Source organism: Anabrus simplex, chromosome 5 (assembly GCF_040414725.1).
Source record: "Anabrus simplex isolate iqAnaSimp1 chromosome 5, ASM4041472v1, whole genome shotgun sequence".
In the NCBI taxonomy this organism is placed as follows: domain Eukaryota; kingdom Metazoa; phylum Arthropoda; class Insecta; order Orthoptera; family Tettigoniidae; genus Anabrus; species Anabrus simplex.
The window spans coordinates 133,497,956-133,570,044 of NC_090269.1; the positions used below are offsets into that span (position 1 = coordinate 133,497,956).

Below are 72,089 nucleotides of genomic sequence, written 5' to 3' on the forward strand. Positions count from 1 at the left end.
TGCGTAAACGTTCCATGTGAAGAGTTCGGTACACGCATTTCATGAATTTCACTTGAACCACTTTCATTCCCACCGGATATATCGGCATCACTCTCATGGTCACTTGGTTCCATACGGAAATTGCTTTTCACTTTGGTTCGATGCATGCCACCTGAGCGGAATTCTTCCAAATCATCTGTGTCTGGTTCACATTCGTCATCTACTTGATCTTCTAATGGGAAACGTCGAATCCGTTCGATGGGTTTCATATCGACATCCTGATCATTGACAGTATTCTCTTGATCTACTATGCTTAGATTGCTTGGAAAATGGTCAGAAACATCCATGCTTTCATCTTCCAATAATTCCGCATCGTTTTGGAATCCTGCATTAAGATATTCGGGGCTTTCGTCTATTAAAGGAGACTTTTCTTCGTGATCCAAATGCAATTTTGAATTAGAGTCACGTAGTTTTAGGCTCTTATCGATACTATGGCGTCCGTTTTCACTTTCTCCTTCCTGTGACATTGTACTCTTATTCATTAAAAAATATGACTCTCCATTTAAATTCTGAGGTTCGTCGACATTCTTTATTAAGCCACTCTTTCTTCCAGAGCCACCATATGATTTGGCAATAAGTCCATTATTATTCCTATAATGACTTCGAAAGTAGTTTCTCTCCAATGCATCATCCGTCTTTGACCCAAATAAGCCAAGGTCACTGGAAGAAGTTAAGTTGGCGTTTTTCCGTCGTTCAACGACACGAGGATTGACTCGACTGTTCTGGATAAATAAAAAATCTCCTGGAAATCTCTCCTCCCCTATATTCTTCTTTTCTTGCAGTTCTTGTTCTCCTCCTTTCTCGATGAAGATATTGGATATAGTTGCACTTGAATTGCTGTCATCGAAAATCATATCATTACCTCGCAAGCCATCTTTCTCTAGAATTCCACTACTTGCTTTCAAGTGATGACCATGTGTTAAATCAGACTTTCCAGATTCAATTAACGCACTTCCCTCAGAGAATTCATTCGCTTTGTGGAGATGTCCAGATGGAGAGTTCAGACCCGGACTAAGTTCTTGATCACCAAGTCTTAGTGGGCCCAGACGACCGTGATCTTGACCTGTCACCATATTTCTATTCACCTTAAAATAGTTTCCATCTTGATCGATAACGTATACATTTTTGTTACGGTCGTAGAAAAAAGGCTTTCCCATGCGATTATTATGAGCCAAAAGCACTCCTTCACCATGATCTCTGCCCTTGTGAAGTTCTGAATAGTGCTTCATCCACGGTTTTCGCGAACCTTCAAAACGCCTATTGCCACTATTTCGATGATTAAACCCAGGTTTTGCTGCCTTGTTTCGAGAAAATGGTCTTCCTTCTGCGTCTGAGGCGTAAGGTATCCTACCTGAAGATGCAAAATGCATAGATTTCACTTCTGGTCTCCATGACTTAGAGGTATTTAAATGACCCTTGTGAAATGGCCGAATATTATGAATAGGTATAGTCTGAGGAGTTAGCAGCTTATCCGGATCAACACCCTCTCTCGCAGATGCTTTATCTGCAGCGATGGGCCGAATAAACTTAGCCCTGTGACGTGATATTGGTCTTGTTATAATAGGCTTGTATAGACTACCATTTTTATCACTAGCTATCATTTCACCAAGATCTGGATCAAATTTAGGTTCAAGAGCGGAATCTAACGAATATAGCGACTCCCCACCAATGTTTGCAAAAGAATCATTACGATGACGCACTATTGGCCTTGTAATGGGATTTAATTGGCCAATTGGTACACTCTGACTGTTTCGTCCACTGGTTATAATGACATCACTGAGTCGAGGATCAAGTCTATACTGAGATCCCGTGTTCATTGCTCCCATAATTACACCAGTAGGAGCACTACTGCCACCGCCATTATAATGGAATTTAGAGCTTCCAGAATGAAAACCTACTAGCTTCTTAGCATTCCTTTCAGCGAAAACCTCATCCGGTTCTATGTTACTCTTACCACTGTCCCCAGCATCTCCGTAATCACCACTATCGATATTTGTCTGTGATGCTGCTATTGGGTCTCCCAATTCTCTAGAAGTTCCAAATTCGTCATTGCTTATAGGAATTGCAACATGATTTCCGACTGAAAATGCTTTTTCGTCCTTGTTCAATTTACGTAGAATGTTTTCTCCTTCAGATTCTGCCGACGAATTCAGCAGATTCATTATGTCATATACTCCATCAGTCTTACCTTCATTCGTATCAGATTTTGTGTCGTCTAACAATTCTTCGCCGAGAGTTTTGTGTCGCTGAACGACCGCCGCCGCTGCCCCTGCATTTGCTGCTGTTGTTGTATTCTCGGGGACTGTATTATTTCCAGCTTCTTGGTCAGGCAGAAGAATTATATCCTTCGCCTCGTAATCTGGATCGAATGACTCTGCGTTAAGGTCGTACCACTTAATGTCATTCCTATCAGCTTCATCGTTATTCCACGAAGGTAATCCTGCCAATGGAATATGCTTATGTTGTTCGGCCATGAGGCGTGCTCTCATGCTATCTAGGTCTTCGAAAGATTTCTCCTCAGAACCAAGCTTACTTAAATACGTAGAGAAATTCCGTTCTCTTTGGGCACCTTCTTCATTATTAGTAGATGAAAACACATATCCATTTGGAATATAAACTCTAGGCTGTGAAAGTTCCCCGGACACTGATTGGTTTGTAATACAGTTTAAGTAGTAACAAACTATAAGAATTGTGGGCCATCCTGCCATTTTATTCATAGTTTGTTTTGTCACCAGAATAACACGAGCATGGCAGCTGCTCCGGCGTAACCATGACTACGATTACAAACAATATCAAACCGTTCAATTACTACTATTAGAACATTATTGCACCAGGGCGATTCTGATATCTACAACACTTTTGTTCCAATCGTAATTCTGAACCAGCCCAGTGCCATTTTTTTAACCCTGGAGAGTGCGCACCACGGTCTTTTCGACCTGGTTCAGAGATAAATGTTTATAGTTCTCAAATTATCGGGCCGCTAGGTTCCATCCCCTCAGTACCTTACATTGGACCCTTTCACTATCAGAGTGCATAAACAATTCACCCCTCACAATCCTCAGTTTCAGCCTGAATGCATTCTTTGACGGATGTTTGCATACCAACTGAATGGAGAGTTGCTATAGCAGCCGCTGTGTATAAAGAAAAGGGTGAAAGACATAAAGCTGAAATTTACAGGCCAGTCAGTTTGACGTGCATTGCATTTAAGCTTTGGGAAAGCATTCTTTCTGATTATATTAGACATGTTGCGAAATTAATAACTCGTTTGATAGAAGGCAGTTTGGGTTTAGGAAAGGTTATTCCAATGGAGGTGAAATTGTAGGATTCCAGCAAGATACAGCAGATATCCTGGATTCAGGAGGTCAAATGGACTGTATCGCGATTGACCTATCTAAGACATTTGATAGGGTAGATCATGGGAGACTACTGTCAAAAATGAGTGCAATTGGACTTGAAAAAAGAGTGACTGAATGGGTGGTTCTGTTTCTAGCAAATAGAACTCAGAGTATTAGAATACGCGAAGCTTTATCTTACCCTGTAATAATTAAGCGGGGAATTCTCGAGGCAGTATTATTGGACATTTTTTCCTTATATATATCAATGATATGTGTAAAGAAGTGGAATCAGATATAAGGCTTTTCACAGATGATGTTATTCTGTATAGAGTAATAAATAAGTTAGAAGACTGTGAGCAACTACAAAATGACCTCGATAATGTTGTGAGAGGGACAGTAGGCAATGGTATGATGATAAACGGGGTTAAAAGTCAGATTGTCAGTTTCAAAAATAGGAAAAGTCCTCCCAGTTTTAATAACTGAGTTGATGGGGCTGAAAGTTCCTTTTGGGGGCCATTGTAAGTACCTAGGTGTTAATAGAAGGACAGGCCTTCATTGGGGTAATCACATAAATATCGTCCCTGTTCTGCCAAAACGGCGAATGTGGCAATGCTCTTCCTATCCACTATTTCCCTTAAGACTGGTCACGCCTTCCAGCCACATATTGATATGCGGTCCTTCAGAACAATTGGCGTTGAGTTCATTTTCCTATGCTCGTCTGTAAAGGAAAATGAACATTAAATACATCACACTCTAGGAGTGGGTAAATGTCATGCAAACATACATTCCTTCAGTATGGTACAGTAAGGTTCATTTTCCTATACACACCCTCATAGGAAAATGAACTCAACGGAAATTGTTCTGATGGACCGCATATCAATATGTGGCTGGAAGGCGTGACCAGTCTTAAGGGAAATAATGGATAGGAAGAGCATTGTCACATTCGCCGTTTTGGCAGAACAGGGACGATATGATTGCAAATAAAGGGTACAGATCTCTGCACATGGTTATGACGGTATTTAGAGGTTGTAGTAAGGATGTAATGAAAGGGAATATAATCTCTGGTAAGACCCCAACTAGAGTATGGTTCCAGTGTATGGGACCCTCACTAGGATTACTTGATTCAAGAACTGGAAAAATCCAAAGGAAAGCATCTCGATTTGTTCTGGGTGATTTCCGACAAAAGAGTAGCGTTACAAAAATATGGCAAAGTTTGGGCTGGGAGACTTGGGAGAAAGGAGACGAGCTGCTCGACTAAGTGGTATGTTCCGAGCTGTCAGTGGAGAGATGGCGTGTAATCACATCGGTAGACGAATAAGTTTGAGTAGTGTCTTTAAAAGTAGGAAAGATCACAATATGAAGATAAAGATGGAATTCAAGACTAAAAATTGGGGCAAATATTAGTTTATAGGAAGGAGAGTTAGGGATTGGAGGAACTTACCAAGGGAAATGTGCGATAAATTTCCAATGTCATTGAAATCATTTGAGAAAAGGCTAGGAAAACAACAGATAGGGAATCTGCCACCTTGGCGACTGTCCCAAATGCAGATCAGTAGTTATTGATTGATTGATTGATTGATTGATTGATTGATTGATTGATTGATTGATTGATTGATTGATTGATACTGAGCTCGATAGCTGCAGTCGCTTAAGTGCGGCCACTATCCAGTAATAGGGAGATAGTGGGTTCGAACCCCACTGTCTGCAACCCTGAATATGGTTTTCCGTGGTTTCCCATTTTCACACCAGGCAAATGCTGGGGCTGTACGTTAAGACCACGGCCACTTCCTTCCCATTCTTAGGCCTTTCCCATCTCATCGTCGCCAAAAGACCTATCTGAGTCAGAGCGACGTAAAGCAAATGTTAGGATTGCTTAAAGAAGAGCAACCCTCTGCAGTTTCACAAGAACTAGAAGGAGCTGGAAGATGCGCCTACTGAAACAGGAAAAAACAACAGAAAACCAAGACTATACGCCGTGTACGCCAGCGACATATCTGCAAAGAACACTCGGCAGTGACACGGTTTGGTGCGGTAGGGAAAGTCAAGAACCAAGTGATAACGCAGAATGGACGTGAATTGTTTTAACACTCAAGTTTTGTATTCTTAAAATACCTCCGAACGTTATTTACAAGTTGGTTGAAAATTAATTACTAGATTTGTAAGATTAGAAATATTTTTTTGCTTAATTTGCACAGGGTTATTTTGAGGCGCCCTCTTAAGGGTTAAGAGAAGTCCTACACCCAACATTCACTCAGCTGGCACATCAGCGTCTTCAACTCTTTTATAATCACGTCCCCACCTGCACTGTCTTAGAAAAGATTACCATATTCCTGAGAGTGAATGGTGGAACCCAACGACTAACTACCTAAAGGTCCTCCCCTCCGTCACCCATTTTTCTACGTAGTGCAGTCCCAAAAATGCTCAAGAGTCGTTGTGCACTATATTCTTCTTCTGGAAGTATCATATCCTCGATGGATGTTGGCGGCCAGTCTCGTCCTGGCCTCCACTGACGGAGGTATGCCAACCAAGAAATGCATCGTCGCTCAGGGCCTCTTCTTCCTTTTACTTTTCCTTGAAATATGAGTTCTTGGAGGTGGTATTTTTCGTCAAAGAATGAATTGAGGTTATTGGTATCAAAAAGAGCAATCTCCACCTTCCTGCACTTTACAATGGGAGTGATTTTTTATCTAATGCATTTCGATCCACTCTATCTGGGTGATTTTTGTCTTATATACACAACAGACAGGCTGTGAGCGAGTAATCAAAGAAAAACTACCATATAATTAATGGTTAATTAGGTATTTTAAATTGTATTTCGGAGATTGTCCCTTTTGATACTAACTTTCCGATTTTCGTGGATATTGATCTTTTTGATACCAACATGTAAGGAGATTGCTCTTTTTGCTAATAACTTACAGAATTGTGATACCTACACTATTTTTCTTTACACTAGACTGAAAGTCAAGAATGTCACTGTAATGTACTGTACATTTATTTAAGAGTTACAAAAGTGATGAATAATATTACCTAGACTGAAAAATGGACGACCACCAGCGCGAAACACATCGGTTTAGATTTGCAAACAATCTTATTACCAATACATTCAATATAGGGTACAATAAAATTTAAAAATTAACATTATCCTTCAGATAGTCAGTAAAAGTCAGTAAACTAAAGATAGCTGTTATATTTTTTGCTAGTTGCTTTACGGCGTACTGACACAGATAGCTCTTATGGCGACGATGGGACAGGGAAGTGCTAGGAGTGGGAAGGAAGTGGCCGTGGCCTTAATTAAGGTACAGCCCCAGCATTTGCCTGGTGTGAAAATGGGAAACCATGGAAAACCATCTTCAGGGCTGCCGACAGTGGGGTTCGAATCTACTGTCTCCCGAATACTGGATACTGGCCGCACTTAAGCGACTGCAGCGGATAGCTGTTATAATAAAGCACCCTGAGGTTATGATCAGTTCATATATAGACTATACAAGAGTATATAAGTCCATTTCCCAATTGAATTTCTACCTGGTAAGAAAATATTTACTGACTGAATGTTATTGTCACTTTCTTTGCAACAAGTGATTTCCATTTCCTATGACCGTGAGTCTATTTCCTCGCTTTTGTGGGTGACTCAGGTGTCACGTTTTGCGGTAGCATGTCCATCGCAGAACACACGGAAGAAAGCTACAGTTTGTTTTGGTAATATAATATGTTCGTGCACGTTCATATACCTTCAAAACACCGAAAATACCTCCAGAATTACTCTAAAACCGAAAATAGGCATGCATAAGCAAGACAGTCTCAATTTATAACTCAGTTGAACCAATATGGCAGCACTCACATGGCGTGAACAGAAAGAGCTGATTGGTAGTTCTGGAGATTGTCCCTTTTGATACCAACCGATGGCGGAGATTGTTCTGTTTGAAAGTCACACTGTACTTTCATGCTCTGAAACGATGGTATTTTGTTCTTTTTGAAAAAGACAAACAACATAGTTTTATAGACAGCTATTAATACAATATAACTGTATCAGTAACTCATTTCCAACGAAAAGTGGAGATTGCTCCTTTTGATACCAATAGCCTCAATTAAACTAGGTAATTCTTAAGAGACATTCAAATGCTTGGATACTGGCACAATGTTAAGCTCTCAGGCTTTAGATCTAAACCCAATGGGCATGCAAGTCTACCGCTTTATTACTCTAATTTCATCACTGTACTTGAAAATACGTGTGAATCATGCTCTAAGAGAGTTGAAAGAGACTAGCTATTTTTAAGCATTTGTAAACTGATATACCAGTGTTTCTTTCTTCTAACAATAAAATGAAAGGTCTCACATGTCCAATTAATTAGCAGTATTGTTATTATTTAGACGTGTTTTTAATTATTTTAATTATCTCCTGTCCAATATTGCCGTTTCGGCTACTATTTTACATTAATGCATAGTGATTGTGTAGTGAGGTAAGACGGCGGCGCCCGCACACTTCCGGCTTCAGAATGCTGTTGCTCATTGCCAGTCTAAATTTATGCCAGTGGTTCAATGGCTGGACAGGTGATCACTTATAGCAAACATTTACTTCAACAAGTTTGGAAATGTTATTTCTTTCCTTTCTTAAAATTCAGAGAGTAATTTAATGACATAACAAGGAAAACTTGAAATATAACTTGGGGATATTTATATTAAAACGAGCCCTTCAGCTCCAACAATGCATTGGACTTAGAAGTTCTTAATCAGGTACAAGATAAATTGGGAGAAACTCCCAGTCGTTAACTTACGTATGAAAGAGCATAATTGTTCCTGACAGGTACAATGTTATAAGAGTCTCAGCTCCAAGATACAATTGAGGCTAGCCTCAATCAAACAATCAGTTGCTATTTACAATCTAAATTACACTCGATAACCCCTAGGGAAGGGATGGCGAACCTTTTCCAACATATGTGCCATTTTAAGTCTGGTTTATTATTCTCAACTGTTGACTGTGCCACTTGTTATTTTCCTTTAAGGAATCGCTACAACCTACAACACACCCCACCCACGACTTCCTTCCCAATTCCCAATTATGTTGCATAATATGTTATTATTTATTTATTTATTTATTTATTTATTTATTTATTTATTTATTTATTCGATATATATCTTGTAAATACATTTGATTGCATGTTCCGTGGTCGTATTTTGCAAATACTGCAAAATATACAAGTTTTGATAATACCTATTATTATTTGTATATAAATAAATAATAAGCTCCTTTTGTACCAGTCGGCAGCCCTGAAGATGGTTTTCCGTGGTTTCCCATTTTCATACCAAGCTGTACCTTAATTAAGGCCACGGCCGCTTCCTTTCACTTCCTAGGCCTTTCCCATCCCATCGTCGCCATAAGACATATCTGTGTCGGTGCGACGTAAAGCAAATAGCAAAAAAAATAAAATAAATAAAAAAAAAAACCTTTTGTACCAAACTTCGTCATTAAACTGAGTGAGTTGGTTCGTGCCCCACTGTCGGCATCCCCGAAGATGTTTTTCCGTGGTTTCCCATTTTCACATCAGACAAATGCTGGGACTGTATCTCAATTCAGGGCACGACGGTTTTCTTCCCACTCGTAAGCCTTTCCTATCCCATCGTCGGCGTGTCGGTGCGACGTAAAACAGATTGTAAAAAGATAAATATTATTAGATATAAAGATCAAAAGTACTAATATTGCTAATGGACTTTACTTCCTCCATTAGCTTCATAATCTTCCCATGTTGTCGTAGTTCGTATGCTCAACTATTTCATTTCTACCTCATCACATTTCTGCAAGGAAATAAAAAACAACTATCCTTGCTTGTAAGGTCACATCCATGCTTTCATCAAAACATACTACATACATCTGGGAGCAAGGGCGCCAATACCCGGGGACAAGGTGGGGCCGCGGCCCCTGCCCGCCCCTCGAGCTCTCAATGAAAGGCAAAACTCTAGTCTAGTCAGGTGTTTTCCTTTCAAGAAAATGGTTTAAAAGTCAGTATTACGTACAAGCGGTAGTACCGTTCCCCACCAACAGGCAGGGAACACCGCAGGTTATTCTACCACAGAATACAAGTCGCCATTTATCCTCCAAAATATTGAAAATACTACGTACCCCCAGGTATGCCCCCCCCCCCACTACAAACTGTCATATGGGCGCTGATGTCTGGGAGTTATCCAAACTAGTTTTCAATTGCGCCGAAACTTCTTCACTCATTCTATCTTTGACAGCAGTTCAGCTCGCTGGCATTCCTTTCATTCTGTTCAGTATTTGTTATTTGCTAGGGAAGTTTTCCAACAATGTATCGGACATCAATAAAGAAGTTTATTTCAAGAACGCACCGTCAGAAAGCGGTTTCCCATGTATGCAGTGAGACAGATGGAAACAGCCGCACTGATGTTATTCCTTGGCCGGAAAGATGATACAAAATAATTACTGTAGGTTGTTTTGTGTAATGTTCGATATTTTGTGACACGAACGCTCTTCTTTCTTCATTCGGCGTGGAACAAACATTTGAATGATTAGTCTCGAAATGCCGCTTTACATTAAATGTGAGGGATACAACTGTTTTCGAACACAGGCAACATCTTCCTATCAGTCCGAATTGCCTTGTCCACTGTTCTTGAAGAATCCGGTTACTACCTTTGTTAAGTTTCTGTTCTTTTCGGCACCGAAAACATGTTTGCGAGGTCCATATACAAAACCACCAGACCTGTCAGTGTAGCGGTGTTGCCATATTTCACGTCCGGATGGAACTAGTATTTAGATTTTCGATATTATTTTCTTACACGTGAAACACTAAAAGATATGTATTGTCTGTGGTACAAGACATATATTAAAACATTATTATGTTCATGTGGCGTGCCACCGTAATCGTGTTCGCGTGTCACTTAATGACACGCGTGGCATAGGTTCGCCCTCCCTGGCGGTGACCCCACTTCATAATGTTCACACACCGGTTACGCCATGGTGGGCTATCCATAACAAAGTTCCATGATCAGTTTAAGTACTGTTCCTAAAGGGAACCTAAACGTAGACACGGTTACCCGAAGAACCGTAAAGAATATAAAGGGGCATAACTACCCATACTGCAAGTCCTTAATATTAAAAAGAAAAGGTTACACAAAACAGGCCATTAACAAAAGGCAAGAAGGCGAAACACCAGCACTCCTTAACGAGCATTCGGGAAGAGACGAGAACCTAAGTGGGTTTAAGGCCCAATGATACAGAAGCTAATACCATTCTAACAGGGTGACTAAAGGGGAGAAAAATTAAAAGCCGAGACAAGACATCCAACATTTAGAGGTTAAAAACTTTAGTCACCCAGCACAAAAGTAGAAGGGGAGAGATCCGAGGGTCACCACTCGTGCTCCCTTACATTAAATATTTTCCCAGTAGAGTGTATAAATCGAGTCCAAGGACTGTGCAGAAGGTCCTACATATCAGCCCGAAAAGGAAAGATGACGTATTAGATATTAAGAAAACTGCTGAAACCTTCCTCTCGAAATACACGCCGGCACAATCACATGTTTAGGTAAATTCTGCCATTACCTTTTAGCGTTGGATCTTCTTCAAGCCGGCCGCACCCTCCCTACCTGCTGGCCTCTCTAACCTCCGTCAAGTCGTACTATCAATAACCGGAGCAAATCAGACAAGACGGGCCTAAAGTGCTCTCCTTAAATAGCTCCTTAGGGGAAAGTTCCAGATAAAATTAAAATCCAGATTACTGGTAGGCTTAATTTCCATAGACACCTCCAGGTTTCATTGGCTGAAGAACTTAGTTACAGGCGTGTGATAGGCAGATTACATAAGAGGAGGAACCAATTGAAGTGTTGACAACTTCGGTACATTAAAAAAAAAACCAATCATCAGAAAATCGGTTTGCAAACTCTAACAAGAAGAATACCTTCAGCAATTAATTTGTGTTTACTCCACTGGAGGTCGCTAGAAGATGGCAGAACTATCTAACCATCCGAGAAGAACATTTTTTTAAAGTTCCTGTTCACTGACATAGATGGCCATAGAGAAGGCGCGCAGTGTAAATAGCCGGGGAAGGTGTACCCCTGGTACAATTACAATAGGCATATTAAAAACCCCAGTTACTTGATATCCACACACCTAACAGACGTTGGCAGGGCACTAGCTACTTATCATTTATCTTCGTTCTCACCTGTGGAAGGTCATGACTTTAAATTATTAAATAATAAATACTGAATTTTTCTATATGTCCCACTAACTACATTTTTACGGTTTTCGGAGGCGCCCTGGTACTGGAATTGTGTCCCGCAGGAGTTTTTTAACGTGCTAGTGAATCTATCGACACGAGGCTGACGTATTTGAGCACCTTCAAGTACCACCGGTCCGAGCCAGGTTCGAACCTGCCAAGTTGGGGTCAGAAGGTCAGCGCCTCAACCGTCTGAGCCACTCAGACCAGCTTTAAATGTTAATGCAAAAGCCGTCATATTATGGTTCTGTTTTTTCCCCCCTTCATGATGACGTTTTCAGCATACACAGTTGTTGTAGGAAACTTTGTGTCATTACCAGCTTTCCTTAAAAGAAAGGCATGGGTCATTGGGCTCCTGATAAAGGGCTTGCAATCACTTGTCCTGTCCTTTCCTTTCAGTATTGTACTCATAGTCCAAATTATATATTTGCACTTCTACTTGTGTATTTTCCCTTTATCTGATCACATACAATCTTTTTGTGCTAAATTGTCCGCATTAACCACTAATAAATTACCAAATACGGTATAGATAATACACTACACTTCCGGATTGAACCTACTTAAAATAGGAGACACTTCGCAAGTGGCGGTCGTAATGGCGTGAATTGGAAATTCGCGCTAAATTCAAATATCAATGAAAAATTCATATACGGAAAGGGATGTTGAAAGAAGAATTACTTAACAGGTTACATTACTCAACAAGGTTTTTATAACATGGACAAGAATAACTATTTTAGGTAATGTGTATGTCCTGATTACGAACATAGCCTTGTAAAATTGCCTACACGTCACATTTTTTTATAAACTCGTATCTTTTAGTTATCGAATCGTGTACAAATATGTTAAAACCTACCCACTATGAAAGGTTATGTTCTTTAACATAGAACTTTTACACAAATGCGTATAATTTACGTTATTTTAAAGTATCAATTGAAACATACTTTCTCTTTTGTGGTTTGAATGAGTGTTACCCTTCGCGGTAGTTTGTTTTATTTCCCGTATTATGCATCTGCACGGAGGGTTGGCACATCCGGCTAAAACTGACTAATGGAAAGAAAATACGGTTGCTTGACGTTGTATTGTGAGGCAGGAAACGTTTAGTTCTGATTGTGGAAGTGTTGTGAGCGGTACTAGTTGTTCTGCAATAGTGTTAAATGGATCACAATCGTCGTTCATTTAAAAATCCTCCAAATAGTTTCAGCTATGTTCGTGGGGAATTAAGTTTGAAATCACGACGTCGATCAATTACAGACAAAGTAAAGAATCATATTACTTGTGTTTTGGCTGTAAAGCAAGTGATCAAAGTAAAACGTTGGGTACCACGCGTGTGTTATGTAAAGTGTTACGTGAAGATAACACATTGGTTGCGGGGGGGGGGGGGGATAACAATGTGTCTTTTGCTGTTCCAATGATTTGATGACAGCCTACCAGTCATCTGGAAAATTATTACTTCTGTATCACCAAAACAGGGAGGCTTTTCAAGGAAGACTAAAAGTAACTTTGTGTATCCTAATCTGCCGTCAGCCACAAGACCCGTGCCATATTGTCCTGAGCTTCCCGTCCCTATCCCCCCACCCCAGTGGTGAATATTATGTCAGTCCAGTGGAACACGAACAATCAGAATCCTCAAACTACCCTTCAACTCCGCTGATCCTACTTACATTCCCGAACATCATAAAACACCTCCTCTGATACGACAGGCAGAACTTAATGATCTAGTTAGGGATTTACGCCTTTCCAAGCAGCATACTGAACTATTAGGTTCTAGATTTCAAGAATGCGACTTATTACAAAGAGATACTAAGATTTCAGTGTTCAGAAAACGAAATAATAAGGTGACTACTTATGTTGCAATGGAAAATTATCTTTGTGCGTGTATGATCGTAATGTGATCGGAGTGCCCGATGAATTAGATATTGAATAGAATCCAGAAGAATGGAGACTGTTCATCGATTCATCAAAACTAAGCTTAAAAGCAGTTTTATTACACAATGGCAATACAAAACCTTCCATTCCAGTGGCTCATTCAGTCGCTATGAAAGAAACTTATGAAAACATGTCACTAATTTTGAATGGAGTAAATTATAGTGGACATCGCTGGACAATTGGTGGCGATTTGAAAGTAATAGCTTTGTTGCTTGGATTACAAGGAGGGTTTACTAAGTTTTGTTGCTGTTTATGTTTGTGGGACAGTCGAGCAACAGCACAGCATTATGTGATGAAGGACTGGCCTATCAAAAAAGGTTATATTCCTGGTGAACGTAATATTAAATATCCTCCACTAGTGAAACGTGAAAAAGTACTTCTTCCGCCTCTACATATAAAACTAGGGTTAATTAAAATTTTTGTGAAAACTCTAGATAAGAGTGGAGAAGCCTTTAGATAATTAAATACTCTGTTCACTAAAATCAGTGGTGCTAAATTAAAAGAAGGCATACTTGTCGGTCTACAAACTAGAAAACTTTTGAAGGACAGCATTTTTGAGAACAGGGAATTACGATCATGGAAACTTTTGTTCTAAAAGGACTTTTAGGGAATCACAAGGAAGAAAATTATCGCCAATGAATAGATACGTTACGAAGAAACTACAAAGAATTGGGCTGCCGCATGTGATTGAAGATCCACTTCTTACATTCACATGTGGACTTCTTTCCTGATAATTTCGGGGCCTGTAAGTGATGAGCAGGAAGAGCGATTTCACCAAGACATTGCTACAATGGAGCAACGGCGTCAAGGAAGATGGGATCCTCCTATGATGGACTATTGCTGGTTTTTACGAAGGGAAGATTCCAGTTCATATACGAGAAAAAGTAAGGTATTTTTCTCCATTTGATAGCATGAAGAGTAGTTTTTACAAGTCTTAGTAGCTGGTCACTTATTAATATACCAGTTATATCATATCTAAGCTACCCTTGAAAAGTTTCATACAAAAATGAGAACAAAGTAATTTTTAATAGATCAAAAATCCTGACTTATTCAACGTATCAGGTAAATACTATAACACAAAAAACCTGACGTGTTACGAACTTTTCACTGTCACTCTTGTGTTCAGAGCATGCCAATTAGTTAAGATCAGCTTAGTTTATTAATGTTATGGGAAAAATGTTCAAGTTTGTTGAGTAGTAATTATAATAATACTTTTATTTAAAGACTGAAATTAGACATATATACAAGACATGAAATGCACTGCTGTGAAAGGGCTTCATCTTACATTTATTTTTATTTTTTTGCTTTAACATTCCTGCCTTAACGTTTACTGTTGTATTTGTCTATTTCCTCATTAAAAAACGTTGTATCAACACATTAAGGCATTTTTCAATAAACAGATTGGCATATTCCTGTCTTCTTATCTTGGAAGGACTACCCCTTTTAGAAGGGGTGGTAGCATTTGATGTTTTATTTTTTGGTATATTCTGTGTTGGTACAGAACCCAGCTTTAATCTGAGAAGAGGGATAAAATAAAGAAAAGCACAAAAATGTTGTCGATAGTTATGTTTTGAAGAATATTTACGTACAATTAGAGTAAAAATATAACATACCCTTGGCTGTATAGTCAGGGATTTCTGATGTCGCTGGCCTGGAAATGATCTGAACAGATTCTTATTTAAGCGTAACGTCCCTTCTTTCTTGTACACCTTGTCCAAATCACTTCTCTGGCATTTCAAAACCCACAGATCACACCTACTACAACACATCAGCATTGAGAGTTAACTGCTGCACTATACAATAAAAACAAGTTTATTATGTTTAAGCCAGTTAAAATATGGGTCGCACTGGAAGTATATACTGTATATGTAAACAAAATATTTACTTACATTTTCTTGTCACGAGGGAAACGGAGGAATGACCGAGACTCTTTCTGCACTTCATATTTATTGCAGCCAAATACAGCACATATCCTTCCACTCATGTTGAGAGGACATATAAATGAATGACACATGTTACTATTTACTTCTGTTAACTTACTGCAAACGAATAAATAACATAAAAAACTTCACAAACAAATACCCGTGGTCTTATGACAGAATCAGTAACTCCAGGTCACACCGCTGGAGAGAGCTCTAATCGCTGTCACTCGATATCGCGCAGACTCTCCTGTATTATCTCTACTGTATTTGACATTACTGATTTATTCTGGTTTGATTCCAGGCCTGCCACATATTTATTGCTAAAACGTGCCAACTCTCGGAGTTGTTCCCTGTTAGCAATAAACACTAATTTCAAGTCCCGTCTTTACACGTGGCAAAGTACTGGAAACGTCCTAGTTAAGCACCAATCGCTGCGCTTCAATGCAACTCTATTTTCAAGACGTACCAGAACTGACGCTCTCCCACTGATCTTTTATGGTGAAGTGATCCTGGTCCAGTGGAGAAATGAAACTAAATACCTAGGAGTTACCCTAGACAGAGGACTCACCTTCAAAGATCACATAAACTCGATTTCGGCCCAGGCGAACAGGGCTTATCTGAAATTATACCCCTTATGAAAGCCGATCAAGGCCTTAATCTAGAAAACAGGCTCACAAGACCTCCCTTCGACCAATTCTAGAGTATGCCAGCCCAGTCTGGGGAATGGCAGCCAAAACCCACCTGGATAAGGTGCAGCGCATCCAAAATGGCGTGCTGCGTCTCATCTCAGGTGCACACGGATTTGAATGGAATCGGAACATCCATCAATCCTTAAAGATTGATGAGATTAGAACCAAAATAAAGAAGATGTCCCGAAAATTCTATTTCGGACTAATCCACAAACCCAGTGCCCTCATCACTACGTTAGGCAATTATGATACCCTTGGCCTCCGCTATAAGCGACCTAAGGTCATCCTAAATTAGTCACCCTATTGCGGTCGGAGGGCTAAAATCATTATCAGAAACGGTGCGTCCGTATTCTATTTGAGACTTGAGATATGGCCAGAGAATATGAAACATACAAAAGCAATATATTTTTAAATCTTTGCGGAGTTGAACATTTTCAGTAATTAACAATTCATTTCTATCTTTCAAATAAAACATTTTATCAACATAAAATCTGTAATACGTTAATGTGAAGTAAGACGGCCAAAATACGCACTTCTGCATGTTTTTAGATTTCGTGACCTTAAATCGAAATTTTAGCGATAAAATCCGCTTGAGTGATTTCTTGTTGTTTTAGCTAAAGACCAACGTATTAATTATTCAGACTGAAACACTTGGGATAGTTTGTTGTAACTTGCTTTTATGAAATACCAGCTACAACAGAAATACTTCAGCAATTAATTTGTGTTTAGTCTAGTAGAGCCATCTAACCATCGAAGAAGAAAAGTTTTTAGGAAGTTTTTAAAAGTTCGTGTACACTAACATAGGTGGCCGTAGAGAAGATATGTAACCGTCGACCTTTGCACAAGAGTGAGTACTTTGACAGATTTATTTTTTTGCTTGTGGTGTAAAACATTTCAACGGTTTTCAGCGATGCAAGGATCTGAAAAAGCTAGGATTGGAAAGGCAGTGGTTGTGAAAATGGAAAACTACGAAAAGCCATCTTATGGGATGCCAACAGTCGGATTCGGACCCACCATCTCCCAAATGCCAGCTCACAGCTATGCGGCGCTAAGCGCGCGGCCAATTCACTCGGTAAAATTGAAAAATAATATTACATATTTTATTTAGCTATCAGCACAGACATTGTCAGTTACAAAGTTCACAAGCACATGTTTTTGCTCGACGGCCAATCCTGGCACATTATGTATGAGCCGAATGCAAAACAATAAATATACCATCGTCACCATCGTCCAAACCCTCCACTTCACTAAGTCTTCTTCAACAGTGAAATTTAGCTTCATCTTTGGTCTTGTGCTAATTACATTGGAACCTAAATCTCGAATCACTCCCGGAGCTAAGTTTCATTTCGAGTTATCGAAATTTAGAGATATAGAGCATACCGTTTTTGAGCATGCTTAGCACATAATTGAGTCATATGTATCTACGGACTTATAGTGAATACAGTATTTTTTACATTATTTAAAAATATACAAACACACTCTTATTTATGGAATCACTTTCACTTATTAGAAGACAGAATACAGTACATACAGTAGTGAAACAAGAAACTGAGTCCGTTAACACCTTTGGAAAACATCCGTTAGTCTCTTCTGTTTATTTTTTTTTACTGTTAACCTTCCACATACTTTTCAACATTTATTGCTGTGAAAACACTTAATCATTTACATTCTACTGACTCCATACGTACAATCGAAGAACAGTCACTGCACGTAACGCCTGGTCTGTCGACGGTAACCGTAGGAGGTTCGGCCACTATAACGTCAGAGTCCACCTTCAAAATCAGCTTCGCAGTTAACAAGCTGCTGATACTCTACTCATTCTTCAGGAATAGGAGTGACTTCCTCCTGCTTTCAAAAATCCTGCTTTGCGGAAGCAGTTTAATTGTTTCCTGCTTCACATTTACTCAGCATTCTTATCGACTGTAATAGATTAATGTCTGTTAATGACTCGTCGGATTCAATTCCTGTCAGAATTCTCTGGAAGTTTTAGGTTTTTGGTTCCCGTCATATTAGCTCCCAGCATCACATAACCCTTCCTTTATTTGTTAACTCTTCTTCACAAACCACAAATGCTTTATTATACAGTTAATGTTGTACAAATTTCGGAGTCGGTAGATGCAGAGTGGGTCACGGCCCAAAGTGGCCTCGGCTGGTCCGTGGTCCAACAGCCCTGCAATCTGACCGACCAACCGAGCAGAGGAGGGGTGGCCACGGCTCACCGTGGCTCTATGCGTCTGTATTCGGGAGACGGGACAGGGCTGGACCTCACGGCTTGTCTCAACCGTCGGTTGCCTGAGAATGGTTTCCCGTGGTTTTCCATTCTCCTGCAGTAAGGCGAATGCCGGCACAGCTCCTTGTATAGGCCACGGCCACCAACCTCCTCACCTTCTCCGAGCATCTCCTTCTCGTAACAAATCTCCCTGCCTGAGAGACGGCGTCACCGTCTAAGAGACCCGCCTCCCACTTCAGGGGAGGAATGAAATAATTTTAGTAATAAATTCGAGTTACAGAGTATTTTGTTTTGTGTACTTCATGGCAGTAAAAGTTTGCTTCGAGAAGTAGAGAAATTCGTGTAACCAGATTTCGACTAAGACATGCGAAGAATAGAACAAACGGCCGGGAAATGAAGTTACTTCGAGGTACTGAAAATTCGAGCAATGGAGGTTCGAGATATCGAGATTCGACTGTACTTTAACATTGACCTCGACAGCCTGTTTGAATGGGCTGGATGTCAAGATTGCCAAAGATTTTGATATTTTCCTTTTCTTTGGATGGGGCTGCCTGTCCGAGGTGTTAAAAGCATGCTCGGCTCACCCGGAAGGGTGTAGGTTCGATTCCTCTTCAGGAAGAAGAAAAGTTAAGAAACGAGATTAACACTTCCGGAGGTGGACAAGGCCCTGAGATTCACTCAGCCTGCACCAAAAATGAGTACCAGGTTAATTAATACCTGGAGGTAAAGGCGGCCGGGCGTAGAGCTAACCACTCTAGCGCACCAAGTGCCAAGGTTACGGATAGTGAAAGCCTTTACCTTTCACCCCTAAAAGGGGCTTTCATGGTCTGTATGGAGATGACTTTGCTTTGCTTTCCATCCTTCGGAGTTAGGTAGATCATTGGGCGAGATTTTACGACTACCTCGAGGAATTTCACCTCCTTGTTTCTCTTTATTCCCTGTCTGGACACATTTATGAGAGCTATAAATAATTTAGCAGTGACGTAGTCCAGACTCTCGCGAGAGAGCGGGCATGCGCACATGGGATATGGAGCGGCCAGGTGGCGCTGTTGTCGATGTGTAGTGTGCATTTGACGGACACCCGTTTGGGGTGTTGTTGCTGTGTGGCATTGAAGTGAAGAGTGCCGATTTCACCGCTCTAAAGCATGTTTTGAAAAGGTGATCAGCGTTCGTGTATTAACATTGAGGTTACACATGGAAAAAATGCATCAGAATGTTACCGACGATTTCGTGACCCCTGTGGTGACAATGCGTTACCGTATAGCACGGCTGCACGTTAGGTCAAGCCGTTTCGTGCGGATAGGAATGAGCCTGCGGATTGCACCTCGTGAGTGGTCTGGTTTCGGTAGACCATCGATGGATTGTCCGGGGATTATCCGTAGAGGTTGATCTCAGTCATCAAACGGTGTGGCTCATACTGACGAAATTTCTTAACATGAGAAAAATTGGGTCCCGTTGGGTTCCACACTACAGAAATGCACTCCTGGCTGGCACCCACCTGGACAGATACCGCAACGAAGGAGACGCATTTCTGCAGAGTATTGTCGCCATTGATGAGACGAGGGCACGAAAATACGAGCCTGAATTAAAGCGTCAATCGAATGAATAGCGTCACCCAGGTTCGCCACATCCACAGAAATTTCGACAAGAACCCAGTCGGGTGAAGCTTATGTTGATTGTAGCATACGAGAACGAGGGTATTATTCTTATGCATGCTGTGCCTGTGGGTGGGGGCGGTAGAATAACACCCACTGTATCCCCTGCCTGTCGTAAGAGGCGACTAAAAGAGGCCCCAGGGGCTCTGAACTTTGGAGCGAGGGTTGGTGACCACGGGACTCTTAGCTGAGTCCTGGGATTGCTTCCACTTACTTGTGCCTGGCTCCTCACTTTCATCTATCATTATCGACCCCCTTGCTCAACTCTTGTTCTTTTCCGACCCTGACGGTATTACGTATGGAGGCCTAGGGAATCTTTCATTTTCACGCCCTTCGTGGCCCTTGTCTTCCTTTTGCCGATACCTTCACCTTTCGAAGTGTCGACCCCCTTACATTTTTTCTCCCTGAGTAGTGTTATATAGAGGATGGTTGCCTAGTTGTACTTCCTCTTAAAACAATAATCACCACCACCACCGTCAACAATGGCTACTATTGTCGATTTCTGCAGCGACATCTGCGTCCGGCCATGCGGCGCAAACGTCCACGTGTATTGCGAGACGATCGCGCTATCGTGTTGCATGACAACACACGTTATCATATCGCAAACATCGGCAAGCCCTTTTTGCAGCAGTGGTATTGGGAGGTCTTGGAACAGCCCAGGCATGAGTCCTTGCGACTTCAACCTGCTTCCGAAGATGAAGGAACCATTCCGAAGCCGGCGATTTTATGACGTGAACCTGTACGCTGCGCATTAGGGCGCTGCATCGCTCTCATCAACAAAGAACGCTTTGCCAACGCTCCCCAACGGTTTCCCGACATTTGGTAAAAGGTAGTAGACTTTGCGGGTGTCTACAATCAAGGAATGTAATGAAACTGCACTTGTTAGATCATTAAATATGGCGTTCAATCAATATGTCATTACTTTATTCTCAGCCCTCGTATTATTGTTCCCACTACGGATTGCCAGCCTTATTTTGCAAGTCACTTCAATCAGTCAGCTTCTCTATCTCTGTCTCAGTGATGGATGAGTGTCCAGCAGTAGCGGCTCGTGGCTCAAATGGCAAGTGGGGCTAATGTGCGTATTATTTTTATTATTTTCATTGTTATATGTCATTATTATTATTGTTATTATTATTAATGTAGTTTTTGTGTCTTCTGCAGTTGTATATACAACCATATTAACATTGTCATTACATTTTTATTGGCAGTATCAATACAGTTACGCATGCTAATAATAAAATACTCTAAAAGTGAGGGCCTACCTCATTTGTAAAGAAATTTCGCTCGTCGATTCTTCTGCTGTGCTACGTACTAAACGCTACGTACTAATCACTGTTGAACAAAAACTATACTGTATGCTCTCCACTCCGCAACTGATAAAGGCGAACTGTAGACTAAAATTGGAAACGTGTCGAAAGCTTCACTCTGGGAATGGTCACCAGAACATGTTCAGAGGAATGAAAGTGAGTTTGCAATAACATCGCCATAACACAGCTTCGTCAATATTGTTCTTTTTTTATCGTGGGCATATCAAAGCTGGCCCCTAGCTTGACATTGAAACTTTCACTCCCTCAAAGGTTCACTGACCTTCAAACCGTTACCAATACTCACCGTGAGGATTGAGAGTGTATTAGCCCCTGTGTCAAGATAAACGTTGAAAACATGTAATACAATCATACTTTCATTTTCTCATATCATTAATTACTTCAAAACAGTGGTACTCAGATATTAATTTGGTGTCATTAAATTAATTTTCTAAAATATAAATAATATAACATTTTAATACACGACATATCCGAAAATCTGGTGGGGCTAAGTCCCTTTAGCCCTTAATGACGCACCGCCCGTGGTGTCCAGCATATGATGTCCACCCAAGTTACTCACTTCCAGTGACCCTCTAGTTTATCTCTCTGTAACTGAAGAGGGCTTAGTCTTTATCTCAAACAGTCGATGAATGCTGGGGGACAGTTCTAGTTGCCCTGAATGAATTAAATAACAGCTTTTAAAAAAAATGGAAACAGTTCCCGGCTCCTTGGCTAGATGGCTTTAGCCCCACAGGGTCATGAGCTCGATTCTCGGCCGTATGAGGGTTTTTAACCTTAATTTGTTAATTCTTCGGGCTCGGAGGCTGGGTGTGTTTGCCATCTTCAACATTAGAAATCATCCTAGACAGGGTCCCATCCTCACAGACATGCAGGTCGCCTATAGGCTCCTTACGCTCATGGAAGAAATCCACCACTGCGCTGTAAGTGGCGAACATTATAAGTTAATGTGTATCGCCCACCGCCGTCTTGATCCTCTTATACTGTCAGCTCTATACCACTAGCACTGCCTTCGTAATTTAATCACGGAGCCAGTGCCACTAATATAACACAGGAAGGCGCAAATACCAATATATCTTCAAGTTGCCGTAAAAGTGCAGGCATAGACGCATAATCTTTGAAGTCAGTGTGGGTGTTACATTGTGTTACTGATGCATATTATGTGTACGAAAAGCTTTTTTTTTTTTTTTTTTTTTTTGCTAGGGGCTTTACGTCGCACCGCCACAGATAGGTCTTATGGCGACGATGGGATAGGAAATGCCTAGGAGTTGGAAGCGGCCGTGGCCTTAATTAAGGTACAGCCCCAGCATTTGCCTGGTGTGAAAATGGGAAACCACGGAAAACCATCTTCAGGGCTGCCGATAGTGGGACTCGAACCTACTATCTCCCGGATGCAAGCTCACAGCCGCGCGCCTCTACGCGCACGGCCAACTCGCCCGGTGTACGAAAAGCTGGGTTATTTCGTACAATGAGTAAACGTGCCTGTTCGCTCCCATTTTTACGAGTGATATTTTGTATAAAACTATTAAATGAATAAATCATGTTATGCTTATAGATATTTGAAACGTTATTAAAAAAAATATATACGTGTTTCCTTCCGTTTGTGCAAGTTACATATCTCTTTTGTAAACAGAAATAAACTGATACTTCACATATTTTCCCCCAAATATTAAACTGTTGTGACCATTTTGCAAATCTCGGCAAGATGGTTCTCAGCCAGAAGAGATACGATTCTTTAACATTTTGTCTAGAAGGGAATTAAGAGGATAATGGCTGTCGGCTACATCTAGGCATGGTTCTAATAAAATAAGTAGTTGGATATCCTCAGATTACTTTCGCATCTCTAGCCTTCACATCTTACTTCAGAAGGTGATTAAAACCGTGGAGGATAGTGGACTCCTTGTAATAAGAATTGTGAAAGACAATCACAAAACAAACGACTTCATGCTTACCGGGCGAGTTGGCCGTGCGCGTAGAGGCGCGCGGCTGTGAGCTTGCATCCGGGAGATAGTAGGTTCGAATCCCACTATCGGCAGCCCTGAAGATGGTTTTCCGTGGTTTCCCATTTTCACACCAGGCAAATGCTGGGGCTGTACCTTAATTAAGGCCACGGCCGCTTCCTTCCAACTCCTAGGCCTTTCCTATCCCATCGTCGCCATAAGACCTATCTGTGTCGGTGCGACGTAAAGCCCCTAGCAAAAAAAAAAAAATCATGCTTAGACATTTTGGACAACCTCAAATATCCAGATGATAACGTCCCAATCAATCTAGAATCAAAAAACAAATCCTAATTTGCGGGTACTTGGTTCGTGTTTAAGAGAGGACGGAGTGTAACATGTGCGTCAGCAGCATCTCCCTGCCTAGAGCTTCAACACCACTAAATGGAACTGATTATGCAGCAGGACAGAGGAGGACTTCGATAACCAAAACCTTGTTTTGTTGCTCTGATGAAGCATCAGCAGGAGTTTGTTGAAGCTGCTGTGCCTTACTCTGGGAAGCCCTTCAAAATATCGTAATCCATAATACGAGGACTTCTACTTCTTCCCTTTCAGAATGTGTTCGGTTTCACTGTGAGGTCAAAGAATATCAGGAAACTGTTAGTGATATTATCGTAACCAAGTTCGTAAGACCCAACGAGCTAGAATAACATAGAGGGGCTGTATGCCAGACATCAGCGCTCCCTGCGAAAGCAAGTGGATAAAGGGCAGCCATCTTAACGGTTGTGAAAACAAAGCGAATTGTTGCGAGAGCATATGGTGAGATCACAGGGAGATCGTGCATGCCAATTTAATTTCCTAAGTTTTAAGAAGTGAAAGGAAAGATTTTCGCTTTCAAGAATGCCAGCCGTAAGCTCAGCGTATGGTTGTTCTAATCGGAGTAATAAAACCAAGGATATGTCGTATTTTGTCGGCCTCTGTGGTGTAGTGGTTAGCGTGATTAGCTGCCACCCCCGGAGGCCCGGGTTCGATTCCCGGCTCTGCCACGAAATTTGAAAAGTGGTACGAGGGCTGGAATGGGGTCCACTCAGCCTCGGGAGGTCAACTGAGTAGAAGTGGGTTCGATTCCCACCATCCTGGAAGTGGTTTTCCGTGGTTTCCCACTTCTCCTCCAGGCGAATGCCGGGGTACCTAACTTAAGGCCACGGCCGCTTCCTTACCCCTTCCTTGCCTACCCCTTCCAATCTTCCCATCCCTCCACAAGGCCCCTGTTCAGCATAGCAGGTGAGGCCGCCTGGGCGAGGTACTGGTCATACTCCCCGGTTGTATCCCCCGACCAAGAGTCTGAAGCTCCAGGACACTGCCCTTGAGGCAGTAGAGGTGGGATCTCTCGCTAAGTCCGAGGGAAAAACCGAACCTGGAGGGTAAACAGATGATGATGATATATCGTATTTTAAGTATTACTGAAGTATAGCCGAGATTCCTTTTTGTAATTTTTGTTTGTAATTAAACCCATTTTATTGTTTACACAGCGAATTTACGTTTAGCCACGGTAATGATTTGTCGGACTATGTTTCAGGTTTCCTTTAAAGAACAAGGAATTAACGGAACAATGGGTTGTAAGGACGAAAAGGTAAATGGCATCCCACTCAATTCAGACGCTTCTGCTCTGTACATTTCTAAGATAAGTGCATGTATGAAGCAAGTGACCAACGGCGATTACTGGCAAATGCCGTTCCAACTCTATTTGACTTTCATTCACATTTACAAACAAGTAGCCACCGTGGCTCAGGCGGCAGCGCGCCGGCCTTTCACCGCTGGGTTCCGTGGTTCAAATCTCGATCACCCCATGTGAGATTTGTACTGGACAAAGTGGAGGCGAGACAGGTTCTTCTCCGGGTACTCCGGTTTTCCCTGTCGTCTTTCATTCCAGCAACACTCTCCAATATCATTCCATTTCATCTGGTATTCATTAATCATTGCCCCAGAGGAGTGCGACAGGCTTCGGCAGCCTGCACAATTCCTATCCTCGGCGCTAGATGGGGGCTTCATTCATTCCATTCCTGACCCGGTCGAATGACTGGAAACAGCCTGTGGATTTTCATTTACAAACAAAGAAAATAGAGCGCCCACCTCCAAGGAAACGTAACCACGAAAAGTTACCTATTTCGGTCAAACGTACACCAAGTATGGTATTATATAGTATTTTACTGTTATTTGTGAAATTTATGCACCCTTTTTTGTAGATGTCAGTTGCCTTGATATTTAAAACTAGGGTACACTTCATAATGGACAACTTTCAAGGTTACCTTTCAGCTAGTAACCTCGTATGATATGGTAATGGGAGAAACGTGATATGTCCTATATAATATAATAAATAATTACATTAAACAATTATAGTGGTACAGTACTCATGGGCCGCCTCTGTGGTATAGTGGCTGACGTGAGTAGCTGCCACCCCCGGAAGCCCGGGTTCGTATCCCGGCTCTGCCACGAAATTTGAAAAGGGGCACGAGTGCTGGAACGGGGTTCACTCAGCCTCGGGAGGTCAACTGAGTAGAGGTGGGTTTGACTCCCACCTCAGCCATCCTCGAAGTGATTTTCCGTGGTTTACCACTTATCCTCCAGACAAATGCCACGGCCGCTGCCTTCCCTCTTCCTTGTCTATCCCTTCCAATCTTCCCATCTCCCCACAAGGCTCTTGTTCAGCATAGCAGGTACTGGCCTTCCTTCCCCGTTGTATCCCCAGGCCCAAAGTCTCACGCTCCAGAACACAGCCCTTGAGGTGGTAGAGGTGGGATCCTTCGCTGAGTCCGTGGGAAAAACCAACCGTGGGAGGTAAACAGATTAAGAAAGAAAGACAGTACTCATGAGGATGCAATAATTTTAAACAAATGAACAGAATGAGGTTGTAACCTATTGTAGGTCCCTATAATTTTAAGGCTTTCTGTCATAAATACTTATGTCCACGGATTTTATTGTAATTTACGCTCAACCACAACAGCGAAGCAGAGTAACGTTCTTGTTCCGATTTCGAGGCCTATTCGTATTTCACTGTGCGATGATTTCGAACTACCCTACAATCAACTGATCGTGATGTTGGCCTCGTGCCGCAATATGATGAAGTGGCTGTATTCGCAGTCTATGATTTTTAATGCTTTAAGCTTTCGACAACGGTCTTTAATTCTCCCCTAGTGATTCTGAAATGCGTATTTTCTCCACTTTTCGTCATTAGGGTCATGCGCCCTTGTTTGTGTGACGACAGGAAATATGGCGGACGTTCGTTCTATTAGCTTCACCCAGGCAGCGCTTCCTCCTCTCTATGTTATTCCCGTTGCCTACGTTATAATACAAGGCCTGGAAATAGAGCCCGTAAAACGCTACGGAAGTGGTTACACTGAAGTTCAATGCCCGGCCGCTAGGATCGCTTTCTTGCCCCCTGTCTACCACGTACGCACCTTTAGACGTGTTCATTAACTGAGTTGGTTGTGAATGTATTATGTATTCGTCTGATGTTAAGCATTCGCAGTTCCAATCACGGTTTATTCACGAGAAATTAAAGGTAGTAAAATTTCGTTTCACAAGTTTCCAGTGAATGTTCAATGTTCGAATCATTATACAGAGGAAGTACGCATGAGATACGAAATCAAGCTGATCGAAGTAGACCTCTGTTCCTAAGTTTTTATCCGAGTTACGTCATAGGAATCGGGCGATCCCAAAATTTGTCACTGGACTTTTTTTGTAAACAATGCTATCGTGACCGGCGATCATTTGAGAGGCATCTTCAAACTCAGAAATCTTAAATTAGGAAACCAACGAGGAAAATAATTTGCCCAACAAATTTGGCGAAAATGAATGTAACAAGAGCTAAAAATATTGTATTTTTCCCTGAAACAATCTCTGGTTTGAAAAGTATAGACGGCTCGATGTTTTTGCATGTAAGAAAAATGAACCTGTTTCACAGTTTTATTTGATTGCATCTGATACAGTTTCTTGATAAAATCATCCTTTATTACCTGGGAACCATCAAACACAGATTCATTTAGTAAAGAATTTCTTACTTTTCAGAATGTGCCATTTGCCGAAAGCAAGAAGAGGCATTTCACTATCAATAGGATAACAGATCTTCGGTTAAATGTGTTTTGAAGAAGACATTCTTCTTATCCTGCTGACATTAGTCTTATGTTTGTCACTCACAAAGCGCAAAACGAAAAAACCGCAAGCTTCGAATTCCTTTATTGTTTTGAGTGTTAAAGTATGTAGCTCTATATTTAAAGGCCTCTTAAACAAGAAAAATGCTGCCGTAACCTTTATTTTGTAGTCACAGCAGAAATTATAAAACTGAAAAGGTTATTGACTAGGGTAATTCGATTTCTACTTTCGCTTGCATGACAGTAATCTTGAGTAGCTTTTATTCGCTCAACATGGAATGGAGCGTCTTACTGTTGAAAGAAGGTGTCGAGTTTCTTGTCATATAACATCTGCTGTTTGATGGACTACCAACAATCACAGTCTCTGTTCTTCATTTAGGCACTGACTTTCTGCTAAGAGGCGTTCCTTTACTAAGAGTGTTATTCCAGTCTCGCAGTTTATATCTCCTACGTAGCGTGAAAGTGTGGATTTATTCGGTGTGGCAAACATATCGTTTCGATGATCTTGAATTGAAATTCGGTGAGAAATTCTGTTTTGAAGTAACATTTAGCCATTTATGACGTTGTTACTCGTTGAAAGTAAATTCGTGAAACGAAATCCCACTTGCCGATCTGCTTTTCGTCTTACATTAAGGCAAACAGTAGTAAACAATATTATGTACATAAACATTAAAACGGTTCAGGACCAACGAAACAAGCCAAATAAGGTAAACACAGGCTGAATTTACACCAGCAATATTAGCAATGATCACTGAGCGTGTCTCGTCAAGCAGACTAATGCCAGCTTCTCAGCGCTCCAAGCGCCTGAACTTGTAACTACGCCGTGTTCGCTCGTTTACATGTGTGACTGGGCGAAGGAGAAGGCGTATTAGCGCAGTCATAGTAGAGGGCGATGCTATGGCGGACTAAAGAATAACAATGGGATTTCAGAGCGTTTTATGCAACAACAGTCGCTTCAATTGCTTCAAACTTGCAGGAAGTGGTTAAATTTACAAGAAAAACAGTTCGCAGGAAATAGCAACAGAGCAATAATTGTACGTGTTATAGGAGAGAAACATTCACTAAATACTCTACCATTTCACGATAGAGTCAACGTAGCAATTTATGTATTAGTAGTGGTGATAACGACATTAATGTTCATGTACACATTTAACAATACTGTTTGTTTGTCCAACCCTTGTCCTGTTTCTCTACGGGGTCGGGTATGAGGTGAGATGAATCGGTCGTCGCGGGTTTTTATGACCGGATGCCCTTCCTGACGTCAACCTCCTTAGAGGAATTAATGAGATGAAATGGATGATATATGATAGCAGGAATGGAGAGGGTTAAATCGGGTGCCGGCACATAGCCTACTCCTGTTGAATAGCATCAAAGGGTCTGCTCAAGGCTTAACGTCTCCATCCGACGGACGAATCACCATCAACAGCGTCATATGCCCTCACTCCATATGAGCATTGCAGAGAGGTTTGAAATTTAATCCAGGGTTTTGGGACGCAATCTAGTGATTAGAAATGTATACCACCACCTCTCCTACCCTGCCAGCCAACATTCCGATGGTGAAAATTTTTTCGAGCAACGGGACTCGAACCGACTTACCTCGGTGTCAGGCCATTTATACTTCACCACCTTAGCGATCACGGCCACCAGGCGGGCTACACATTTAACAATGCTGCCTTCAGTAAAATATATTTGGCCTATTTCTGATACGATATCATGTTAACGTAGGTTAATGCTGCTCGGGAGGCGATTACTTTTAAATTTTAAGGCCTTGGTAACAATTTTTATTATATCACGAAAACCTATAACCTTTTTCCAGTCAGTGACCGGGTCAGGGATGGAATTAATGCAATCCCCATCTTGCGGCGAGGATAGGAATTGTGCCGGCTGCGTAGCCTGTCGCACTCCTCTGGGGCAATGATTAATGACTGACAGATGAAATGAAATGATAGTGGAGAGTGTTGCTTGCATGAAATATGACAACGAAAACCGGAGTACTCGGAGAAAAACCTGTCCCGCCTCCGCTTGGTCCAGCACAAATCTCACATGGAGCGGCCGGGATTTGAGGCACGGAACCCAGCGTTGAGAGGCCGACGCGCTGCCTCCTGAGCCACGGAGGCTTACTTTTATTATTCCACACAGGCGAATAATGATTGTTTCCCTGAAATATAGGCTGTTGAAGATGATGTCTGTAAGTAGTTCTCGTAATTCCCACCCGCAGCAGCACATTGCTATACGCACGTAGCCTATAGGGCGTCTACTCGAAAAAGACCTGAACCAGGCTTCTTCAGGGGTCATATGCCATTAATTAATTAATTCATTCATTAATCCGTTGAAACAGTCTTGGAGTCTATTGAGTCATGGTATTTACAGTGCACTATGTCATCCGTTATGGACTAGAACAAATTTGTTACGTTCATATGCTTTTCTCAGTCTTATTCTTGGCTCTGACAATATGAATGTGACTGAGATATGAGCAATGCTAGTAACACCAGTCCCAGTGAAAATGTCGCTCATAGTTTCAGATGGTGTATTCATTTCAGTGAGCTTGGTGATGATAACAATTGCGCGTAGCCTCCCGAGAAGCCTATTGCGGGTCTTTATACGAGGACAAATCAAAAAGTAAGTTACACTTCCAAGTTATGGCCATTGGAACCACCTACACATAGGCAACACAGCTATGACAACATAAAATGTAAGTTCACTTTTCCGCATAGTCCCCAAGTGACTGTAAACAGTTCTCGGAACTTTTCGATTCCGGATGCTCAGAAATTACCTCAAGCACTATGTAACCACCTGGAGACAGCTGCTTTCACCTCCTCATTGTTTCGGAATCGCCGTCCACTGAGATCCATTTTCAGCTTATCGAACACATGATAATCGCATGGCGCTAAGTCTGCAGTGTATGGAGGATGTTGCCACATCTCCCAGTTGAATCGTTGCAGCAGTTCGGACTTTTGGCGGGCCGTCTGAGATATTGAGTTATCGTACAACAAAATCACACCGGCGCTCGATTTTCTCCGCCGCTTCTCTTTAATTGCCCTATGCAACGGTTCAACGTTTGACAGTACGACAATTGTCGTGCCTTTCGGCATAAATTCCACGTCAACCACACCCTCCATGTCGAAGAACATTGTCTCCATTATCTTCCCTGCTGAAGGTTGAACCTTGGCCTTATATCGTCGTGGTGATGTGGTGTGCACCCATTCCATCGATGTTTTCTTTGTTTTGGAGGTGAATTGGTGGACCCACGTTTCATCCACTGTGATGATTCGCAGCAGAAACTCGTTGCCCTCCTCAGAATACCGTTGCAAAAATGCCAGTGAGATTTGGAAACGTTGTTCTTGTGAACATCGGTAGGCAGACGTGGGATCCGTCTTTGATACAGTTTAGAAATCTAAGGTGCTGGTGAACAACGGAGAACACACTGCCATACGAAATGTTCACCATGGTGGCAATTTCCTGCAGTGTTATGCGCCGATTCTCTCTAATGATCCCATCCACACGGTCAAAATTTGAAACGGGACTGGATGTTGCGGGCCCCCCTTCGTGATATTCGTCCGTGAGATCCGTGCGTCCGGCTTCATATTGTTTACATCAGTTTACAATACCTGGGCGAGAAATTGCACGCTCGCCATATACAGCAGTGATTTCATAATGAATGTCCGTACAATTGAGCCCATAGAAATCTGATCGTTGCACGCATCTCCAATTTGGAGTGTACATCCACTTCACGCGCCATTGAGCCTAGCCTGCTTTGCACACACAACACTACGGGATAGCACACCAACCTTCCTACCAGAAGTGTCAGCAGTTATTGTAGCTTGCTCCGCATTGGCCACGGTCACGACACACAGCGTGCTCTTGCGGCGTTCTAGTGTATCTTACTTTTGGATTCGCCTTCGTATTTGGCGCCCATGGGTGACCTGAGCGTTTGAATGTGATAAGGAAGTAGGGAGAGCTCTGCTCAAGGCTTAACGCATCCATCCGATAGAAAAATCACTATCAACAGCGTCATAATTATGCCCTCGCTCCATATAAACACTGCAGAGAGTTTTGGAAAGGAACCCAGGCTTTTGGCATGCAATCTAATGACTAGAAATGTTATACCACTATCTCTCCTACCTTTCCGGCCAATATTTTTAGTTGTGGTTGGATTTTAAAAATGTTATTCGTGACGTTATAAGTTAAGTATGACACAATTAGAAAATAGTTGTAGATATCATTTGACTAAAGCTTGGTGGAGAACGACGAAAAATCGATTAAATTTGAACATTAGTTAAGAGAAACTATTTGGGATGAGTTGGACTATCTGTTACTCTTAACATTAAATACCCGCGACGAGTTGAACCCTCGGATTAATGCCCTAAAAGTAGGGTCAGCCAACTTCGGGACGAGACAGGCTATGTCCCTTGGAAGCTGTTGAACAACGTACGAACCTCCTCTTCGGCAGTCTTAACCTACGGCATTTCATTTCACCTAATGTATGTATAAGATATCCTTAAAACTCGAGACAGTATAATTCCGTATAAAATTCTTTAGATATGTACATTAACTTTAGATTTTTTGCAACCAGTACATCCGGACAAGTGCATGCACTAGTTCGTTAATCATGCACAAGCATGCGCCACGCATGGATGAGGTCTCATCATCTCTCGGAAGATACGAGCCCTGATAGGCCTAAGGTAGGTAGAGTGTATTGTGATAGGCTGTCCCTCTCTTCGAGTGGAGACGTCAGCTGAGTAGTGTTTGAAGACTGCTGGATTCTCAGACAAAGTTGACATATTTCTGCTTAATTGTTGTTGTTGGCATTTCTTAGATAATTCTTCTCCTATAAATACAATGATATAAACTGATAGAAGAAAGGTAGGCATATTGTTCTGAGATAACTTTACTTCAACGCAGATACAATAGTAAAACCAGACTATGTCCAAACACAGAAACGGCTTTGAAGCTAACACAGTCTTCTTATGACAAGTCTTCAAAAGCTGCTCTCAAGTTTCCGACAGAAGGATCTCTCCTAGAATCAAACAAGGACAGACAAGTTAACACATTAACGGTGAGGTACATGTTTTTCTATCACAAGACAAGAATACATCACCTGTATCGTATACAAGTCGAAGCTTACAACTAAAAGGCCAGAACCACCTCGTGAATGATCGGCCAACTAATTGAATTCAATTGGGTTTCATTAACAACAATGGAACTTATGAAGAAAACGGAAGTCAGCAAATATAATGGAATTAGACATTATATTCTGTTAGAGGAGATATTTTTATCGGAACTCTTTCGACGTGACCGTATTGAGATTAGGACAGGGAATCTCATGGAACATTTCTACCCAAGTAGTGACCAGAGGGCTGTTGAATCAGGATTCTCAGTAGTCTTCCCGACAAATCTTGTTCACCTGATTTCTTCCAATCACAACGATATTAGATTTGCGAGAAGTTAGTGGTGATCATTATTTGAAGAGACAAACTAATGACATTATCAGTACATCTTATCGCAAACAGGAATAGAAAAATCCGGGCGAATTGACCGTGTGGTTAAGGGCTCGCAGCTGTGAGCTTGCATCCGAGAGATAGTGGGTTCGAACCCCACTGTCGCACAGTGGGTAATTTCTAGCATCCAGCCGGCCAAAAATAATATTTTCAACCCTTGCCTGCTGTCTGATTATCTAATCTCACCGAAGGTCTAAAGTGGCTCTCCTCCGTTAGGGCATCATATTCTGGCGAGGCGAGCCCGCAGTTATTATTATGTGAGGGCTCAGTAAAGACGTCAGGACTAAATATTCTTTAGCTTGCAATGTGATTATATTAGATGAAGGAATTTATTTTTATTGAAGGTATTTATTTTTATATAGTATGTAGCATTTTCTGAAAATTACTATGTTGTTGTCCGGAATATGCACTTAAAATTCAGGTACACGGTATCCAAACGCTATCTAATTATAAAAATTTGAGCTGACTTTCAAAATGGATTGCCTTTGATTTCCGCAATGTAAGTCTTTGGACGAGTTATCTATACTTTAATAAATAGAAAACTGTAACTTTTTGCTGCGACCAGGCTCGACCATGAGTGTAATTTTTTTTTCAGAAGCCATGTACTCTCTAACCAGGAGGTCGGTTTTCGAGCTGTTGAGAAACAGCAGGGAATATAAGCGGAACGATGATATTGCGAATGTTGTAATTGAACATTCAGGCTTTGAGAATTGTTCCGAGGATATATCCAAGCCAATAAAGTAATCTGTCAGTATTTTGTGTGCTAAAATTCTATCACGCTGGAGAAAATATAGTAGAAAAAGGGACAAATTGCTGAATTACAATAAAAGTTGGTTCGATCAGAGAATGAGCCTTGCAGAAGGACGTGCATCACAACAATGTCAGGACGAGCCTGCCAGTACTATAACGCATTCCATGTTAAGAAAACAGTAATGCTCTTACGACAACAGGGTTGCCATATCGAACGGCTCCGCTCAACGCCATCACGGGAAAACGGCGGCACATAAATTTGTGAAATTCAGCATGTAAGTTCAAGACAAAAGGCTGAAGAATCTAATCTACAAATTACTGGACGTGGGGTTTACTGGGGCCACTTTTGGTTTGTACAGAATGAGAGGTAAACTACGACACATAAGAAACCTCAGCAATGAAATATAAGGTAAATTGCGAGAGAAAATAGACAAATAATTTTATGGGCTCGAGGGGCGGGGGGTGTATTTAATTGCAGTTAATAAATTTATCCAGACAATAAAAGCTAGAAAACAGACGCAGTAAATAAATGCTTCAGATGACTACAAAAGATCACAGTATTAATGTTAAAGAAATAAATCACACACGTAGGCTTATCGCATAACTCTCATTCAACACAATACATTTACGAACTTATTTAAGGCCTAAAATACACACGTAATAAATAAATACTGTAGGTGACTTCACTACAGAAGTTCAGGGACGAAACAGGTCTATTGGTTGATATCCGAAGCAAAGTGCTGGCAATACCAATGATAGAAACCGCTAGAAGATTCTTCAGAGAGGCTTCCACTTCTGCGGATGTTACTGGAGTAGATATAAATTTAATAAACCATCCACGTGTCATCGTAGAAACTCTTTCGTGTGGGTATGCCATTGATAAAAGGACATTTGGCATGTACGCAAAGGAAACTATACAATTGTACTTACAAAAATACAAATCGTACTACATGCCTGCAACTTTGCACAAACTCTTGGGTCATGGAGAGGAAGTCATTAGGCACTGTAATAGGCCTATACCTATTGGACAACTCTCTGAGGAGGCCCAGGAGACCAGGAATAAAGATAATAGGAAACCTTGCAGAATGACACAAATACTGACCTTTTCCATAGGGTGCTTATATATCATCGGACCCTTATATTACCACCTTAGGGAAATCAAGGAGGAGGTTGATTCCGCTTTCACGAGAAGTGCTCAACTTACTGTCTGAGCCTCTTGTATCTGGTTCTGCCGAAGGAGATAATGACAGTGACGATAGCGATTCTGATGTAACTGCATCTACTGAATAAATTGTTTGGCTAGTACATGTATTCCTGTATCTGTTTTTAAACATTCTAAACAGCATGTCCCACTATTAACATCTATTTAATTTCTTAAAGCTATAATGAAAAATGATTAAAATTACAAAGATTACTAATTCTATTCCTGGCGTAGTAATTTGTTCTTTGTACTTGATTGACCACACACTTAATTATCTCCAATTATAGCAGTTACATACTAAGTTTTATGTAAATCGGTCCATTAGTTTCCGAGATACGATTTTTGGCCGGCTAGATTCCTGAAATTACGCACTGTGTGTCGGCAACCCTGAAGATCGATTTTCATGGTTTCCTATTTTGACACCAGGCAAATGCTGGTGCTGTGCCTTAACGGCCCCGGCCGCTACGTTCCCACTGATAGGCCTTTCCTATCCCATCATCGCCATAATAGCTACCTGTGTCGGTGCGACGTAAAGTCAATTGTAAGAAAAATAGAGAAGAAATAGGTTTGACCTCTCGAAACATTTCCCCATTGTTTTAGTTTTAGCGGATAAAACATGTTTAAATTCAGTAAATATATAGCCTATAAATGAATGTTTGTTTGTTTGTTTGTATGTATGTATGTCTCGAATAGACTCAAAAACTACTGGACCGATTTCGCTGAAAATTTCACAATTTGTTGTTATTACCCCCGGGAGAATTCAGGAAGTTGTTTGAACGGAATATGTGCAGTTCTACATAAAGGGGGGGGGGGGGGTTCGGGGGAGGGGGTGAGAAGGGTGAAGAGAAAGCAAGTAGGGAAAGGTAAGTAAGCCGCATGACAAGTCAGATCAGCGGATTGGCTAAGCAACTTATCTTCTTCTTCTTTAAACGGCATATAAAAACGAAAAATCCAAGGAGTAAAGAAAGAAAATCTCAATGACAGAGATTATGGGTGAATGTGTGTGTACGTTTCAGCATAGCTCTCAATCAAACTAGATACACATATAACTTACTACCTAGAAAAATTACTGTAGGGGCAAGAAACCCCTAGCACCTCTAAAGGAAGGGGTGAAATGTAAAAATACGAAAAATGACCGATATTAGTGGCAAGTTCATAGTATTTGGGGTAGCTGAGATGAACTGTGATACTCTGGATGGCGTTTGAGCCAAAGTTCATCCCAATCGGGACTGGGGTTAGAAGGGTTGAAAGGAATGTCCAAAATAACCGAGATCATGGATGTACGTGTGCATGTTACAGCATAGCCTCCATCCAAACATGATGATCATATGACTTACTGTTTGGGAAAGAAAACTGTAGGGTAAGACACCCCTATGGGCGGGGGTGGAAAGGGGGTGTAATATTAAAATAATAGGAAACGACCAATATTAAAAATGAAAACGATGTATGTTAGTAAATATAGTTTTCCTTTTGCATTTAATTGAACTGTTTAGAAAAATCTAACACGGAAGAATTAATAAATACAGCTGAAGCCGCGGGCACCTGCTAATATTTAGATATTAATGACCGTCATTTTGAAAAGGCTAGTTAGTGAAAAATCAGAATGGGCTTGTAATTGAATGGAATATCTGAAATATATTCATACCAAATTTCAGTGCGATCGCTCCAGTAGGTTAGGCGTGATTGAGCGAGAAATGAAGAGACACCATAATACCCTCTGAGAATGTTAGTGAAAAACTGAATGAAATTCCCCCGGCGGGTTGGACGCAATACCATTTAGGAAGGCGGACAGGCAGAAAGTTGTCTTTTCATTTTTACTGTATACAAGAGTAACGATAAAATACGACCACGTAGGAGAAGAAAATATATTTTATGGGGATGGGCACGGCACGTATCCAGGGGTACATCAGCGCATCCAATATCCAATGCGACGGTGGGCGGTGCATGTATCAATACTAAGGGAGAGCATTTTCTGTTCTGTGTGTTTCCTATTTTTAATGTACTATAGAAAATGAGTTCTGATATGCAAATGAATGGTTTTCGAATCCATGCCCTTGTTCTGAAAGTTTGGCTGTACATTCATATTATACTTGTTACATCCAAATTGTTTGGTATTGTCGTATTGTCAGAGTTCAATGTTGCTAAAATAATATGGGTACCAGGGCATGCAGGCATAGAAGGTAATGAAAATGCAGATAAGGTGGCAAGGGTCAGAAACACCTTTCATAGGCCTAGAACCAGTGTATGGGATCTCTTATAGACAAGCTCGCCTCTACGTAGGTAACTGGGTGCAATAGAAACAAATGGAAAATTGGAAAAATGCTCCAGGATGCAGGCTTGCGAAAGAACTAATAAAGAGCCCAAACAAGAAGCATACTAAGGAACTGCGGAACTCAGCAGAGAAAATATAAGATGGGTAGTAGGACTTTTGACTGGACACTGCCATCTTAAAAAGCACCTACATAGAATTGGAGAAATAAGAGACAATATATGTAGGAAATGTGACGATGCGGAAGAATCAGCTGAATACACACTCTTTGAATGTGAGGCGCTGGAAAGAATTAGAACCTCCACACTGGGATTACCTGGTGAAGAGAGAAGAAACATCCGAGAAGACCCAATAAGAAGGACCTGCAACTTTTTGAAGGGAGCAGGTATAACTAGGTGGGGATGGAGGAAAACACATGGTAGCAAAAGCTCTTCGAGGTCGACGCTAAAAAGGAACTTTTAAAGGGACCCCATGAATAAACGAAAGACAATAAGAAGAAGAACAAGAATATTACACTCTGTACACAGTAGACCTTCGTTATAGCGACATTGGATTCAGGGGCAGCTCCTCTATAGCGTCAGGTATTCTGCTGTACCAACATATTCCTCATACGGATATTATTCAGCCTTGCTTCATGTGTCTACCTTGTATATCACGTGTTTTAAATTCTCAGTTTGGATTAGGGTTTACCACATGATTACCCCAGTAGCATATTACATGCCCGCAAGAAATTTCGTGGACTTGGACTAATGAAAGCTGGGTGGGAAGCTTACATTCAACACTATAATATCTGTAGAAAATTAGTCCAGATTGAAGACGAAGCGGCATATTGCAATAAAAAATAGGTATTCCAATCAACGATGGAAATAATTTAACCGGTCTCAACTGAGGAATATTCTTAAAAACCAGAGAGTTTGAAAACTGGTCCTGGCACAAGCTTCGAGGTAAAGGTGTCGAAGTTTTCGCTGAACATTTGAAACTTATTAGTTGGGTGAGCACAAGGAAAGGTCTTTCCCCTTCAGAATGGTCAATGCTCCAGAGATGTCGTGCAACAGAACATCTGTCCGAGCAGATCCAGGTAAAAGCCTCAGTATAATCCGCCGGCGCCATAAAGGTTGTAGTGAAACTGAATACCTTGGTCATGTTTGGAGATTCTGCTCCAAAGGTGAACTTCTGATGAATGGCAGACATCATCACGTACGAGTAGCACTAGCATCCTCATTGCGCTCCAGACAGTGGGAAGTTTTTGAAGAGGTTCTCTGCGTTTCATCCTGTGGTTGCAACAGAAGACTAGACATCGTGGCATTACATCCAAAGCTGCGTGTGGCCTATGTGTTAAAACCAACTGTCCGGTCCATCGAACAGGCGAAGGCGGTTGATAAAAAGAAAAGAGATTTATTTGAGTCGTGTCTTCCGTATCTACAGAAAGTGATCGTTAAAACATCCCACCATCATAATGGATTACTCTTCGCTGTTAGAGGTGGCTTAACGAAATGTGTGTGTGGCATCCTGTCTAATCTGGGGGTCTCTGCAGACTTCCTGCGCGATAAGGGAGTCCAGTAGCATAGCAGGATCGGCCGATGGACGATGACGTTTCCTTCAGCCAACATGAGCACAATATTGAAAAAAAGAACAGCTGGAGTGGAACTGACTGAGGAAAAAGCGGGTATGGGTCACAACCAGGTGCCGCCACCAGTGTCTTAACGTAACAGGGGCCTTAGTCACTTCTATATGGCCAAATATGAGATTGAAACAGTTTAGTGAAAATAAAATAATTGTGGCCCATGCCAGAAAATGGATGCAGGTGAGTTTTCGTGACAACGTAGCGCAAAGAAAGACAGACATAAAGTGAAATGAAAGACATGGTAGACAGAATTGAACTGGCCGATGATGAATGCAGTAGAGGACGAATGACATAGTAATGGGCAACAAGGCCCTTACGAATATAAATTCGATGGTAGTGTGGCAAATGAACTAACTTATCCAGCTAGTGACCTAGCGACACGAATGCTCAGTTAAAAATGAATGGATGAAAACCATAACGGTATAGGTGACATTTTTAAGAAAATGAGTTGTGCAGGATGTAACTCCTTTCACAAGCAAAGAGATACAAATGATAGCGGTAATATTCTGCGCTCTAGTGATGGTTGGTATAACTACAAATAGCATGCTTTATATGAGTGGTGACGATGTTTAAATGCCCTTTTTCTCTGAATGACCAAAATGCTACTTATACCGTTATGGTTTTCATCCATTCAAATATCAAGTATGCGTGAACAGTACCACTCCGTATCATTCCGCACTATTGTACGCGTGCGCTAAGCCGTAAAATTTCATGCCGTTGTAATTTTTGAAGTTGAAGACTGTGAATTAAGATGGCACGGTTCAATCTCTTTTGAATTCCTCTTTCCATAGGTACAAAATACGGCAATGTTTCAAAATATATGGTAGTCTCTGAACTTTGGTCCATAATGATTTTAAGTATGTTTTTCAAACTCCCATAACTTCGTCCCTTATAATCGTACTCCTAGTGAGGAGTTAGAGTTGGAACTGATATTTAGACGGTCAAACTCAGCAGTTTTCCTAAACATCTCGAAATTTGACATTTTGAGCTACTCCCTTTCTTTTGGTATTCGAATCATATTTATGCAAATGCAAGGCGTCGAATCTTTTACATATGGGCATCTGAACCACATTCGTATATCTTTTAGTTTCTGAGTTATTATTGTTGCAAATGAAGTCATATACTTCTCAATCGCCAACAAACTTTATCCCGACTTTTGTATTTTATTCAGACACGCCGAATGTTATCTTTTCTGTTATGTCCCATCTCAACCACTCGGATCGGCTCTTTAGTTCCGGAGCTCTAAGCCAGAAGTGAGTCCATGATTTCGTTACACTAAGGCTTGAGTGTATGTAGCCTGATTTTGGAAACGATCTCACGCCAAACTATATCTTACCGAATACAGGTCTGGAATAAGAACAATAGGAAATGAAAGCTAACACCAGTCACAGCGTTCCACCAGGTGTATGCATAAGTCTTTTGTGGTTTCACTAAGAGATGGCGCTAGCGAACAATACGCAGCGTCTGAATTTCACATATACGTCAGTTTGTTCGTCTGACATTAATCTACTAACACACACAAGTTGAGTCCGCCAAACACTAGCGTCTGTGTTGTATCGTTCAGTGATCACGTCGACCTTTGTGCCTGAAAATGAACATTTTCGGCGCGCGTTGCTTTTCTCATTTAATCAAAAGGAAAAGGCTGTGGAAAGTCATTATTTTCTGGTAGAAACGTATGGTGAATACTCTTCATCGATTAGAACATGTGAGACATGGTTTCGACAATTTAAACATGGTAATTTCAGTGTGAAATACAGTGCGCGCTCTGGTAAACCACAAAAGTGCGAAGACTTCTGTAGCCCGGCGAAACCGTTAATGCACAACGCTATTGCTAACAGATGATTAATTTAATCGAAAGACGATCGGAATGGGCCAGTAGACATGGCAAACTCATTTTGTTACATGACAATGTGCCGTCTCACACAGCAAAACCAGTGAAAGACACCTTGAAATCGCTTGGATGGAGCATCCTTCCGCACCCTACGTACTGCCCCGAACTGGCGCCATCTGACTCTCACCTCTTCGCAACAATGGGGCACGCGCTCGCAGAGCAGCACTTCAGAAATTTCGAGGAAAATGGAAAATGGTTCCACGAATGCTTTACCGCAAAACACAAGCAGTATTTTTGGCATGGTTTTCATGATTTTCTTGAAAGATGGGCAAAGTGTGTAGAAGCCAATGGCCAATATTTTTAATAAACAAAAAATAAATTTCCATTGAAATTTACGTGTTTTCTTTACCACAAAAACCGGCAAATTTTTTTTGCATTCACCTGGTAAAAGTACCTTATCAATTCTTAGTTCTTCATAACATGGAATATTTCGAAAAAAACCATCTCAAATGCAGAATAAATATACAGATTTTACTTGTCGGGGCGACGACATGGATAATATTATAGTTTGATATACCACAATGAAAATAAATGTACCATAATTGATAAGATAACGTTAGGTGATCAAACGTGCTTAATAAAATATAATAAGAAGTATGCTATGGTGAGGAAAATCGCGCAGTAAGGAAGGAACTAGGCCCAAAAGAAGATGACCAGAATAACAGTGCAAAATAATATATAAATATATTTTAACAACCATAAGTTAACAACCAGATAAAAATTTGGAAATGGAAGAAAAATCTAAAAAGATGTGCCACATTTACAAAAGTATACAATATGCATCGAAACCAGAACCCTGAAAAGAAAAAGGACGCATGGGAAGGGAAAGGGGACTAGGATGAGAAAGGATCTTCTTCACCGGGTAATTGAATAGTTTAGGAGTAGCAATAGATCATAAATGAGAACTGAAGAAGCTTTCTTTTTGCAAATAGTCCGTAGCGCAGTTCATAAGTAGAAAGAGTCTATGTGAAAGTTTTAAAGCGAAGCATTGCCACTCGACTGAGTAAAGTATTTATAATAGGCAAATGCCAGAATGAAGGTAAAGTCCAAATGTAAACAAATGTGTTATAAGCCTTGCTCACCGAGTCGTAGCAGATAATGTCCAGCTGAAGTTGACATAATAGCACAGCACACAGTTGTTAGCGTGTGTAAATCCACCACTCCGCCACGAAAGCCCATCTCAAGGATGGATGGGCGGAGAGAGCAATTTAGAGAGGAAAGGAAGTTTCCAGAAACGAAGCGAAGGCTATACACACTAGCGAGTTCTAGAAAGAATAAAGTCACGTGGTGCACAGTACACAAGCACGGCAAAGTGTAGCACAGCTGACGTAATCAGTCGAGTTGACAGTAGGTGAGCAGAGTACATCATGCGGCGAGCGTAGAATTGAAGCAAGCAGCGCCAAGCAAGGTAGATAAACGTAGAGTATATAGGGAGATCGTAATATACTGTAAGTCCTGGAGTTGATAGTTTAAGCACTAATTTAAATTACCCTGTTCTGATATAATAGGAAACCAGATAAAGGGTGAAGTAATTGTGTTTACCATGTGTGGATGTCCATCACACTCGTTTGTTATCATGAGATTCCGTGGTCCATCTTCTGCTCCCTCTAGCTACATGTGGATGAGACCTGCACACAAGAACATACACTGAGACATAAAGATGAGAAATGTTGTCATAATATACACCATATTAAATTAAATTACAGTTTAAAATAATTATCTACAGAATGTTTATTTCAAATAAAAAATTATCAAGGACGAAGGGAACGGAAAAATTCAAAGAAACATTCACAGTGAAGTTCGCAACACACTATCCGTTGTAAGTGCATTAAAACATCATAGTGTTCATTTAGCTCGAGGGATCTGTGCTAACTTCATTCAATTGATAGTTGCAAGAGAAATCGCGTGCACGATGTAATATATTGTCATTCTGAGTAGGCAGGCGTGGAAAGACATTAGTAGACGAATAAGTTTGAGTGGCGTCTTTAAAAGTAGGAAAGATCACAATATAAAGATAAAGTTGGAATACAAGAGGACAAATTGGGGCAAATATTCATATATAGGAAGAGGAGTTAGTTATTGAAATAACTTACCAAGGGAGATGTTCAATAAATTTCCAATGTCATTGAAATCATTTAAGGAAAGGCTAGGAAAACAACACATAGGGATTCTGCCCCCTAGGCGACTGCCCTAAATGCAGATCAGTATTGATTGATTATGATTGATTATAAGCAGGAAGTGATGTTCTTGACGAAGGCTTGAAACAGAAAGTCAAGAGAACTTTTTTAATAAGACGGAATAGCATACATCAACTGCTTCAAGAAAGAATAAGCCAGAAAAGTTAGAAAACTTATATTTCATGTACGAAGTATTAAAGTATTGAAATACTGAGCGAGTTAGCCGTGTGGATATGGGCGCCTAGCTGTGAGCTTGCATTCGGTAGAGAGTGGGTTGGAACCACACTGTCGGCACCCCTGGAGATGGTTTTCCGTGGTTTTACCCACCTACAGTACACACCAGGCTAATGCTGGCTGTGGCTGTACCTTAATTTAGGCCACAGCCGCTTCCTTCCCACTCTTAGGCCTTTCCTATCCCAGCATGCCATAAGCCATATATGTGTCAGTGAAACGTAAAGTAAATATTGTAAAAAAATTAAAGTATTGAAATGTTAGGACTCCTTAGGTTTTTTCGGACGTGATTCTGCAGCGCTTTGCCCCGGTGTAACAGTGCTCTTTTCAGTAATAACCTAAGAAAGATGATAATATGAAGATAAAGGTGGAGATCAAGAGGACAAGCTGGGCAAATATTCATTTACAGGACGGGAATAAGGGACTGGAAATGCTCGACAGGTTTCCAAGTTCTTTGAAAACGTTGAGGAAAAGGCCAGATGAATCTGCCACCTGGGAGACTGCACATTACACTGGTCAACAATGATATTGGTTCTCAAAAGCAAATTGCTGACCTAGAAAGATTCTTTTTCGCTGAATTCAGAAATTAGTCCGTATTTCGCTATTGGGTACGGACTTTTCTTTTTTTAAATTGTTGTTTAATGTTAGGTGGTTTGTGAGTAGGGATAGGTTTCTCAATCTGTTCATAAGTTGTCACCCTTCCAGTTTAACTCTACTGTTAAAGTTGTCAGCAGGGTGTTATTTGACAAATGTTAAACATTGAAAGAGACTAAGTAACAGCTCTGACTCAGTGTTGGCTTTCTTGAACTAAAGTGAACTGTGTATTGAGCGTATATTAGTGACTGCCGTTCAGTTGGGCAGAAGTTCAGTTACTGTAACAATATTTCGGCGCAGACACCTTAGGCGCGATTGCACTGCCATTTGTTCGCAATGGTCGTGACTAGGGCCCGGATGATTTTGACACGTCATATTGTTTCTTTATATTCTTCCCATGGAAAACACAAGTTCAGTATGAATTTATCTACGGTGACTAAAATTATGCAGTTTTCACGGGTCATATAAAGTCATATTTTGGCTTTTTTTTTACGTTTTTGTCATTTTCCGGTAATGTTTCATATTATGTTCGTATTTCCCCGTGAATTTTCGTGTTTTTGTCATATTTTTATCTTTTATTCTATTTTCGCTTACCTGCTTTCAGTCGCCTCAAGGACGGATTTTTCACATCTCCTAATTGTTGTCTGTAATTCCTTACAATTACCTTTCTTAGAAATATAGATTTGCTTGAATTACCAGGATAAGCTGTATAGAAAAGGACAGATGAGTATAAAGCGACAGAACAGCGAGCCTCACTTGAAATCTAACGATCTGAGTATTTCAGATATGCTCCAATAACATACTGCGAGTCCACCCCTGTGGTCTAGTGGTTGGTGTGAATACCTGCCACCCCATGAGGCCCGGGTTCAATTCCAGGCTTTGCCACGAAATTTGAAAAGTGGTACGAGGGCTGGAACGGGGTCCACTCAGCCTCGGGAGGTCAACTGAGTAGAGGTGGGTTCGATTTCCATCTCAGACATCCTGGAAGTGATTTTCCGTGGTTCCCACTTCTCCTCCAGGCAAATGCCGGGATGGTACCTAACATACGGCTACGGTCGCTTCCTTCCGCCTTCCTTGTCTATCCCTTCCAATCTTCCCATCCCCCCGCAAGGTCCCTGTTCACTATAGCAGGTGAGACGGCCTGGGCGAGGCACTGATCATACTCCCCAGTTGTATCCCCCGACCCAGAGTCTGAAGCTCCAGGACACTGCCCTTGAGGCGGTAGAAGTTGGATCCCTCCCTGAGTCTGAGGGAAAAACCGACCCTGGAGGGTAAACAGATAAAGAAGAAAAAGAAGAACATCCTGCAATGTTGAGCGCTCTTTTTCCTGTTACAAGTGAACGTTGTGTGAAAATAGAAGATCGTTCTTATTTGAAACTTTTAAAATATAATGTAATTTGCTATTGCAATTCTTTCTTATCGCCCGTCAAAATGTGACATTTATTTCATTCTGTGCAGAGTCGAGAGGTCCCTCTGTGTTGAGCAGTTAAGTAACGTCACAATATAATAATAAAATTAATATTATTATGTTCTATATTTTAAAAGTATATTTTCAATATAAAGTTAATTTTAACAGAGGCAAGGTTTTGAATATTTCGAAAATGTGACCAAAAATCTTTTAAGTGATATTTATTGTCATATTTTAATACAATTTTAGGTCATAAACTTTCGGGCCGTAGTCGTGACCGTGCGGTGCACAGCTCGTGACAAAACCATTGGTCTGGATTGGTTAGGTCCGATTAGTGACAAAACCATTGGTCAGGATAGGTTAGAGTTGGTTATTGACAGAACCATTGATCAGGGTAGGTTAGAGCACGTTATTGACAGAACCATTGGTCAGGGTAGGTTAGAGCAGGTTATTGACAGAACCATTGGTCAGGGTAGGTTAGAGCAGGTTATTGACAGAACCATTGGTCAGGGTAGGTTAGAGCAGGTTATTGACAGAACCATTGGTCAGGGTAGGTTAGAGTAGGTTATTGACAGAAGCATTGGTCAGGGTAGGTTAGAGTAGGTTATTGACAGAACCATTGGTCAGGGTAGATTAGAGCAGGTTATTGACAGAACCATTGGTCAGGGTAGGTTAGAGCAGGTTATTGACAGAACCATCGGTCAGGGTAGGTTAGAGTAGGTTATTGACAGAACCATTGGTCAGGGCAGGTTAGAGCAGGCAGAACCATTGGTCAGGGTAGGTTAGAGCAGGTTATTGACAGAAACATTGGTCAGGGTAGGTTAGAGTAGATTATTGACAGAAGCATTGGTCAGGGTAGGTTAGAGTAGGTCATTGACAGAACCATTGGTCAGGGTAGGTTAGAGCAGGTTATTGACAGAACCATTGGTCAGGGTAGGTTAGATTAGGTTATTGACAGAACCATTGGTCAGGGTAGGTTAGAGCAGGTTATTGACAGAACCATTGGTCAGGGTAGGTTAGAGCAGGTTATTGACAGAACCATTGGTCAGGGTAGGTTAGAGCAGGTTATTGATAGAACCATTGGTCAGGGTAGGTTAGAACAGGTTATTGATAGAACCATTGGTCAGGGTAGGTTAGAGCAGGTTATTGATAGAACCATTGGTCAGGGTAAGTTAGAACAGGTTATTGACAGAACCGTTGATCAGGGTAGGTTAGAATAGGTTATTGACAGAACCATTGGTCAGGGTAGGTTAGAGCAGGTTATTGACAGAACCATTGAACTGAAATGGCCGCGAAGCGGCGTTACGCCTCTAGCAATCCGTACGGTGAGAACAGCGCATTCAAAAAGTTGAAGTAATTTATCATGCCTGCTAGTGACAAAGCTATTGGCCTGACTACATTGTTTCGTAACACATTGCATTTTGTTGTGTTTTATTGCACGTGGGTTGGTAACAGAATGCATTTCACTTCATTGCTGCATATGACGTCATATCCGATTGTATCTCAGCCAATGGAAATGCTACAGGGCACTTGAACAATGAATAATAGCGTGTGATAAATTAAGTTATGAAAGTAAAATGTACTTCTGAGGGATGGTGGCTGTCGCATCTCTCCTCTACAAGGTATTCCACATAAGATTTGTAACATTTAAAATTCCTTATGGTTCTATAAAACTTATGTTGCACCTACTGAATTTCTACCGTTCGTGTTCATAATGTACATTCAAACTGATTTCTAATCTGTGGTGTATGTATAATAAAATCCATGAATGAACAGATAACCTACAATCATATCACGTAAATGTACAAATGCCCCAGTTATGTGGTGAGTTCACTGTGAAGCATCAAAGAAGGTTCATTACCTGCCTTTTCACCCGTATTTGAGTGCGGTGTTCGTGACGAATACAAGAAGTGAGTACCTCATACTTGGTGTATTTCATGTGCGAACAGGTTGCACAAATGGCTCAGGGGCCGTTTGCTGCACCAATGGTTTGGAGGAAACAGCAGGATCATTTTTAAAGGGTTGTTATTTCCGTGTCAGCAAAATAATATGTTTCTCTACAAAGAGCAAAAGTCAACCATTTATCCCCGTTTACTTTCTGCTATGCGGCCTGTTGCACATGTTCCATGTCTTCCTGTTCCTCACTGAATCATACGTTTTAGAACATGATGACGGCCAAGGAGAATGAAAAGAAGAGGTATATTCTGCTATTTGCTTTACGTCGCACTGACACAGATATGTCTTACGGCGACGATGGGATAGGAAAGGCCTAGGAATTGGAAGGAAGCGGCCGTGGTCTTAATTAAGGTACAGCCCCGGCATTTGCCTGGTGTGAAAATGGGAAACCACGAAAAACCATCTTCAGGGCTGCCGACAGTGGGGTTCGCATTCTGAAGACAAGGATAATAATGATATCCATGCCCATAACGTCAGTGAACCCCGTATGATCTCACGAGAGGAGCTTAATTTATTCAAAAATCAAACTGAGCTGCTAGGATCATGATAAGAGCAATGTAATGTATCGGAGAAGTTGACGAAGGTTAGTATTTAAACATGAAGGTAAGTACATTCAGTATTTTTGAACCAACGAATGCCTTCCACATAGCGATGATGCAGACGGTTTAATATCTTTATTTTCTTTCCTTTTTTTTTTTTTTTTTTTTTTGCTATGGGCTTTACGTCGCACCGACACAGATAGGTCTTATGGCGACGATGGGATAGGAAAGGCCTAGGAGTTGGAAGGAAGCGGCCGTGGCCTTAATTAAGGTACAGCCCCAGCATTTGCCTGGTGTGAAAATGGGAAACCACGGAAAACCATTTTCAGGGCTGCCGATAGTGGGATTCGAACCTACTATCTCCCGGATGCAAGCTTACAGCCGCGCGCCTCTACGCGCACGGCCAACTCGCCCGGTACTTTCCTTTTTTTACAATGTGCTTAACGTCGCACCGACACAGATAGGTCTTATAGCGACGATGGGAGAGGAGGCCTAGGAGTTGGAAGGAAGCGGCCGTTGCCTTAATTAAGGTACAGCCCCAGAATTTTCCTGGTGTTAAAATGGGAAACCACGGTAAACCATCTTCAGGGCTGCCCACCGTGGGATTCGAACCCACTATCTCCCGGATGCAATGTGCAGAGATCTGTACCCTTTATTTACAATCATATATGTGTGTGATTACCCCAATGCAGATCTTTCCTGATATTAACACCTAGGCACTTACGAGGTTTGTCCGGAAAATACGTATAAAAGTTGAATAATAACTTTATTTGACAATTATTCAGGTATTACAATATGGTCTCCTTCAAAGTACTCTCCCCGAGACAAGATGCACTTCTGCCAACGCCGTTTCCACTGTTGATAACATTGTTGAAAGTATTCAGTTGTGATGCTGTTCAGTTGCCGTGTCGTTTCTCCCTTGATGGCTTCCACATCACCCAAGTGCCGCCCCCGAAGCACCATTTTGCATTTCGGGAACAGGAAGAAGTCACAAGGGGCTAAATCGGGTGAATAAGGCGGGTGGTCTGTCACGGTGATTGAGCTTCGGGCCAAAAACTCACGCACAACGAGCGACGTGTGAGCGGGCGCATTGTCGTGATGAAGGATCCCCTTGCCCCCTTGTGCCAAATCCGGTCGAACTCGGGCCACACGAGCTCTGAGACTTGATGTTGATGCGCTGTTCCTCAATCAGAGAGAGCTCCATACCGACGGCAGGTGAAAACGGGTAACTTTCAACAAGCAGCCGCACACTGCTACTGACACGCAGAGCTCTCCGACTCGAACTGAGCGTTGAGAAGATTGGCGACAACAGCAGTGCCACCTGGCGGCGCCTTCACGATACGTGATACGTCACCCCGACGGATTTATACGTATTTTCCGGACAAACCTCGTACAATGATCCCCATTCACCCCATCAACGCAGTAATTAAAATTGAGAGGACTTTTCCTATTCGTGAATCTCACAACCTGACTTCTAAGCCCGTTTATCGTCATACCATTGCCTACTGTCCGTCTCACAACATTATCGAGGTCATTTTGCAGTTCCTCACAATCATTTAACTTATTTATTACTCTGTACAGAATAACATCATCTGCAAAAAGCCTTATCTCTGATTCCACTTCTTTACCCCTATCATTTATATATATTATAAGAAAACATAAATGTCCAATAAGACGCCTTGAGGAATTCCCTCTTTATTAGTACAGGGTCAGATAAAGATTCGACTATTCTAATTCTCTGAATTCAATTTCCTAGAATATAGCCTTAAGCAGACCCCTCGGTGTTATTCTGCATGAGTAGGCTATGTGTGTAATTACACACCGGTCGCCCATGGGCATCAAATAGGAAGACTTGTCTAGGATTCTCCAGAGGCTATGCATCATTAAGTTTCACTCTGCTGTATGATAAAACACAGTCTTACCTCGGTTTATGTCGGTGTTGTGTCCTCCTTCCACCTCTGACTGGCCGTCTACTGCCACCTCGTACAAATCGTCTCTTACGCCACAAGCCATCGTAGGTTAGGAAGAAGTGGGTTGTTCGGTTTGCGTTGGTGACAGCCCTCATCGTACGGCTGCTACTGGTTTCGACATTCCTCTTGGTGCAACTGCAACTGCTAGTGTTGTTGACGGAGTCTTCGTATTCGTCTGGTACTATCTCGTCCGCCTCCCTACAGCGAGACAGATGCTTGCTATAGAAATCTTCTCCTTCCTCCCCTCAGTTCTTTCCCTTCCCCATGTGAGTGGAGGCGCTAGAATATATCCACAAAGTCCCCTGCTTGTGGCTCTTGTCTTGGGAGTGTGGGTGTTGAAAACAGGGCCCCTAGCTCAGTCTAATATTCTCACCTTTACATTCCCTATACCACCTTCGATGGGTAACACTTGTTCTCTTCTAAATCCGACATTATTAGGTTTACGAGACCAGGTTGTCTTTCATTCTCACGTCCTTCGTGCCTTCATCCTTCATAGCTCTTCCTTTGTGATTAATGTTAAGGGAGGATACTACTACATATTTCAGAGACTAGCATGTGCCCACGGCTTCCCTCACGTTTATTAATAAAAAATCTACCGCGTTAGATGTTTCTAAACTGTTTAATTAAATGAAAAACAAAAACTATATTTATTGACATACATCGTTTTCACTTTTAATATTGGTCTTTTTGTATTATTTTAATACTTCACCCCCTTTGTATCTCCGCCGGTAGGGGTGTCTTATACAGTTTTCTTTCCCAAACCGTAAGTCATATGATCATCATGTTTGGTTGAGAGCTATGCTGGAACATGCACACGTACATCCATGATTTCGGTCATTTTTGGCATTCTCTTCACCCCTTCAAACCCCCATCCCGACTGGTAATGTACTTTGGCTCAAACGGCATCCAGGGTGACACGGTTCATCTCACCTACCCCAAAGACTATGAACTCACAACTAATATAGATCTTTTTCGGATTTTTACATTTCACCTCTTTCTTTAGGGGTGCTGGGAGTTTCCAACCCCTATAGTAATTTTCCCAGATGGTAAGTTATATGTGTATCTAGTTTGGTTGAGAGCTATGCTGAAACATACACACACATTCACCCGTAATTTCTGTCATTTTCGACATTTTCTTTCTTCACACCTGAACTTGTACTTTTCATTTTTATATCCCGTTTATAGAAGAAGAAGAAGCAGCAGCAGAAGAAGAAAAGTTTAGAACACCCAGTCTCCGGGTCAGAAGAATTAATCAGGTGCGATTAAAATCTCCGACCCGCCCGGGAATCGAACCCGGGACCCTCTAAACCGAAGGCATCTACGCTGACCATTCAGCCAATGAGTCGGACTTCTTATCTTTTGTTATGTTTGTTATATTTTATCATGCAATTTTTCATTCGTTAATTAGTCTATTGATAGTATAAGTGAAATGTGCTCAGTGTGTCAGTATCTTGCACCTCGTAAATAAATAAATAAATAAATAAATAAATAAATAAATAAATAAATAAATAAATAAATAAATAAATAAATAAATAAATAAATAAATGTAACTTGTGGCGACCTTTGCATCACATTTTACGAGACCAGGTTGTCTTTCATTCTCACGTCCTTCGTGCCTTCAATTCTGCGATTTTAGCGGGCCATACGCTCTGAGATATATATCACAAGACTGTCTCATTAAACGCGTATCTGATACCAGTTCTCTCGTGTGTAGCGTTGCCACAACTTGTCTCACGTGATATCATGACGAAACAGAAGAGGTATCACGTCTCTCGGTCTGAACAAGAGACCTTGAGACCGATACAAGTCTCAGCCGGTTTACACGTATGCAGGGATGTACCTATTTTTTCCTTTTTAGCAAGTTGCTTTACGTCGCACCCAGGGAGGTATCGCATGTTTCACTGTGCTATTACAGAGTATTTCTTTGAAAAGTCATCATGAGAGGAGAAATATCTCAGCGTGCTTTTTGGAAAAAATTTATAAATTACTACCAAAAGTACACAGCCCACGGGATTAAAAAAAAGACGGTTATAATGATGGACGTGCCAGAAACAAGCCGTGCGAAATTTTGGTTACGTTTTGTCAGACGTATTTCCCTAACGTCACGAAAATTCACAATTTCCGATGTGTATTTCGGCGCGAAATGAATAAAATTTGAAAGTTAAAGAGAACGGGTACCTCAATGTTACCACTAGTCTTTCCTTGGCACTCACTGCTTCCCTCATAATTGTGTCTTGTTTTTTAATTTGAGGGCTTATAAATGTATAAAATGTTTGAACATCTACCCTCAGTTGACCTCCCGAGGCTGAGTGTACCCCATTTCAGCCCTCGTATCACTTTAAAATTTCGTGGTAGGGCCGAGAATCGAAACCGGGCCTCCGGGGGTGGCATCTAATCACACTAACCACTACACCACAGAGACGGACAAAAGTGAAACATGAGAGTAATTTACCCTGATTGCTAACAATTGGATTGACCATGTTCTTCGTTTTTCTCCTTCTATTTATCATCAAACATCAAGAACTATCCCCATTTCGTCTGCTAGAGGGTCGGACGTCATATTGTTTCCACCAAAACTGGCAACAAATCTCGGCGTGTATAACGCTACGGAGACGAGAGGCCTGTATCTAGAGTTCGCCTCATGAGACAATCTCTTCAAACATTCTCAGCGTGTATGTCTCGCTTTTATGTTTTGTTGTTGTTGTTGTTGCTGCTATTTTCTATTCAAACGTACGGCTCCATGGCTAAATGGTTAGCGTGCTGGCCTTTGGTCACAGGGGTCCCGGGTTCGATTCTCAGCAGGGTCGGGAATTTTGTCCATCATTGGTTAATTTCGCTGGCAAGGGGGCTGGGTGTATGTGTTGTCTTCATCATCATTACATCCTCATCACGACGCGGGCGTCAAATCAAATGACCTGCACCTGGAGAACCGAACATGTCCTCGGACACTCCCAGCACTAAAAACCATACGCCATTTCATTTCTGTTCAAACGTATAAGTGGCAGCCCCACGCAAATGTCAAAAGTGGGTATACTCCCAAAAGAAGACCCCAGAACAGGGATGGCGAACCTACGCCATGCGCGTCACTAGGCCAGGAGGTGTGGTACGGCGATTTGTAATTTGGGTGTGGCCATGGTCTATACTAGCAACTGACCCGGCATTCGCCTTACTGGAAGAGAATGGAAAACCACGACAAGTCATTCTCAGGACAGTCTCTCTGCTCGGTCGGAATGCGGAGTTATAGAGCCCCGGACCGACCATGGACAAGACCGTTCACGGAAGTACGGTCTCACCATGACGAATATACGACCAAGTCTGAGGACTCGGCCATTACAGCCTGGTAGTTCGTGCTCCCGCCACTGCAAGCACTGCAAGCGATTATATCCAACACGTGCTCCAGTAATTCCGAAGAGATAATTCAGTGCATGAGTTGAATTTTCTTTCCTTTCGGTTCCTAAACTCACTTCATGGTGTGTTGCGAACTTTGTCTTATGTGGCTTGATTAATTTAATAGTTTAGTATGCCGTACTGTTTTGTGCCTGACTGTAAGTCAGGCTATGGTATATTAGTTGATGACATGCGTCTTGTTCACCACCGAAGGATAGAAGTCGATTTGGAAATGGGCCACAGCTATTCCACGGCAGGATACTGAGTTAACGCGCAATAACAGATTGTTTCATGTTCATTTCACTGATCATTTGATAGTAAAATCAGATAATTTTATACTGAATGGTGAACAAGTGCAAACTTCCATTAAGCAAAAAATTGTGGTTCAAGATGCAGTAAATATCGAAGGCTATAAAAACTCTCTACCTGAATTTGATAGCGCAGTTCGAAACTCTTCGATTGAGAAGTGTTTAGTGTACCATTTGCCTGAGTATGTTCTTAATCACTTTTTTAAACTTATCAAGTGTTCGCTCTGTGCCCATTCTGTACGTAAGAATGATCAAAGTATATTTTCGGTTCTCACCGAAATAAAAGGCTTCGAAAAGTGTATGTGACATTCTTTTCCAGGCCGAGAAAGTCATTAACGGAAAACTGAACTCAAAATCAACGTGGGATGAAATATTTTTAATTGTATCTATTCCACAGATAAAATTCAGTTGATCCTTCGGGAGCCGGCTGTTGTTATGCTATGGACATAATGCCCAGACTTGTTTATCGTTATATGAAGTGCCAATGTTTCTTCAGAACGAAGTAAATCCGGCGATATTTTCAATCTAAAACAGCCGCCAAATCTTCACGCAAGCTTTCGAAAGTCCAGTAACCGATAAATTGACTTGGTAAGTAGAGTATTGCCTTTAAATAGTTCATAGGTATTTCTCTTAATAAGCTGGGAGTTACGTGCTCCAGCAACTTGTGATGAAGGCCCGGAGCTCTTATTTGCATGTACGATTCTTTTCCATTGCACCCTGCCGTGGTATTTTATTTCTCTCACTGTTTTCTTAAAATACAGTATAAATACTTATAGTTACGAAGTAGTACGAGTCCTCTGGTATCAGCTGATCGGCACTGAGGAACCTGCCCACTCTAGCGCTGCCTGACGGGGTGCGCTTGAACTCGAGGATTCCTCACACTTGTTCTTAAATTCGTCATGGTCTCACTTTATTTTCCCCGAGCTAGTTTCACGAAGGAAGCAATCAAACATTGAAGAAGGCTCTGGAAGTCCCACATACCGTTTTATGCAGTTCATAGATCTAAAAACTCTGGTGTGATGCAGCTGACTTCTCGTATTGACTAATTTAACAGTACTTCTAGGCATTTTCAGTATGAAGCATGTTTCATTTTCGCATTTTTACATGTCCTCTGCTTCAAGACCGACAGCCAAATCTGTAGCGTCAGCGTGTTTGCTCACTTCCCCCGCCGCCACCCCCCCCCTCCCGCCTCCTATTCTTTTCACGCTTATTACTCAGGAGGCTTGTTTTCTCACTGCTAATTCACAGGTTCCGTGCACAGACGCAGGGGTCACATTCTTTCCTCTATATTTCCCGTCCGATCTCCCGTGGTTAACCCGTGATCTTCTGATCCGGGTGGCATTAAGTTTTCTGCACTTCCTTTAATTTTTCTGCCTTTATGCCCCTTTACCTTGCCCCTAGATTATTCTCCTTCTAAACCAAGAACGCCTCAGCCTGAAAGTGTGGAGTGGTAACCGTGAAGTTTCTGATTGATTCTTACATTGTTTTCATTTACTTGAACCAGGCTCCTCACTTTCATTGGCTACTCTTGCACTCTTCCTACCCTGACAGTGTTCGGTTTGCGATGCCCAGGGAGTCATTCACTTTCACCACTTTTTAAGTTATTTATCTCATCTTCATCGGTACCAATATCCCATCGTCAAACAATTGGAGTTATTGGTTGTGGTGATGATCATTATTCTAAGGGAAAATACAACTGGCTAACCATCCTCTCTTATTTATTTACACCGGGCGAGTTGGCCGTGCGCGTAGAGGCGCGCGGCTGTGAGCTTGCATCCGGGAGATAGTAGGTTCGAATCCCACTATCGGCAGTCCTGAAAATGGTTTTCCGTGGTTTCCCCATTTTCACACCAGGCAAATGCTGGGCCTGTACCTTAATTAAGGCCACGGTCGCTTCCTTCCAACTCCTAGGCCTTTCCTATCCCATCGTCGCCATAAGACCTATCTGTGTCGGTGCGACGTAAAGCCCCTAGCAAAAAATTATTTATTTTTTATTTATTTATTTATTTATTTATTTATTTATTTATTTATTTATTTATTTATTTATTTATTTATTTTATAAAGCAGTGAAGTTAGGGCTCTTGGTCCTCTCTTACACCCAACCACATGCAAATTTTAGATTTTACAGCATTCATTTAAAATATCATGGTAATTAAACACAGTTAATAAGACAAAAACGAATAAATCGGATAGGGAGTAAAATTACGAGGGCAAGTCAATAAGTACATGCAATTTTGCTCTAATTGTCTTTAGGTTGGCTGTATGGCGTTGTGGGCTCACCAGTCGCTAGATGGCACCGTTTTCAACATGTGTGGCGGGTTTCAGCATTGTCAGATCAGTACAGCTTGCGATTTTGCGACGTAAAAATGGCCGCGCCACTTTCTGTTTGTAGCAAGGAAGAAGAGCGTTCCGTAATCCGTTTATTGTGGTCTGAGGGTGTTCCAGGAGCGACAATTTATAGAAGACTTTCAGCACGTTACAGGGACAATGTTTTGCCACATCGAAGTGTTTACCAGTGACTTAAACAGTTCGAAAGGGATCGCACGAGCGTGAAGGATGGGGAAAGATTCAGGCGTCCATCTGCAGCCGTAACTGATGGTAATATTGAACAAGTGCTTGATATGATCCTGTTGATTACGTGGCAAACCATATGCACCCTCAGACCACAAAAAGCTGATTACGGAACCCTGTTCTTCCTTGGTGCAAGCAGAGAGTGGCGCGTCGACTTTTACGTCACATCAGCGCAAGCTGTACTGATCTGATAACGCTGAAACCGACGTAGACAACGCTGCCATATAGCGGCTGGTGAGCACACAACGCCATAGAGGTAACTTAAAGACAATTCGAGTAAAATAGCTGATATTTATTGGACATGTCATTGTTTACTCAGACACACTGACGATGATTTGTGAGGTACTGTAGGATATAAAGAAATTGAGTGCTGTTCAGACGGCGCCAAGGGAGCGCAATTTCGAAAGGAGGGTTGTAGGTTGAGTGTTGAGTGCACTGCTAAACTCAAGGAGTATGAGTACCGTCATCTGTTGTTTATCCATAGCAAGGCTAATATAATCTGTTACCGTGTTGCACTGTAGCAGCTCTTGAAGCCAGGATTCAAAGTGTCTAAGAGTACCAGTCGTTGGAAGAATAATAATGGCATCATCAAGAGAAAAGGAAGGTCCCCCAAGTGCGTGAAAATGAAAGAGAGCAAGTGTAGACCAAGGGAGGCCGGATATGTAAGGTGAAGTGAGGAGGCTCGTCTAGGACATGTGGTCGCCACCTCACACGCCCAAGTTGAGAGTTCTTCTTCTTCTTCTTCTTCTTCTTCTTCTTCTTCTTCTTCTTATTATTATTATTATTATTATTATTATTATTATTATTATGTTGTATTTACCGTTAAGATAATAATACTTCGTAACTAGGACCCGAATGTTTATGACATGCCATATTTTATTTCTTTATATTATTTCCATGGAAAAAACAACTTACGCATGATTTTATCTACGGTGAAAAAATTATGCAGTTTTCATGGGCCACGTAAAGTCAACGTTTCTTGTCATTTTTCATATTATGGTCATATTCCCCGTGAACGTTCGAGTATTTGACATATTTTCATCTTTTTATTCAATTTTCGCATACCTGCTTTTAGTCGTCTCAAAGACGGTTTCTTCACATCACCAAATTGTTGCCTGAAATTTCTTACAATGCTCTTAGAAAAATATATTTATGTGAATTAGGAGGGTAATCTGTATAGAAAGAGACATGCGCGTATAAAGCGACATGATAGTGAGCCTCACTTGAACTCTAATGATTTGAAGTATTTCAAATATAGCCCAATAACATGCTGCGATGTTGAGCGATGTTTTTCCCGTTACAAGCCAGTTTTGCATGAAAATATAAGATCGTTCCCATTTGAAACCTTAAAAATATATGTAATTTACTATTGTACTTCTTTCCGATCGCCCATAAAAATGTGACATCCGTGCAGGGTGGAGAGTTACCTCTGGATCAATTCATTAAATCAATTCAAAATATAATAACAAAATTTATATTATTACTTATTATTATATGTTCTAGATTTTAAAAGTATATTTCCTATATAATATTAAATTTAAAAAACGGCAAGATTTTGAATATTTCGAAAATGTTGCCCAAAGTTTTAAAGTCATATTTATTGTCATAATTTAATACATTTTAGGTCATAAATGCTTACATATTTCTAAAATTTTTATGTCATAAACGTCTGGGTCCTAATAATAACTATCATTACTGCAATCTCGTATTTCATCTTAAAAAAATAATCAACATCAATACCTTTCCTTTCATTCATAACTTGCTGTTACATGGATATTGCAATCTTGTATTTTCCCTTAAAAGAACAACCACCACTACCGCCATAGTCAATATACAGAACGGGGATCAATCTTCTCATATCTATATAGGCCTATTAAAAAAATGAAAACTAAAATCAGTCAGTCCCGCCATTCTATCCGGTCGATTTCTTTCATTTTTTTTAACTGAAAGGTACTCATGCACAGATTTGTCATCAAGTACTATAAATCACTTAACTTCCATTTTCCTCAAATTATTTGATTTTTCAATTTTTTGTCTCTTTGAGACAATCACATCTTTGGTTCTAATTGAGGTACGGCGTTAGAACACTCGATGGATCAGGCTCTTTCATTTCAGCTCTTAACTAATCAAATTGGCTGATTCTGAGGAAAGTTATGAGTACATATTCAATTTGACGTCTCATTTCTTCAACATATTTTCTCACTGAAGTAATCATATCTTTCGTTCTAATTGAGGTACGCAGTTCGTTTTGTTCTAAAAACCCTCAGTGGATCAAGCGCTTTCTTTTAGGGTAATAACTACTTAAATTGGTACGTTGTGAGAAAAGTTATGAGTACATTTGTCTCCATGACGAAGATCTTTGAAGGACTTTTTAACAGTTCGGCACGTAGTGTTGTTCCAAGGAACGTTTAATTCAATTTCTTTGTGTGATGTATTTTCAAGTGTTTTGTTGACATATTACATTCTGTTACCACAGCAGATCATGTGCTTTATTTCATTAACTAAATACATCCGTGAGGATAGTAACGAACAACAGCATACTTTGTATATTGCGGGCGGAGCCAGCAGGAAACTGCTAGTTACGAAATTGAAAAATAAATGGATTCCTCCACTCAATCGGTGATCAGTGATCTCCATTTAGGGCTGTCGCCCAGGCGGTTCATTCCCTTTCAATTGTTTACCTTTCTCTTTCTTCATTTACAAATAACTTGGAAATTTATCGACCATTTCCCTTGATAAGTTATTCCAATCCCTTGTTCATAACGTAAGTAACATGTGTGTGGAAAATTGTCATCTTTGTGCCGCTGGTCACTCTTCTGCTCGGAGAAGTCTACGAAAATATCATCAGGAACCATTCGTTTACTGATTTCCACGCTGTTCTTTGCCATCCGCCCCTTCTTAGAACGACATGTGTGGCAAATCGTCCTCTTAACGCCACGGGATCCAGCTTTCACTTCAGACGATCCACTTTTAATTATAAAACTTCCTGAATCACCACCATATATCACAAACTTAAGTTGCATTCTATGCTATAGAAACATACCTTTCTCTAACTCTAGTACATTAATACGAACGCTCGTAAAATTTACGTTCTGATGCGAACTTCTTCACTTATTTTTAAATGCTATTTATTCGGGGCGTCGACCTAAGAAGATCTTTTGCCCCTACTTTGCACCATATGTTGTGAACCTGCGTGTATTTGGAAGTGGCGGAAGTGTAAAGTGTTGAATGTTAGGAAAGGAACATTAAGGACGACACAAACACGCAATCCCCACGCCAGTGATATTAATCATTGACAATTAAAACCCCTGACCCGGCCGGGAATCGAAGCCGGGGCCACCAGGTGACAGGAGGACGCGTTGCCTCCTACAGCTCGGGGCCGGACAACTTCTTCGCTTACAAAAGAACAAGTTGCGGAAGAGAACACATCACAGCAACTTCTCTGAAGAGTTAGGAAGCTCTTACAATGGACAACAGTTTGGCGCGTGAAGTAAATACAAATAATTCATTGTTGTCAAATCGCCGTCATCAAAATTACATCAATCATTAACAATCATCGCTGATGTGTATTTGGGCAGTCGCTCAGGAGGCAGATTCCCTATCAATTGTTTGCCTAGTTTTTCTTAAATATTTTCAAAGAATTTGGATATCTACTGAAATTTATTTATTGATAAATTACTTCACTCATCTCCTCTTCCAATAAAATGAATATTTGAGCCAATTTTTCCTCTTGAAATCCAACTTTATCTTCATATTATTGTGATCTTTTCTGCCTTTAAAAATACCACTACCGAGCTCGATAGCTGAAGTCGCTTAAGTGCGGCCACTATTAAGTATTCGGGAGATAGTGGGTTCGAACCCCACTGTCGGCAGCGCTGAGGATGATTTTCCATGGTTTCCCATTTCCACACCAGGCAAATTCTGGGACTGTACCTTAATTGAGGGCACGGACGGTTCCTTCCCACTCTTAGTCCTTTCCTGCCCCATCGTCGCCATAAAACTTATCTGCGTAGGTGCGACGTAAAGCATCTTGAAAAAAAAAAACGCTAAAATGTATTGGTGAACTAATGCCATTCCACACCAACACTCCACTGACAGCACGAATATACCGCTTCAACTGAGCAGCTCGTCTCCTTTCTCCCATATCTTCCCAGCCCAAACACAGAACATTTTTCGTAAAGCTACTCTTTTGTCAGAAATCACCCAAGAACAAATCGTGATGCTTTTCTAATTTGTGAGACCTTTCAGTTTCTCTTCACTTATGGGCCTCCTTACTTTCACTATTTCTCTCATTTTTCGAGTGATCGGAACTCTACATCTTCTTTCCTGGAGCTGATGTCCTTAACGGTAAAGTATGTGTATATATGTTCAGTCCTCAGCCCGAAGGCTGGTTTTATCCTCAACAGCTCTGCCATCAGCTATCACAGATGGCCTAGGCATCACTGAATATGTGTACTAGGGAAACGAGGAGTGATGTAGTTTCCCGTTGCTTTCCTCACCGAGCCGGAAGTTGCTACTACATCAGTCTACCAAGCCCACTGAAATGCATACACTAACCGACCCTATAAGCAACATTTTCACACCATTCATAGCAGCAACTGGCTGCATAAGGAATGTTATTACTAGCATCGCTCATACTTCAGTCACTTTAATATTGTCAAAGCCAAGGATAAGGCAGAGACAGGTCAATGATAGTAACAACATTACTCTAGCCTATACTACAAGACATAGTGCACTGTAAACACTAGGTCTCGCCAGCAAAGGCCAATGTTAACCATAGTCAATCGAATTATACCGGCCCCACGTTCTATAGGTAAAGAGCCTGCCACTTACCGGGATAACCTGCGTTCCATTCCCGTTCAGGTCTGGAATTTTCCCGGGATCTGAGGGCTGTTTCGAGCCCACTTGAGAACTTGGGACAGAGGCCCAGATCTAGTAAGCTAGGAAGCTAATAAAACAGTCGAGAGGATTCGTCGTACTACGATGCGTCACTTCGAAATTTGCAGGCTTTCGGGCAGAGAAGCGATCGCTTGGTAGGCCAAGACCCACCACGGCGGTAGCATCATAGCGGGGTATAAGATTACTGATAACCCCCTTGTTATCTCCTTACATTAAAAGTGGAATGAAAATGAAGATCCACAGCCCGTTTCTACTCATTCGACCGGGTCAGGAATGGAATGAATGAAGCCCCCATCTAGCGGCGAGGATAGGATTTGCGCCGGCTGCCGAAGCCTGTTCCACACCTCTGGGGCAATGATTAAGGACTGACAGATGAAAGGAAATTATATTGGAGAGTGTTTCTGGAATGAAATCTGACAGGTTAAACCGGAATGCCCGGAGAAAAAACCTGTCTCGCCTCCGCTTTGTCCAGCACAAATCTCAGATTGAGTGACCGGGATTTGAACCACGGAACCCAGCTTTGAAAGGCCGGCGCGGTGTCGCCTGAGCCATGGAGACTTCCACTACATTAAAAGTAGAATAATTTACTCATTTAGATACTACAACAGCAATTACCTCTCAAACAGATTTAATGACCAAGTTATCCCTATTCTCTAGATTTATATGCGTGATATTGTTTCAAGATAAACTATGTTTAACAGCCCTGGAGTATTGTCTTCTGTTTATATCACGAACAAGAGAACCTAAGTAATGTTAATGCTTGCCTTGCTGACGTTATACTTGCTAATAGCGCACTTTTATTGCGCACGTACGCTTTAATAACGCTGTTTCATGGTTCATTAATGAACTTGTCTTATGCAAGGTAAATTGTAATGACTTACAATCACTGCATTTAGGGCAGTCGCCCAGGTGGCAGATACCATATCTGATGTTTTCCTAGCCTCTTCTTAAATGGCTGCAAAGAAACCGGAATTGAATTGAACATCTCCCTTGGTAAGTTATTCCAAGCCTTAACTCCCCTTCCTATAAATGAATATTTGCCTCAATTTGTCCTGTTGAATTCCAACTTTATCTTCGTATTGTGATTTTTCCTAGTTTTAAAGACACCACTCAAACTTATTCGTCTACGGATATCATTCCACGCCATCTCTCCACTGACAGCTCGGAACATACCACTCAGTCGAGCAGTTCGCCTCCTTTCCCCCAAGTCTTCCAAGCCCGGACTTTGCAACATTTTTGTAACGCTACTCTTTTGTCGGAAATCACCCGGAACAAATCGAGCTGCTTTTCATTGGATTTTTTTTTCAATCCTTGAATCAAATAATGCTGATGAGGGTCCCATACACTGGAACCATACTCTAGTTGGGGTCTTAGCAGAGACTTACTGTATATGTCCTCTTCATTGCACCCTTACGACAACCCCTAAATACTCTCATAACCACTTGCGGAGATCTGTACCGTTTATTTAAAATCCCCACATGTCAAACAATGGAATCCCCCATGACCAGAGCCTCAACCCTGCCCACCTCCTTTGATCCCTTCCTCTCCTGGTCAGCCCTGTCTTCCCTGACAGCTGCAGAAGTTACTTCGTCCTCCCTTTCTCCCTCCCATGACCCTGTTCCACCGGTCTTTTTCCTATCCTCTATTCTATATTTCCCTTTCATACCTTTTTCCTTCCTCCTACTTCCACACTTCTCAGCAACAGTTCCCTGTTCCTCATCTTTCCCCTGTTGTTCTACCGGCAGTGACTCGTACCGATTTCTGACAGACACCTGTCCTGAATTCTGATCCTGAATAGAGCCCTTTGGCTGCAATCTTCTTCCCCTTAAAACATGAAACCTCCTGTCATCTACAATTCCCACTTACCTTCCCATCCAGCTTTTACAGCCCTTGTGTCCTGTACATTGTTTGAGGGAGGCCTACCTTCCTTCTTGTCCTCTGAGAGAATCCTAATTATCTCCTTCAAACCCTCAAACTCCTCCCTCACACTCCTTAATTCCTGTCGACACCCACAGTTACTAGACTTGCACTATTTAGCCATTCTCCATCTAAAGCACACGGAAAAGGGTTCTAACCACTCTTTCCAGCCGGAGCCAACCAGGAAACCAGTTACGTGTACGATATATGGCTATGGATCACTGACGACGACGTAGATTATCCTTTAGGAAAGAGATAGAAGAATTTAAACTATGTAGGTATATCCTAAACTGAGCGCTGGAGGAAGAAATAGCAAGATATGGTTAAGAGAACCATTATTAGTCTTAATCTTTTTATAATGTAAATTTACTACGGCAACATTTGAAGAGCAAATATTATCAGAGACAAACAGAACCAGAAGAGAGGATTTGGAGTCTTAAATTCGGCACAAGTTACAGAATTGGTCTAATGTTTAGTTGTCGAATGGAAGTAATACATGAAAACCTCTTCGGAATAAGGATGTAAGAAATAAATCAGTAATTTTTCAGGATAGAGGAAAATTATTTTTGGTGTTTATTTCATGGTATATAGTACTTGAACCAATCGCAATTATGCAAGTGTACAAATGAGTTTATCTATCAAAACATTATTATTGTTATAAATTCAGGTTTTAAAAATAATATAAGAATTAGAAGTGATGCAATGGGAAATAATCCGCAAGTGCATCTTACATTTTTATATAGCAGAAGAGAAATCCTGTGCATGCACTTGGAACGCAAATAATAGCAAATAATATTAGAGAAATAATCAATATATCAACACTCTGTACATTGAACAGTTTGGCAAATCCGTCCATCCGTTCTACTGGACCGATGTGCTTCATTTTTGTTTTATTCTCTCCGAAATCACCTGCCGGTGAATCATGAGACATTGATAGGTCTCTAAGATCAGCCAACTTTGAGTAATCATAAAATGAAATCATTAAATGCTAACTCCAATAATTGCAGGCGAAGGCCTACCCTAACCCGCAATACATTCTGTACTTAGCAGGTTGCTAATTGACTAACACTTTCATTAATATTCTGATAAAATATTTTTATCCTTAGTAATGTCATTGCATGCAGCCATGTTTGATTACTACCTGTAAAGCCATAGAGTATACACTTCCTCTGATCATGGAAGAATACTACATGCTCTTTGATTCTCTAACATTTCCCAGCTTCCAAATATATTCAACAGATGGCAGAGCGTTCCTAATAACTTACATGCTGCTAAGAGAAAAAAGTCTACGTACAAACAGACCTCATCATGACATACTGGACATTACCTGGGAACACCTGTCGAAGGATAACCTAGCTACACTAGAAAGAGTTAAGGCCATGTCTCTTAAGAAAAGTTCTCTGCCTGGCAAACAATGCTCCGAGAATAACCTATGAGCTCACGAGAAAACCGTTCTGTATAGAAGAACTGCGATTAAAAATACCACTGACTTCTACGACACAATACCAAGCTTTACATCAAGAACTGCAGGATAAAAAAGCAAATATATGGATAGACTTTCATCAAACAGGTGGCATGATGACGACAGAATGGATGAATTCTGACTATGTACTGCTGCATACCAAAAGGGGCTTGTAATTAAATGAAAACCATTGGAAAGAGCAGAAAAATTAATATTAAGACGAGTTAACTGACCTATTTATAACGAAAATATAGATACAATTTCGTATATAGCCTTTATTTAAATGATCTATGACACTTGGTGAGGAGCCATCACAAGCCGCTTTTCTTTGACTGATAACGGAGGACAAAGTTTTGCTGGTTGTAAATCAGCTTGAAGTTCAAATGTAAGACATGAGATGACACAATAGCATGCAGGCGTGATGATACAAGCTATTTCCACTGAAATTTCACTGTTAAAAAATTTGTTAGTTACATCCTTATTCCGGGGATGTCTTCAAATATGGAGTGATGGATTATCGTTCAGCTGTCGACATTGTGCCCACGATACAAATAAGTGGATAGGAACAAAACAAAGATGGAAAGATCAATCAATCAATCAATCAATCAATCAATCAATCAATCAATCAATCAATCAATCAATCAATCAATCAATCAATCAATCAATCAATCAATCAATCAATCAAATCACTACTGATCTGCGTTTAGGGCAGTCGCCCAGGTGGCAGATTCCTTACCTGTTATTTTCCTAGCCTTTTCTTAAATGTTTGCAAAGTAATTGGAAATTTATTGAATATCTCCCTTGGTAAGTTATTCCAATCCCTAATTCCCCTTCCCATAAACGAATATTTTCCCCAATTGTTCTCTTGAATTCCAACCTTATCTTCATATTGTGATCATTCTTACCTTTAAAGACACCACTCAAACTTATTCGTCTACGGATATCATTCCACGCCATCTCTCCACTGACAGCTCGGAACATACCACTTAGTCGAGCAGCTCGTCTCCTTTCTCCTAAGTCTTCCCAGCCCCTACTTCGCAACATATTTGTAACGCTACTCTTTTGTCCGAAATCATCCAGAACAAAACGAGCTGCTTTTCTTTCGATTTTTTCCAGTTTTGAATCAAGCAACCCTGGTGAGGGTTCCATACACTTGCCAAAGACTTATATGTCCTCTCCTTTACATTCTCACTACAACTCGTAAATACCCTCATAACCATGTGCAGATATCTGTATTCTTTATATGCAGTCATAGTTATGTGATTACCCCAATGAAGATCTTTCCTTGTATTAACACCTAGGTACTTTCAATGATCCCCAAAATGAACTTTCACCCCATCAACGCAGTGAGAGGACTTTCCAATTTCTGAAAATCACAACCTATTTTTTAACCCCATTTATCATCATATCATTGCCTACTGTCCATCTCACAACATTATCGAGGTCATTTTTCAGGTGCTCACAATCTTGTAAAATATTCATTACTCTATACAGAATAACATCTTCAAGGAAAGCCTTATCTTTGATTCCACTTTTTTACTCATATCATTGATATATATAAGAAGATATAAGGGTCCAGTAATACTGCCTTGAGGTATTCCCCTCTTTAATATTACAGGATCAGATAAAGCTTCGCCTACTCTAATTCTCTGAGTTCTATTTTCTCTGACAACATGACACAAATCACGCGAATATTCATAGTGCATGTAAACGAATGGAACACTGTACAGCTATCAACATCAGCTTTACAAACACGATGACTATTATGTAACTACACTAGCCTCTCGCTAATCCGGCCTTGCCTTGCACAGAGAGGTGCCGATTTAGTGAAAGTGCGAGAGTACTGAGAGTGTCCTAGAAATTTAGCTGAATACCTGCTTGTACTTCAATCCATTGTTACAATGTAGCATTCATATACAGGATGTCCCAGGAGAATGGACGATATTCAGGGATATTACAGGAATGATCATTTGAAGCAAATATATATATATATATGGACATATGCCCTACTCCAACTGGTTTCCGAAGTAGAACGCATTTACTGTAATGTACATTTGCTTTTAGGCTAGTGGTGCAGACGTACGTTGCTTTCAACCTTTTTGCTCGGGATGTCGTTGTGCCATCAAACTAACCTTTTGTACGCAAGGTTGTCCATAGTGTGTAGTGACTGAACTAGTGCGAGGGTTTGAGAGTGTATCAGAGAGAAGCATCGGTTAACTGTGTTTGTATACGCGCTGGCTAAAATGCCACACGTCTACACTAATGAAGAATATGCAGATATGTTGTATGTATCTTTGTATCCTTATTTTCTCCAGATTTTACAGTTTTTGAACCCTTACCTTTACGGATAAAATATAAAGAACAAAACTAAATGAAAGCAATCAAAACTAGAAAATATACTGTAAAACTTTATGAAAGTACAAATTAACCCTATTAAACACGCCTCCTCGGCAAAACGGCAAACACCAAACAGAACAAAACAAAACAAAAAGCAATAGCCTGCCTCTCAAATCCTGGTTGAATCGGTAAATCTTAATCTCCATCGTTAACTCTACACTCGCCAGTCATGACCTAGAGCACTGGATCACCTCGTCCTTGAATCATATTTCATTGATCCTCGACAAGGCTGCATGCTCTAGGCCGCGACCTGCCTCGCCGTAACCTATGACTTTTGCTGATTCACCCCTCTTCCCTCCCGTAACCTTGTGAGCCTAGTGCTTTAACCCCAATATTGACAACACAGATTATGTAATCACACAAAACCACTGTGTTAAATTCCTACATTACAAAGGGCACTAGGAAAGTTTTGCAATACGGAAAAACGGTTGGCTGGACACCCCTGTTATGGTGAGGGATGAAAAGAGGGGTAAAAACCGGTCTAGAAGACAGCAAGGTATGACCTTCACACCAGTTGTTACCAAGCAGTGGGATTGAAAGCAAGTTAAGATGTCAGTGAGGTCTAAAGGTGAATATCGGGCAACTATCCGCTACAATTTTGCTCGTGGATTAACTGTTGACAAGTGCCTGGAGAAAATGACTCGTGTGCTGGGGAAAGACTGTCCACATCGGACAACAATTTTCCGCTGGTACAAAGAGTTCCAGAGGGGAAATGTTGGGGTTGAAGACGATCCTCGTTCTGGGCGACCGTCTGAATCAGTGACTGAGGAAAACATTGAAGCTGTGAGGAAAATGTTGCAGCAAGAGGGGCGGTTGACATATCGGCAGGTAGTAGAGACCCTCCACACACCTGCACCAGCTATTCATTCAGTTCTACACGACCATCTCCATGTTATTTTTTTTTTGCTAGTTGCTTTACGTCGCACCGACACAGATAGGTCTTATGGCGACGATGGGACAGGGAAGGGTAGGAGTGGGAAGGAAGCGACCGTGGCCTTAATTAAGGTACAGCCCCAGCATTTGCCTGGTGTGGAAATGGTAAATGGTAAATGGTTTTCCGTGGTTTACCATCTTCAGGGCTGCCGACAGTGGGGTTCGAACCTACTATCTCCCGAATACTGGATACTGGCCGCACTTAAGCGACTGCAGCTATCGAGCTCGGTCATCTCCATGTTAGAAAGGTTTGTTCCCTTTGGGTGCCCCACTCACTTTCAGAGGAACAAAGGGCACATAGACTGAAATGGTGCTGAAAAGTGCTAAAACAGTTTGAAAGTGGGACTTTGCGTAACGTCAATAGCATCGTTACAGGTGACGGAACTTGGCTTTATTATTATGATGTCCCAACAAAATCCCAGAACAAGGTGTGGCTGTTTGAAGACGAGGATACTCCTGTGACTGTTCGAAAGTCAAGGTCAGTGAAGAAAAGGATGATTGCAGTATTCTTCATTAAACGGGACATCCTGACTCGGGTTGTGCTAGAAACACAAAGGACAGTTACTGCGAAGTGGTACAGTGAGACTTGTCTGCCTCAGGTCATCCAGGCTCTCAAGCAGCTCCGTCCAAGGTCACGGCTCAACACTTGGCTCTTACATCATGACAATGCTCCAGCACATCGTGCTAATGTAACAATTGATTTTCTTGTCAGATCAGGGTCGACTGTGCTTGATCACCCGCCATACAGTCCTGATCTTGCCCCATGTGACTTCGCACTCTTCCCAGAAGTGAAGATGAAGCTGAAAGGGCGGCGTTTTGCAACCGACGAGGAGCTTCTGGCAGAATGGGATCAAGAGTGTGAAAATGTAACCGAAGAAAAGTGGCAGAGTTGGTTCAGTGACTCGTTTCGACGTATGGAGAAATGTATTGAGTGTGGTGGAAATTATTTTGAAAAATTCTAAAACGTTCACTCACATTGCAAAACTTTCTTAGTACCCTTTGTATACTGTTATATCTATTAAATTCCGTGTCCAATTGTCTCTTTGGCATTCTCACACGTCCACCTTTTAATGTTTTTACACATAATTTTTCACTGCACTTAAGTACCAATTAAAATTCCCTATTCTATTCCATTCTTTTATCACCCAACCAATAAATTTCTGATCATTACCATTCTGATTTAATAGTTCCTGCTGACTTTTACTTAATATTTTCACTCTTACCCTTTGGTTTCATTTCATCTTCCTAACAAATGCAGGTCTTCATTCACTTCTCCACACAATAAACTTCATGAATTATCCTTACTTCAAATCCACCCCTTATTTTTGTATAAGACCAACATGCACCAATATGGCGTATGTTTACGGCGTCTGAGATGGTAGTGCTCCTACTGTGGTTGAGGAATCCCCTCGGCGCTTTCCGGCCCGTCGAATTCCCGATCGTAGAGTGTTTGCCATACTTTTCAGCACATTGCATGAAACGGGTATTCTTCCAAATTTTCATTTTTATTCTGAACGTGTAGTTCAACAACATGTGCAGGAACATGAACACATTGTTGAAATGGTGCAGTGTTGTCCTGCTACCAGCACACGGCGAGTTTCTCCACGTATCAATGTCCCACGAACACGTCTATGGCGAACATTACGTGCAGAAAATGTGTACCCATTTCAATACGTCAAAGAGGTTTGTTGGGTAAGATATATACGTGAGCGCCACTAGCCCAAAGGGCGTACTATATTGTTTGCACTTTATTTTTTTCTACCCAAATGAAGTACATTACACATCAGTTGTTATGTCCACCTTCTCAGCATAATCTCCTTGTAACTGTATGCACTTTCGCCATCGATGTGTCAGTCTCTCTAGACCTTCCTGAAACCATTCCATCGGAGTGCTGCGTACCTATGCCTTGACAACTGTGTCCATTTCTGCAAAATCCACAAACCGGTGACCACACATAGGTTTCTTCATGTTCCCGAACGTGCCAAGTCGGTAGAGTATGGTGTGTGTGGCAGCACCGTGAATTCCATTTGATCAATGGCAGCGGTGGAGCCATGTCTCATCACTTGTCACAAGGCTAGCCATGAAGTCGGCTGGATCTCGATCATCACGTTGCAAAAGTTCTCTGCACACGTCCACTCGCATCTGCTTTTCATCTGCAGACAAGAGTGTAGGCACCCACGTTGATGACACCTTCCCGAACTGCAACTGGCTGGTGCACGATCCGCTGCGGGGTGTTTCGGCTAAATCCCGTGGCTACCTCCATTTCCGTAAATGTGATGCATTTGTTTCCTTGGATGGCCTGTTCGACCTGGGCAAAACTGGCTGGTGTTGACACTGTCACATTCCTTGTAGAATTGGTTCTCTTGTTCACCAATGTGCGCCCTGTTTTCCAACCTTCCAGCCAGTTGTAAACTGTTTTCCGTGACGACGCATGTTCTCCACAGACTGCCACCAAGCGCCGATGAATTCCTACAGTGGTCACGCCTTTTTCTATTGGAACCAAGTCGTATAGTGCTGTCCCTGACGGTTGCTTTCCATGTTGTCTGCTCCTACGCTGACAGTGTTGTTATGAAATGGCTACGATGAGTGCATTCGTTGACCCTGTGCGTGTGCTGCCAGCAAACGGTGGAGCAAGACACTAGTTACACGTCACCATCTTCAAAAGTGAAATGTGTACCATACCGGACGAAAGTGTAAAACAATACAGTACGCCCCTCGTACATTGAATAATTATGTTCTTTCTCTGAAACAGTTCGGAATAGGGCATATGTCCATATGAAGTTTTTTGCTTCAAATGACGGCTCCTGTCTTATCCTTGATTATTGACCATTCCACCTGGGATATCATGTGTTTAAGATAAATTAAACAGAAAAATCTCAGTCCGTGAAGTTTGTTACACGCAGTATCACTCACTAAAAACATGTCCCAAAGTCTTAGTTTCCACAATGAAGTTGCTCGACAGCAGCTCATTTTCTCACGAAACTGCTTTACAAGCATTATGTCGTTGTTGCACGGATCTGGTTGATCCATTACTCCAGGAAGATGTCTGCAGCTTCGGCTTCAGCAGTGTGGGATATCTTCAATCACTCTGCTTCTGCTATGTCCTATACGTCATAACTTTAATCTGCAAAATTCTGCACACTTGTGATTATTTTAATTGGTTAAAATCTGGTCTCCTTCACAGTTTTTTCTCGCTCTTTCACATAGTAACGTCTTCTTCATCAGTTTTCCAACCTTCTAAAAGCTGACGGAATCCATTTAATAGCTGTAACACAGCGTGTCTAGATTCCTCACTTCATTCCAAAGAAAGCGTAGAATGTCTTTCTTGAGATCTCGGGCTGCTTCTTTCGAAGCCCGGTACAGACGATGTCTTTTAACTTTACATGAGCTATGATATGAGAACCTTCAGCCCGACGGTGAACAACCATTGAGTTCTCAAAATTCCGACGTGCACAATGTGGTTCGAGATGCATGGTGCTTTATATTGCAGTCGGCGTTTTGTGCAAGGAAATAGACTAATGTTTCGGCTTTATTAGAACTGTACCGCGATAGTACACGATATAAAAAAATTGCTGGACAAAATTGTTGTAAATGACTGTCATTCAATATTCTCATTTAATTACGAAAACATAGCAAAAATGTATCTATTTAAACGTATTGTAAGATTACAAAATTGCGTATACAGTAGTTATAAAAATAAGGAAGATTTAAATTTGAATGCAAATTGAATTTCATAGAGTAAGATTACACAGGTTTGGCAAAACAAATTTAAGGAAAAAAGCATTTGCGAATCAAAGTCTGGTAAATCAGTCACTTCTCATAGTTTTCTTTACAACCTCATTTCCATACATAGGATTGTTGGACCTGTGTGTATTTTTCTTTGGGAAAGAGGTCAAATGCCCAAAAATGATTTATTTTTGTCTTTTATCTCCTTATGCTTCCTCAGAGGTAGAGTGCTGACCTCCGGATTCCAAGATACCGGGTTAAAACACGACAGAGGTTCATTAAATTCATTAAATCTCAGTCATGGACACCCAAGAAAGTTTCAGATTACTCTGCCATCTAGTAGGCTTAGAGTAAAACAGGACTTTGAAATTGACGAGCAGACAGCCAGATGGCGTCCAATTAAAATGTCTGCACACGCCGCGTCCCGCGCTATCACGGCTACGTCGCACGACTTTTCCTGCACCGGCCTTCTACTGATCCATACCACACAACCTAATATAAATTTAACTGATAAATAAAAATATTTAAGGTATATACAAATTGATTTCATTTTCGTATTTCACAGGCATACAGCATAACCGTTGGACATGCAAAACCACAATGCAACCAAGAACTCAATTTTCTGACCACCTCCAGCCGAGAATAAGTTACTTAAAAGAACTGATAACTTTTTTCTTGGAGTCATTCTGAAATTTATGAACAATGTGTAAAGCATCCTGATGCATATTGCGTTAAAATTTAGATTCTATCAGATGATATATTATTGAGAAACTATGCCTTAAAGTTGACGCATGGTTGAAACACTTTGAAAACGGCCACATTTTGCTTTCCACCTGCGATAAAAATTATAAATTAAAAATAAACTAACGTAAAATGAAATGATTAAAATAATGGTCATTGAATTTTCTGCAGGCCTGTGGTTTTTTCGTAAACAACCTCGAAACTCGAGT

General features: G+C 41.3%; 1 long non-coding RNA gene across 1 annotated transcript; it reads right to left on the reverse strand.

The window, feature by feature from the left end:
* Nucleotides 1-32,328: 32,328 nt before the first annotated feature.
* Nucleotides 32,329-49,725, reverse strand: LOC136874687 (uncharacterized). The gene is made up of 3 exons (XR_010860274.2): nucleotides 49,492-49,725; nucleotides 42,207-42,292; nucleotides 32,329-32,448 (listed from the first exon to the last, which is right to left on the reverse strand). It is a non-coding gene; the product is annotated as an uncharacterized lncRNA (long non-coding RNA).
* Between the last annotated feature and the right edge of the window lie 22,364 nt (nucleotides 49,726-72,089).